At 35.2% G+C, this 63,582-nt stretch overlaps 7 protein-coding genes across 20 annotated transcripts in view; 6 read left to right on the top strand and 1 right to left on the bottom strand.

Moving 5' to 3' along the window:
- Positions 1 to 6,057: 6,057 nt before the first annotated feature.
- On the top strand, positions 6,058 to 10,868 carry LOC146959007 (lipid phosphate phosphatase 2-like). Of its 2 annotated transcripts, XM_085740530.1 has the most exons (9): positions 6,058 to 6,390; positions 6,538 to 6,632; positions 6,990 to 7,208; positions 8,074 to 8,161; positions 8,428 to 8,537; positions 8,712 to 8,802; positions 9,150 to 9,338; positions 9,417 to 9,476; positions 10,428 to 10,868. In XM_085740530.1, the coding sequence occupies exons 2-9, from the start codon at positions 6,582 to 6,584 to the stop codon at positions 10,610 to 10,612; spliced, it is 993 nt and encodes a 330-aa protein (XP_085596656.1). In that variant the 5' UTR covers positions 6,058 to 6,390; positions 6,538 to 6,581; the 3' UTR covers positions 10,613 to 10,868. The 2 variants fall into 2 exon arrangements, with proteins under 2 accessions (XP_085596656.1, XP_085596655.1); XM_085740529.1 differs by lacking the exon at positions 6,058 to 6,390 and having other exon boundaries at positions 6,414 to 6,632.
- Positions 10,869 to 16,510: 5,642 nt separating this feature from the next.
- On the top strand, positions 16,511 to 20,501 carry LOC146959006 (lipid phosphate phosphatase 2-like). 7 transcript variants are annotated; one of them, XM_085740513.1, is made up of 9 exons: positions 16,511 to 16,603; positions 17,458 to 17,687; positions 17,991 to 18,212; positions 18,323 to 18,410; positions 18,499 to 18,608; positions 18,729 to 18,822; positions 19,399 to 19,587; positions 19,684 to 19,743; positions 20,110 to 20,501. In XM_085740513.1, exons 2-9 carry the CDS (start codon positions 17,661 to 17,663, stop codon positions 20,322 to 20,324), a joined length of 1,005 nt encoding a protein of 334 aa, XP_085596639.1. In that variant the 5' UTR covers positions 16,511 to 16,603; positions 17,458 to 17,660; the 3' UTR covers positions 20,325 to 20,501. The 7 variants fall into 7 exon arrangements, with proteins under 7 accessions (XP_085596639.1, XP_085596643.1, XP_085596645.1 ...); XM_085740517.1 differs by having other exon boundaries at positions 17,981 to 18,212; XM_085740514.1 differs by lacking the exon at positions 16,511 to 16,603 and adding an exon at positions 16,642 to 16,784.
- A 422-nt stretch (positions 20,502 to 20,923) lies between these two features.
- Positions 20,924 to 23,138, top strand: LOC146959005 (amino-acid permease BAT1 homolog). The gene is made up of 2 exons (XM_085740528.1): positions 20,924 to 21,234; positions 21,321 to 23,138. Exons 1-2 carry the CDS (start codon positions 21,107 to 21,109, stop codon positions 21,700 to 21,702), a joined length of 510 nt encoding a protein of 169 aa, XP_085596654.1. The 5' UTR covers positions 20,924 to 21,106; the 3' UTR covers positions 21,703 to 23,138.
- A 223-nt stretch (positions 23,139 to 23,361) lies between these two features.
- Positions 23,362 to 27,634, top strand: LOC146959004 (lipid phosphate phosphatase 2-like). Of its 7 annotated transcripts, none has more exons than XM_085740525.1 (9): positions 23,362 to 23,474; positions 24,333 to 24,562; positions 24,856 to 25,087; positions 25,198 to 25,285; positions 25,374 to 25,483; positions 25,604 to 25,697; positions 26,276 to 26,464; positions 26,564 to 26,623; positions 27,216 to 27,634. In XM_085740525.1, exons 3-9 carry the CDS (start codon positions 24,872 to 24,874, stop codon positions 27,428 to 27,430), a joined length of 972 nt encoding a protein of 323 aa, XP_085596651.1. In that variant the 5' UTR covers positions 23,362 to 23,474; positions 24,333 to 24,562; positions 24,856 to 24,871; the 3' UTR covers positions 27,431 to 27,634. The 7 variants fall into 7 exon arrangements, with proteins under 7 accessions (XP_085596651.1, XP_085596650.1, XP_085596653.1 ...); XM_085740524.1 differs by having other exon boundaries at positions 23,362 to 23,478; XM_085740521.1 differs by lacking the exon at positions 23,362 to 23,474 and adding an exon at positions 23,517 to 23,659 and having other exon boundaries at positions 24,866 to 25,087.
- Positions 27,635 to 28,035: 401 nt separating this feature from the next.
- Positions 28,036 to 31,919, top strand: LOC146959003 (amino-acid permease BAT1 homolog). The gene is made up of 8 exons (XM_085740512.1): positions 28,036 to 28,342; positions 28,429 to 28,689; positions 29,265 to 29,283; positions 29,414 to 29,633; positions 29,902 to 30,083; positions 30,372 to 30,661; positions 30,748 to 30,877; positions 31,477 to 31,919. Exons 1-8 carry the CDS (start codon positions 28,215 to 28,217, stop codon positions 31,822 to 31,824), a joined length of 1,578 nt encoding a protein of 525 aa, XP_085596638.1. The 5' UTR covers positions 28,036 to 28,214; the 3' UTR covers positions 31,825 to 31,919.
- A 3,539-nt stretch (positions 31,920 to 35,458) lies between these two features.
- LOC146959002 (amino-acid permease BAT1 homolog) lies at positions 35,459 to 41,029 on the top strand. The gene is made up of 8 exons (XM_085740511.1): positions 35,459 to 35,794; positions 35,883 to 36,143; positions 38,797 to 38,815; positions 38,947 to 39,166; positions 39,249 to 39,430; positions 39,574 to 39,863; positions 39,940 to 40,069; positions 40,473 to 41,029. Exons 1-8 carry the CDS (start codon positions 35,682 to 35,684, stop codon positions 40,818 to 40,820), a joined length of 1,563 nt encoding a protein of 520 aa, XP_085596637.1. The 5' UTR covers positions 35,459 to 35,681; the 3' UTR covers positions 40,821 to 41,029.
- Positions 41,030 to 61,952: 20,923 nt separating this feature from the next.
- The window catches only part of LOC146959001 (uncharacterized), a 2,466-nt gene continuing 836 nt past the window's right edge, over positions 61,953 to 63,582 (bottom strand). Inside the window, exon 2 of the mRNA XM_085740507.1 lies at positions 61,953 to 62,688. Coding sequence (XP_085596633.1) covers positions 62,257 to 62,688 — 432 coding nt within the window. The 3' untranslated portion in view covers positions 61,953 to 62,256. The remainder of the gene's footprint in view (positions 62,689 to 63,582) is intronic.

Raw genomic sequence — 63,582 nt, 5'->3', positions numbered from 1 at the left:
TTTTTTCCATCATTCTTTCAAACTATTTTTTCTACATTTTTCCCCTATAAAAACCCTCACATTCTCACATTTCCTCACATTCTTTCCTCCTTACTCTCATTTCCTCTTTACTTCTTTACTCTTTCTTCTAAAAAATGTTTGTTTGTCATAGTCCAGTACTTAAAGAAACTCAACCAGAACTTGTTCATTGGTTATATATTCAAGTGAGGAACAACACGAATTGCAGCATGAACCTTCTTGTAAAGCTCCTCAAGGCCATCTGCCTCGATTCCTTTCTTAATGTACTCACGAAAGTGAGTCTGTTATTTCTCAGGCTCATCCTCAGTCAATAAATTGAGTCTAGTATTTCTCAGGCTCATCCTCAGTCAATAAATTGAGTCTGGTATTTCTCAGGTTCATCCTCACTCAATAAATGTACGACGAAGATGACTTCACCTATTAAGGAATAAATGTACGACGAAGATGTTATTTTTAATGTTATGGTGATAGTGATGATGGAGGGACTGTCTGGAATATGGGCACTGGCGTGAATATATCACAAACACAGCGGTAGTTAACAACCGCTGGCACTCAGCGGTAGTTAACGACCAGCGTGTTTTCCAGCGGTTGTTAACTACCGCAGGGGTATTAAGGTCATTTCCATGTGTCAATTGGAAGTATTCTTTGTCAAAAAAGCAATCTTCAAATGATAATATGAAAATATTTGGACTAAACTTCAATAAAGCCCAACTTTACAGCTAAACTAAACAGTGAACAAAGCTCCCTCATTGAATGTTTTGCACAAGCGTTTTTGCTAAAACACCGGGTCCACTAGAGTTGTATTTTTTGCACAAGTTTTATTGAATGAATGTAAACTGTAAAGTACTACAATGAAATATTATTACTACGATACATCACTCCAGATTTTTTAGAATGGATTGTATGAAAGGGAAAAATGATGGTTTCCCATTGAATGTGAGGGTAAAATTGTTTTATACCGATAATGTAATACTATTAGACTCAAAGTATCAAGGTAGTGGCAAACATGGACGTCTCAAAAACAGCACACTCAACTCTCAAGGTGTAAATAAATATTTGGAAGAAAAGAACAAGCAACAAAGGTAAGTGTGGGTGTTTAGATGGGGTAGTTACAAACTGGTTTTACTTTAGAATTGTCGTCATTTTTAAATCTTAAATTTTGGCTAGAGTAATTAATTGATTTTTTTTGTTTGGATAGACTAATTGAAATTCTTCATTCTGACACTATTTTGTTTGAAGAAATATATTAAATAAAATACAAGAACAAGAGCTTCCCTTAAAAAAAAAAACAAGAGCTTATTAACCCACGTAGATTTGATCCGATGATGTTGGCTTAAAACCTTGAAGTGGATTTCTCTCAAAGTCTCATGTTTGATTCTATCCAGTGTCAATTTAAGTGGACTAATTTGTCTTCTTTTTTTAGAATAAATATCTTATTTAAAGTTGGATTATTGTCGTAAATTTTAAAAGTTTTGAAGTAAAGGTACATTAATAAAAAGTGACTCATGATGACAAAATTTAAAAGTTTGGTCAAATTTGTACTTTTAGAAAAGTTGAGAGACCAATTTAATTTTTAAAAAGAATAAAGGGAGTAATTTGCAAAATTTGGAAGGAAAAGAACATTGGAACTAATCGATAAAATTTTGGAAAAAATAGAGAGAAATAAGTAAAATTTGAAAATAAACAAAGACGAACGTGTACAATCTGAAGCATACGAGGATCATTTTACAAAATTTTATAAAATATACAGATCAATTTGAAGGTTAATTTACATGACATTTGGTCAAAATACATGATGAAGTCGATTCCATTGGTGAGAATGTATTCTAAACACTTCAACTATTAAGTTAATTTACACTTGAGGTGGATACTAAATTTTGAATGATGCATATCTTAAGGTGGATACTATTTTGCAAAATTGTATATGTGTTTAAAAAATCATATATTTATTGTTTTCTTAAACATATATAACATTGATTATAGGAAAATAAATTAACAACAATTGGATAAAGAAATAATCAACACAGTTAAAAATTTAAACAAAGTCTTATAAAAAATTACAAAGAAATATTTTAAGAGAAACTTATATTTATAAAGAAAGAAAAAAGAGGTGGTAATTTTATAAACACAAACGAGATGATTTTTTAGAGGGAAAGCTAATTAATATTCTTAGAACACTTTTTAAAGATTTTAAATGATAATTTTGCCGAAAATTTGCATTATAATTTGATTATCTTAAAGAATAATTTTTTATTTTAGAATTTTTAAAGAGTGGTTCGAGACACTCGTTAAGAAGATGTTTTTTTTTATATTTTTTTATATACGAGTGTGACATGTAACAAACAAAACTAACGTCCAATCCCGATAATCTACCGGTTTATTTGAGAATGATGAAGGGAACACAATGTCTGCAGATACAAGGATGCTTAAATGCAGGTTCTAGTTGTCATGATTCATAGTAGAAAAAATGCCGTCAGACATGGACTGCTCCCAAAATCAATTTTGCCTTCAAAGCCAATAAAATACTCCCTACTATAGGCATGACCAATTGTTGCAGGAATTTCAAACTTCTTGACCAACTGTTATGAACCGCTTCCTTCCCCACCCTACAACGAGAAACACTTGTGTGGACCAGGACCAAAAATTTTGATTTTGGTCACACACACAAGTTTTTTCCTTCTCTCTCTTCTCTTCTCTCTTCTCCATTTTCTCTCTCTTCTCTTTTTTCTCTTTGTGTGACCAAATACAACTTGTGTGGACCAAGACCACACAAGATTTTCTCCCCTACAATTCTCAACCACCCAAATGTATTTTCTACTTGGAAGATATTAACCGGTGTCTCACTAATAGTAAGTAGTTAAAGAAAGCTATATAGTAAAAATATCTGAAATCTGTATGATCAAACTCTTAAAAATATAAAAAATATTTCTTTATATGTATATTTTTTTTAACTAGTGTAACAAAGACATCGGATAACATGACCTTTTAAATTTTAGAGTAAATAAAAAACATTCAAAATCTCCCATTTTTGAATTTTTGGATTCAAAGAGTAAGACACACGAGCATTTAGAGAGCCGAAAAGAAAATTGAAATTGTTATGAGTAGAAAATTTCGTTGAACATTTTGTGCGCACTTTGCTTTTCTATGGCCCATTAGTTGCCAATTTAGTTTTCCAGGGAAGCTAGTTACACGCATCATGACCACAATATAATTCATATTGGTCCATACTTATCCATGAATCTTACTCTTTTAAAGTGAATATCTCATCTGTAGATATGTTTTGGTCTAATACTATCCCTGAATTTATCGGGGGGAGTACATTAGGAATAGACTGGGAATACTATCTCTTTTTAAAAAGGTTTTGGTCTAATATCCTTTTTCTTTCCTGTACTTCTTTTTTGTTTATCTAATGAAGTGATGCTCTTTGCATATTTTCAAAAAAAAAAGTGAATATTTCACTTTAAAGTGTAAGGTAAAAAATAATACTCACAATTAATTAACAAATTAAAGGTGAATATTGTATGTATGTTATAACAAATCATAAATTTGTTAAAATAACAATTTTTTTTTATTTCATTTTACACTTTAGATGATCTAAATCCTATACGCACATAAGTAATGTGAATAAGTTGTGTTCATAACATTCTTATTTGGTGTAGGGATATTCGGCATGAGGTTTAGATCGAGTTTAATTTAAGATAAAAAGTTATACTATCTAATGATTAAAATCATGTGGTTCAATTTAAATGTTTGATTAATAAATCCAATATAATTCAATTAAATGTCATTTAGTTTACATCAAATTTCGTGAGATCCATAGACCATACTACAATTTATATATTTTTATCAATACAATTGTAAACTAAAAATCAACGTTATAGACAATAGCGATCAACTTGAATTTCATCGTATTTTGGTTCGAGTGGATTTCTATGGCTTAAAGTTTTTTTTCCTTCTTTTGTTTTTTCATGACTTTTAAATGATTTCTTAGTAAAACTCAACTAAATTTTCTTAAAAAAAAAAAGAAAAGTAAAACTCAACTAAACATAAATATCCTACTTATATGCTAAAATTACATTTATTGATGACCGAAGTCTCATCTCTCGCCTTACCTTCATCCATAAAAAACATAACTACATATTAAATATGGTTCATCAAGATACAATTGAACTATTCACATCTTAAATAAATGATTCCTTTGTAAAACTCAACTAAACATAAATATCCTACTTATATGCTAAAATGACATTTATTGATGACCGAAGTCTCATCTCTCTTGCTACCTTCATCCATAAAAAATTTAACTATTAAGTATGGTTCATCAAGATACAATTTAACTTTTCACATCTTAAATTGAATCATATACATCCCCACTAAATTCTTATAACATTGTCTCATTTGTTACCCTTCATCTTTTCTAGGATGTATATTCGAAAAGTATTTTTACGTATGTGCGGAGTATCCTATAAATATCCAATAAAATATTTTTTAAAATTAAAAAAATTAATTAACATATTTTATGGATACACATCCACAAATATCTACAAAGTATTGACATCCCGATAAGGATACATCGTCGTGTTTAAAGTATTTGGACTCATAAAATTTAACTGCTCCAATATCTTTTATTATCATCCTCAATATATTGCTCCTATTATCCTTGATGAAATGAAATGAGTTTATCTTGTCTAATAAAGTGATTATTTTTTCTCATTTTATTTATGGAGGATATCTTTTCTTTTTTTGAGAGAACGGGGGATATCTTTTCTTCTTATTATTGAGATCTGATGGATTGCTTAGTCGTATGTACCATAGGTGACATTAATGTTGCAAAGAAAAGGAGACATATTAATGTATTTGTATGCAACGTGCGGTCCCAAATGGGATTAGTTTGGACCCCGTCATGCTAATCGGCAATGCGGACATCTCACCTACCATACAATGAAGACTTTTCATAATCTCTCTTGGTCAATATAGGTAAAATCCTTTAAAAAAAAACTTAGGTAAATGTTATCCAAAAATGGAGGCTATATTTAATTATAAACGAGCAAATAATCACCAACAATACCATCATCCGAATATACAAAATATTATTTTGAGTAGACTCACTCTAACATTGAATATTTTTCGAAATTATTCTTTCCTTTAAAATTTGTAACGAAAATTAATTTGTATTATGTTTCTCTGCTAGGAAACAGAAATAAAAAACTCTTATGACAAATAATCTGATTTAATTTCGAAAGTTGCACGAATTTTTACAACAATTGTTGCAAATTTGCAAGCGTGTGAAAAGCGATACATAATTCAGCACAAGCCCTAGTTCCTTCAAGATGAGTTTTGGAATGTTATCTTTTTTGAGCTCGAAACTTTTACAAGTATTCAGAAATGATTTTTAAGTCTAGCTAATTGGTGAAGTTAAAGTATCAATTAAATAACATAAATGCATTTTTTTAATGTATAAAAATATAAAAGCTATTTTGTTTAAAAAAATTCGTTCAAAAAAAATTTTGTTTAAAAATTTATTCTTCCATTTTTTTATTATGAAAATATTCTTTTTCTTCTTTAAGAAACTAAATTTTATTATTTTTTCGATAAATTGTTTAGTTTTTTTTTTGTTGAATTACAAATCCTTTAGATAACTGAAAGGGATCAAGTTCCTCTTAATTTCTTAAAGAAATGAAGGATTTCATTCGTGATAGAGAAAATTGATGGTGAAAATTGATGTCAATTAAATTCTAACTTCTTTTTTTTTTTTTACCAAAATTAAATTCTTACTTAAATAGTAGCGATTGTCATTTATTTGAGTTTATTCAAAAAGAAGAAAAACAATTATTTGCGTTTCATTACAAAATTATTTGAGTTTCATTACAAAAAAATAAAATTATTTGAGTTATGTATATTAAATTAATTATTTAATTTACTTTTTAAAACACGTATCTTGTCCAATGATTGATTAATTCGGAGGATCAATTTTAGCCCTTTTAATTAAACTTGAAAACCTAACCCTAATACAATAATAAGTGGGTAGTTAATCCTCTCATGTTTGCTCTATAAGTTATGTTGTTTATTCAATGACATGTATCCAACGATTTAAGCATTTGTTTTCCTGTACGTCGTTATTAAAACATTTTAATTTGAAAGAAAGAAATTATAAGTTAGTTATCTGGGATCCATCGAGTGAACCACCCACCCCACCCCGCGCTAAACCAAACCATTTTCAAGGAAGAACAAAGTTCTTTGTTTTCTTCTTCTTCTTCTTCATAAACCGTTTTTTTGGATTATATTTTAAAATATTAAATTTCTTTTTATAAAATTTTCAAAAAATTTGTCTCATTCTAGAAGACTTGTAGTAGTTTGGAGTTTTTTCAAAAGGTAACAGAACACCAATAATTTCTCCATTAATTTGTTTACATTTTCTTCTCCCTTCCCTGTTCGGGATAAAATATCTCTATCTCTCACTCTTTATTGGCTTAAATTCATTCACATTCGCTTTATTTTCTATGCATAAATAATAACCAGATTTTGGTGACTTCGCTCGTTATTTCTCTTCGTAATTCATTCACATGGCGTTGAGGAATTTGTTGTCCTTTCCTAAATTTTGGTCACTCTTTCAGGTTTGTTCAAATTCTCTCTCACTCTCCTTTGAAATTCTCTTCCCTTTGATAGTTATGTGGTTAATTATTTATTAGAAACTTACCTACACTGATTCAAGTTATATGAATGAATTAGAATCCCTCAAATCAAATATGATATACTTTTGTAAGTTTGTTTTATCTGTAACAAACAAACAATATTTGTTTTCAATTTCATTTTTTTGACAGAATTTGTCTTCAATTTAATGCTTAGCACATTTTCCAAATCATTATATATATGTTCTCAAAGTCATGTAACTAGAATATGTATGTGCCAATTTTGTCTACCAAATTAAAATTTGTTTATATAGACATTTTCTTAGATGTTTGTTGAAACAGGGAGGGAGACAGATTGACCCGACTGCGCATACAATAAAGTCTCATGGAGCAACACTTGCTAGAAATCACATTCATGATTGGCTTATATTGGTGCTTCTCATACTAATTGAAGTTATTCTCAATGTAATTCATCCATTTCGCCGCTTTGTTGGAAGGGACATGATGGAAGACCTTAGATATCCAATGAAACAAAACACTGTCCCTGTATGGGCTGTTCCTGTAAGTTCCTTTACTCTAGGTTGCTTGCATATCAAGGGACCTTTCTGTCTGTTTTTGAGATTATTTTACCTGCACAGAATTCAATTTTTTAATTGTATTGTATTCAATATAAAATGCTGACAAATAATGTTGAATATACCATACAGAATTCACAGATTGAAGATAATTATTTTAGTTAATTCTGTTTTCTGTTAGTTAGCTTTAGTTAGATTTCTGTTTCTTAATTCAGTTTCTGGTCGATCTTACATAGATGATGTGTGTATATAAGTATATAACTGATAACTGATGTATCATTCATTGTTGAAACAAATAAGCTTTGCTTCAATGTTGATAATTAGCGAAGAGGATTGAGGAGTTCAATTGATTCAAACTAAAGGTTGAAAGACAGAAGTTCAAACTATAGCCAAGAAGATAGTACTAACATAATAACAACTACGCTAACGCTATACATCATCAAAGTTTGGTTTGTAAAATTTCACGACGCTCATTTGTTTTATTTGTAAAGAAAGAAATAGTAGATTTACTTTTGTATTTCATGGAAAACAGGATAGATCAAAGTTTGACTGCCCTATCAAAACAGTTCATGATGAATCCTCTCTTGACACTTATCATTTGGTTAATAACTAATACTACCAAGTACTAACCTTTATCTATTAAAAAAATATATTATATTTATCATAGCTAGCTTTCTATTTTGTTCTGTGCTCATGGTACTCTGAAAATAAAGTCTTTCCTCAAAGAGATGTGGAACAAATGAGAGGCGTTTACTTAGTTTGATTCCTGCACGTCTTATGAATCAATAGCACATTTTTATTTGATGCTAGTCATTGTGGTTAATATTTTTTTTTCTTTTGTCAATGATCAGCTTTATGCAGTTCTGTTGCCAATTTTTGTGTTCCTCTTCTTCTATATGCGTAGGAGAGATGTTTATGATTTGCACCACAGTGTTCTAGGTAACCTTTGCAGTTGCAGATTATATGAATTATTGTTACTTTGATATTCTGTTAAATATTGAAATTTGTTCCATTTAGTATTTTAACTATCTAATAAAAAAAATCAAATTCCCTTTCCTATTTAAATTTTGTGACAATATTTCTTGTTGAATTTAATAAATGTAAGTTACTGAATAATTCTCAAGATAAGATAAAATGACAGATGGTAGACTGGTAGTATTTTGACATGTGAGTGTAAACTAATATATTTCATTGCTGACTAACAGGCCTTCTGTTTGCTGTTCTGATAACTGGTGTGTTGACCGATTCAATTAAAGATGCCGTTGGCCGACCACGGCCAGACTTCTTTTGGCGTTGCTTTCCTGATGGAGTAGAGGTAAGAAAATGCAAGTATCATATTATTTGTTGACATTAATTTGATAGGTTTTTGTGGTTTTTATATTTCTTTCAGATGTTTCTACAAAACCAAAACTGTCATTTTATTATATACTGATGGTAATTAACTGCGTAGGAAAGTGGTCACTAACTCTTTGTTTGGTTAAACTTATAGGTGTATGATAAATTAGGAGGTGTGGTTTGCCATGGCAAGGCTAGTGATATAAAAGAAGGGCATAAGAGTTTCCCCAGCGGTCATACATCATGTGAGCAACCATAATTTTCCTATTGTTAGTTGATGCATGTTTGAATTGATAGCGAGTTTAACACATGCACATTGTGCCTCTGTGATTTTGATAAGAGCTAAACTTTAGAGCTTCAACAAATCACGACGCTAGTTAAATTCAAAATGATTCGAAACATACACTCGGTCATCTATTTAAATGCTTTAGCATATGTTTGGTATCACAGAAAAACCACGGTAGTTCACTGTAATTCTGAGAATTGGTATTAGCAATGCATTTTATCATGTAGACAGGTTGGATCTGAACACGATTGTATATTCTTATACTGTTATACATGTTCCTTTAATCTGATAAGTTTAGTTTGGCAGGGTCCTTTGCAGGCCTTGGTTTTCTCTCCTTGTATCTATGCGGGAAGATTAAAGTTTTTGATCGACAAGGGCACATAGCGAAATTATGCATTCTGTTTTTACCTCTCCTTGCCGCATGTCTGGTTGGAATCTCTCGAGTGGATGACTATTGGCACCATTGGCAAGATGTGTTTGCTGGAGGCCTTCTAGGTTTATTTTTAAATATCAGATATCCTTTTTAAAAACAAATTGAAAGTAAAACTCATGTTAGTGTCTATGTTTTTACAGGGCTTTTTGTTGCAACCTTTTGCTATTCACAGTTCTTCCCTCCTCCCTATAATGATGATGGTAAAATCTCTATCTCTCTGTTAACCAGCATCATGTTAAATGTCGTTTATATATATTGTTTTACCCAATTGTTTGACTTTACAAATATATTACCCCAATTAAAGCTCAGAATGATATCATCAGAAGCTTTATTATGTTGCAATTATAAGGAAGCTATCACAAATTAGTATAATACTATATTATTGTCTTGACTCTTTCTTTGGTTGTTGTTTTTGTCTAAGGCTGTAGCCTTTATAAATGTGACATTCTACATGAGAAAAAATTGCCTTGTCACATCCATTGTTGCACATATTAGATACCTATCCTCACTACCAAGTCATCATTCTCTAAGTGTTATTTTTTTTTTTTTTGTAAGTTTGAAGAACATTTCCGATTGTAACTCTGTTCAGCAAAAAAAAAAAAAAAACGCTGAAGGACCACTAAATTATTATTTTACGTAAGGACAGAGGGGAGATTAGGATGATAAGCAACCATTAGATCAAGTAGTTTGTATAATATTATCATGGTCTATCCACACTAGATCCCGCGACTTTTTTTTCTTCCTCTCTCCCACATCCCTCCCATTCTCCTATTCTGATAGAGCTACAAGATTCAATGGTCAGAATACATTTACTTGACCGTTCTAAGTTCACTAGAATTTTAGCAAAAGCCGCTCTTCGGGGTCGTATTGATTTTGGACAGTTTTTTCTGTTGGAAAATTAACTTTTTAGAGATAACTGTGCTATAAAAAAGGGGGTGGTAATAGTTGTTCCCTTTAAATTTTTGAGGGTTTGGCCTAAAAGCTGAAGGCTGGCTGAGCAGTCTTTATTAATCGGACTATGATGTTTCAAATCCATTACCCTTATTATTTACTCCTACACCTCCAGGTAGATGAAGGGTGTAAAAAAGTGTAATTATTTACTTTTATCACCCAGTTAAATTGAGCTAGTCTTGACTTTGCTTATTTTTCAGGATGGGGTCCATATGCATATTTCGTGGCTATGGAGGAAGCAAGAGGCAATGCAAGTTTGAATCGGGAGTCACCCGTTGTAGAAGCCATGGTTGACAATAGGTTTGCGAATCAAGTGCCAAGGAGAAATATTGATTCATTCAACCGAAGCCCAACATTGGAAGCCATGGAATTAGGACACAAGTGAAGTGATTATGATCTTATAACTCTTTAGTTTTTACACAATCCCTCTCCCTAGCTAGCTAATTCTTTATACACAAATCATTTTGTTTTTGTACCTGTTCGTTTCTTTTTATTTACGTAAGATCTACTTAGTCTTTGTTGACCAAGCAAACATTACGCCTTATTTTAGTCTGCATGATAATGAGCTGTATAGAAATTTATGTTTCTGTATTAATAGCGATCATATATATTCAAATTATCAAATAAGTACATCGTGATCATGATATTTGACATGGACATTAATATTACAGAGGCCATAGACACACTAAAGGATGCTTGGGTCTAGGGAAGGCATGATATAGCGTGGGCTTATGTGCCGACTCAACACGTATATTCGGCAACAACGTTCTACCATGTTGTGTGTGCGGCATGTCTGCAAACGGAAAAGAATGACTAGAATAAAAGTCATATTTGTACTGAATCAATTGACTTTTTATTTGCAATATATAGGGTTTTTGAGTGAAGAGGTGATGCAACCTTTCAAGAGAGACAACACCTAAAATTCAAAAAGCACATACTTTTTTTAATTTTTTTAATTTACATCTACCTTCATCAAATGACATTAACGAATGGAACCTCTTAGATTTAAGGTTTGCAATTTTATCGTTAGATCAAACCTTTTGATAATTAAACTCTAAAACGGTGTTGGGACAATACCTCGTGGTGTGGCACTATCTTTCTTTCTGAGTCGGTTTCTTGCCTTTCCTCTTTTTTTTTAAAGAAGCTAAAATGGAATTAAATAACTGATCCCTACTGGACTTCCTTGCACGAGGTGTGCTAGGAAAAAGCCTAGGAAAAAAATCTGTTACATCAGAAGTAATAATAAACCGAAAAAAAGCCAAAAGAGAAAGCTCATCACAAAACTACTTCCAAACACAGTAGTGGATTAAGCCACCACAGTTGAAAGTTGAAAGCAAAATTAATGTTGTTCTCTTTCAGCCACCAAAATGATTGAATCTTATTTTTTTCAAGAAGATGATGTTAAGTAACCCCCTTTTGATGAAAATCTCTAGTATTTATTTCACGCCAAATGACTCAGACACAAACTAGACAAATCAAGTGAAGAACTGAGCAAATATTTTAATAAAAAACCACCCAAAGATTCAAATTGGAGAAGATGCTATATAACCCTTGCTAGATGAACTGCAGTAATTTCAGTTATAAATATGAAACCAAATTTTCCCAAAAAAGTCACAAGTTATAAATAGATGAACCACATCTTATGTTTTGCCACAACCTCTCGCACAGAGTTGCGCCTTTGTTGAAGAACCCATATCCTGATTAAGTTATTTGTTGTTGGTATACGGTTGAGAAGAAGACGTCAAACAAAAATGTTGACTTTGAAAGGAACATCGATGTTGATCATGTGACTTTCTTCTTCTACTTGTAGATTCCTCCAAACACGCAAGGTATCAGAATAACATATCAATTTCATAAATAAATTACTTCTAATATGTCGTAAATTCGTACATAGACCAGAGTGAGTATGACAATTTACTAGCAGTTTAAAAAAAATAAAATTAAACGTCACTATATTAATTCTGCAACTGTTCCTATAAGGTATAAAATCATTATCTTATCAAAAGTAAAAGAGAATAAAATCATTATCAATTCCGGCTATTTTACATATTTAAATAATAATTTAAGAATGTATTGATTTGAAATTTTATAGCCTTGGAATTTTTATTTTTAAAACATTTTTTTTTGAAGGAAATTTTTAGAACATTTAAAATTTCACATATTAAACTTGATTTTCTTATATGTAAAATTTAGCAAAATTGTGTATTACTAATAGACAACGTTTGCCTTCCAAAAAAGACAACCTTCTAATTTTAATCTAACATTGCAACTTTTAACAACAAAAGATACACGGTGGAAAATGAGACTCCATATCATGAATTGAGACGTTGAAGATCAATCAATAAAGAGATTTATGGTTCAACCCTTGTTACCAGCAATTTCTCCCCTTATCACAGCTAATAACCACTAACATTTTTTTATAGAAGAAAATATTGTGGATAATGAATTTAAACTTTTCATAAACGTGGGACATATTTCCTCTCTTTTTATGAAACCAGATTGTATATTCTTCTCTTCATAAAAAGAAAATGTATATTCTTCCTTTTTCTTTATGAAAAAGCGTGTTGTTTTCTCCCCCTAGTGCATAACATTTTCTGGTATGGTGATTATTTTTTTGTGCGATTAACTAATCCAAATTATTTGGAGCATCATGACTAGTGAGCAGAATGGAATGGAAAATTGCAGCTGAATCCCACTCCTTTATTGTTTCCGCGCAGAAGTGGAAACAAAGTACTCTCTCCGTTTCAAAATGAGTGTCGCTTTATCCAATTGCACACAGATCAAGGAATATGGAATAAAGTAGTCAAATGTCATAGCAATTTTACCAAATTATCCTAATCAACTATTGGTTTGTTTTTCATTAAAGAAAAAATAATATTTTGGAAGTAGTGTAACATATTATTAATTGAATGGTACAATTGAAAAGAAAAAATTATTATTGCATTGAAAACCGAAAGTGACATTCATTTTGAAACAAATTTTTTTGACTAGAGTGACACTCATTTTGAAACGGAGGGAGTATAAAAAAGACAAAGAAATTGTACACATTGATAAAAATGTTCATTGAGTGTGCTGTTGGTTAATACTCTTATATAGGATTAATTAAAGTGGTTATTAATTAAAGTCATTTACTTTTGTTTTAAAGGATTAATGTCATTTACTAAAAATATCTACTTTTTTTTTCGTTTATTTATTCACATTTACTATATTTCCTTTCACTTTTCAATCCTACAAAAAAAAAAAAACTAAAAAAATAATATTTTCTTTTCCATTCATTTTTCAAACTTTGTTTTTGGTACATTTCAACTTTCTTTTCTATTTCCTAAAAAAAAAACTTTCTTTTCTATTTTTTTAGGGAAAGACTTCCTTTTCTATTGTTTCCATTTCTGATACAAACAAAGCATAAAGGTTAATATTTAATTTATTTTGGGGAAAAATATGAGAAAGTTAAATTTTAATAGAAATAGAAAAATTACTTTTTTTAAACAAAATATTTACTCTTAAAAGTTTTCATCCAATTGTTATAGTTTGTTATGATGGTGAACAAGAATAAAGCAACTTAATGTTAAAGAGTGCCCTGTAATACTAATTGAAGAAAATATTATATAAATATTATATTGAGAAATGGTGAAAAGTTGTATAATCAACTTTTTAAACATAAAAAATTTGTTGTTTTCAATAAAAAGTTTCTATTTTTTATTTTCTTAACTAGTGTCTTAGTAATTTTTTTTTAAAAAAAATAGTCTTTTAGGCTTTGTTTGGGAGTTTGGAGGGGAGGTGAAGGGAGGGTGGAAAATATGGGGGAAAATGGAGAAATTTTTCACATTTTTTAAAAGAATGATAAATTAATGCTTATGATTGCTAATATTTCAAATGTCATGCTAACATTTGGTCTTAGGGCACATATTATTAAGGCTTAATTGCACTTTTTCCCCCTATCTTTTGCTAATTGTGCGATTTTGTACCCCCTTCTTTTTTTGAACGATTTTGCACCCTATCTTTTGCCAATTGTGTTTTGTTCAAAATCATCATTAAAAGAGAGGAAATAGGGCAAAATATGGGGTGCAAAATCGCTCAAAGAAAAAGAAGAGGGGTGCAAAATTGCACAATTGTCAAAAAGATAGGGGCCAAAATTGCAATTAAACACAAGAATGTCTATCTAACCAGAAATTGGGCAAAAATATGGGGTGCAAAATCGCTCAAAAAAAAAGAGGGGGTGCAAAATCGTACAATTAGCAAAAGATAGGGGGAAAAGTGCAATTAAGCCTATTATCAAAGGTACACTGGCACATAATATTTCAACCGACAAAAATGTTGAGATTGTTAAACCGGACGTTATGATCGGGGTTCGAACACTGACACCCTCCACTTTGTGTCTGTGAGTTTATGATGACTTTGTCATTTGTCTATCTAAAAGAAATTGACACAATTTCTAAAACATAATTTCTATATTGAGTTCCTTAATATGCGCTCTTTCTTAGAGCCATGTTAGCATTTCCTTTTTTTAGAATCTTTGATAATTAATCCGTAAGAGATGGAACATCTATCTTAAAAAATTGCATTAAGTTTTCGATGGTCATACACACCATTTCAAACTCTGAAAATGCAATTCTCAAGTCGAGTACATCGTCTTCTTGTTTGCACAAAAAAGCACAAGAAATGCCATAACTAAATTTTATTATTGTATCAATCATAAGTCTTGATGAAGTGGCAGTTCCAATGTCTCCTTTTGAACACATAAAGGGTATGCACGAGACAATCTTCTGCTTGTTTTGAACATAAAGAAGCTTTGATTTGATTGCCCTTTTGGTTGTTTTATAAGCTTGGTATAACATGTACCTTTCACGATGGTATTTAGCTAGATACTAATAAAAAATTCAATAAAACATGTTTTTATCTTATTTTCGTAAGCTTAACTCAATTGACATAAATATTGTACAATATATATAGGGTTGAGACTTGAGATTTGAACTTTAAACATCCCTCTTCTTTACTTTAAAAAATGAATTTTTAACCAATAGAATAATTGAAAAAAAAATGTTTTTATCTAACTGGTGTGTGTTGATAGTTTTTCAATTCATTCATCTAGCCAAATAAATTATTGGCAACCGGTTTTTCAGAAATTGGCAACCACTCTTTTAAAAACTAGTGTAACTCTGATATAAGGTAGCTGAACTAATATACTAGCAGTAGTAACTATAAGTCTGCATGAGTAGTCAAAAGGACGAAACAAAAGGAAAAGCCAAAAGGAAAAGGGAGACAAGAAAAACGAAAGCAATTTGTTAAATATTATTGGAGTTATGTAACTCAATTTGTCGATTTGAGTTAGAGATCGATTAGATCATGAGTCTAAACTCAGATGAAATAGTAAATACTAACTTAGCAATTAATCAAAAAGATTCAAAGATTGTTTTTAGTTTCAAAATATATTATGTAAATATTTAACAAGAAACTAATCAATAAAGGTGTTCAGATTTTTAAAATTAAAACATTCGTTTTTTCTTTCTCAATTATTCAGGTTCAGGATCTTTCTCCAGTCCCACCCTGACTGTGGACCAGTGCATATGCATGTTGCTTTTCTCGTTTTTGTTTGTGTGTGCTCCCTTTTTCCATGCCATGCTAGAGCGCACATCACCAAACCAAATTAGCAAAGAAATCTGAAATTTATGCAAACAATTGCGGGATTTTGAGTTTGAATCTAAATGTCACGAATAATAAAATTGATATTTTTTAATTGCGTTAAATCTTACAAACAAAATAATAAAAACGTTTGTTTGACAAATAATTATAATTAAATGAAATATTTTAGTAATAGTGTAATAAACAATGCATTATATTTAATTAAAGGGTCATGTTAACATAGGAACATGTTAAATTTATTAAGAAATATTATGATAAATAAATTAATATAATTTTCAACACATAATTTTTATCTTTGGTATCTTAACATGTACCCTTAACATTTCCCTTAATTAAAAATTTACATTGAATCTTACTTTTAGAGTACAACATTTTTTTTTTCAGAAGAAAAAAATATCTTTTTTTTGTGTATCTAAACTTTTTTGACTGCAGGTATAAAAAAATGAAACTTTATTTACCAAAAACCTAGGTATTTAAATCCGCTGTCATCTTAATTAACCACTACTCTAATGAAGATTCCCTTGTCTAAACAAAAAAAAAAAAGACCGCGTTCCCTTGGTTTAACAGACAAAAGAAAAACTTACTCCAATAATCCCACGCGCCTTGTCTTTGATTATTATTTTGAATTTATCTTATTTTCGCCACCAATCATAAGTTCATAACATTCATTTCCACTTCTTCTTCTTCTTCCATCGCATCGAATCTCGTGCACGTGCTGTTGCAGGCAGGCAGGCAGGTACTTTGAATAATCTTTGTCTCTCATCTTATCGCATTGTGCTTTACTCTTTTCGCGCGTTTCACTGTAGGAATCTTTCTCTACTCCACTGCTCATGCTTTTTTTCCTTTCCTTTTCTCCCATCAATTTAAACCACAACACAACTATTGCGCAACTTGTTAGGAAATTTCATTGCTCAACTGTAGTAATTCTTATTATTATTTTGCTTTATTTTGTGAATTTCGTGTTTGATTCTGGATCGGTGGTGCTTTTTCAGTTTCTGCTTCATTCAATTTATACTAAATAAATAATATCACAAATGCTCCGTTTCGAATTTCTGCTTCTCATTTTTTAAAATAAACTAAAAGAACAAACCCTTGCTATGCATGCAAACTATATATGCTTGTTTGTTATTCACAGAGATCACAAAGTATATATATATATATATTTTTTTTTTTTTTATGGTTTAAGTGGTGAATTCTTATAATTGATACTCTTCTCAGTTTTTCCGATGATGGAGATAAAGCGGCCTTCAAGTTTAGATTAACTTATTAACAATCACTTTTGAAATGAGCAATATTAAAATCAATTTTATGGTAATTATGAGTTTTTTAGAGTATAGCTTTGCATATAAGTTGAAATTACTTCTCAATTACCACTTACAAGATTATAATGACCTTTTTCGTAATTTTTTGTTTTAATTGAGAAGCTCTTGTAAACAAGAAGCTAACATAGATTAGGTCTAAATTTGATTTTGGAGTTTTTTTTTTTTTTTTTCATGCCATTGACAAGGTTTAAGAAATGTTTGAATTTGTGACATTGTTTTGTGATGTGTCAAAATAGAGATAATTAATCTAGAGCCTTGAATAATCCAGGATTTAGTCCGATCTGTTAATATGGTATAAAGAGCTTCTATTTGGGCCAAAATTCGCGGTTATGGCTGAATCACTGAGAGCACATGATCCACAACTTGTTTCTGGCAACATTAGTTGCTCATGTACATCTAAGCACAATAAACACTATTGCTTGCATTCTTTGGATATAGGCCCCTGAATTGTTATTTTGTAGTCTCTGGTCAATGCAACCAGGGAGAATACAGTGTAAGGTAATTTTTAGGAGAACCCCACCTCTACAGTCCTCACTGAGTTCTCAACTAACTCCTATTTTATCTACAATTTATTTACAAGTTGCAGTTAGTTCCTTCCTTTTCTCTTTATTATTGTGAGTCTATCAGATGCCATGAAGATTAGCTGCAGAAGTACACTTTTGCAAATTGTCACTGTAACAGTGTTCTTATGTTTTGTTTTGTTTTCTGTTTTTGCTGTAGCTTTATATCCTTAAATTTGCGGACTATAGTGCTTTGGTTTATATCATAATTCCTGCTAACCTACCTTTTAGTCATTTGCAGCAAAAAATGCCAGAAATTCAGTTGGGTGTACACACTATCAGATCACATGGAGCTAGAGTCGCAAGGATACATATGCATGACTGGTTGATTCTTTTGCTTCTTGTGGTAATTGATGCTGTCTTGAATATAATAGAGCCATTTCACCGTTTTGTTGGAGAGGGGATGCTGACGGACCTTAGATACCCACTGAAGGATAACACTATTCCCTTTTGGGCTGTTCCGGTAGGTTTTGCCTCCATTTATCTTACTATATATTTGAGATTATGTTATTTTTGCCCTTGACTTGGTCAACACTCAAGATTATTAACTCTTGAACTATAATTTCTGATCAGATAATTGCAATATTGCTACCACTTGCCGTCTTTCTTGTTTATTATTTCATCCGAAATGATGTTTATGACTTCCACCATGCCTTATTGGGTGCATTTCTGAACCTTATAAAATTTTTCCCATCCTTATTTCATTGTTGTGATACATTATAATGCTCTAATTGCCAAATGCATATCAGGCCTTCTATTTTCTGTACTCATTACTGCGGTGATAACGGATGCTATCAAAGATGGTATTGGACGGCCACGCCCGGATTTCTTCTGGCGCTGTTTCCCTAACGGAACAGGGGTGGGTGTTCAATTTTATCAACTACAAAATAGTCCTATTAATATCATTACCATGTATTACATAATTCTTTTAAGTAGTTATGTGCTCAGTAAACATGGCATTACTTCATGAAATGTTCAGGTGTTTGATAAAGTAACAGGCGATGTTCTGTGTACTGGAGATAAGAGTGTTATTAAGGAAGGGCACAAAAGTTTCCCGAGTGGGCATACATCTTGTAAGTACTCTTTACAAACTTAGGGTCTGTGTGCAACTTGCCCGATTTCTTCATTTTATGTGTATTGAATAGTCTATGCTGCGGATGAAGTTGTTCTGGATCATAATAGAATTTTAAGTTCAGGGATTAATCTCAAAGGAAATGAACTATTGTAAGAATATCTGTGCCTCCTTATTTCGGTACTATTTTTTAGAAATATTTAGGTGGCATTTGGTTTTTCACCCTTCATTTTTAGTTCAGGGATTCATTTTATATGTATTGAGTTGTCCCTCTGTCTTTTTTTTTCTTCATATATTATTGTCACTGATATTCACAAAAATATCATCTTGTTTTTACATTGATTTTTGTTTAAAAAAAAACTGAAATAGTGAAAAATTTAACAATATTTCATATATGAATCTTTAAAAGATTGAACCAAGTTGAAAATAAGGTGACCTTTCTGTAGTTATTAGTAACTACAAGAAATGAAAATAGAAAATGTTATGATTCTCTATCGTTTGTTTCAATTTATAATATACCAGTAGCTGTATGGACTGCCAGAATGTAAGCTCAGAAAGTCATTTTTTGGTTATGCAGGGTCTTTTGCTGGTCTTGTTTATCTCTCTTGGTATCTATCCGGAAAAGTTAGGGTGTTTGATCGTAGAGGCCACATTGCAAAGCTCTGTCTTGTTCTCTTACCAGTACTCCTGGCAGCTTTGATTGCTGTCTCCCGTGTTGATGATTATTGGCATCATTGGCAAGATGTGTTTGCTGGAGGTCTTATAGGTTAGTTTATTGAAGCCAAATTGGCGAAGTATTTCAGTAAATATATATTTCTGTAAACCTTTTGGCAACATTTCTTACTTTAACTTTTTTTATCAGGGACGACAATTTCTTCCTTTTGTTACTTACAATTCTTTCCACCTCCATACGACATTGACGGTAAGTCCGTGAATCACTCTCTTCATCCTATCATTCCTTTATAGTGTGATGATATTTTTGTTATGAAAATTTGATTTTATTCCTGTCCAAGCCAATATCTGCCCTATGCTATATAAATCTGAACAAAGCTGCTATGCCTCCTTGTCATTTCTGAGCCACGCTAAATATCTTTTGGACTTGCAAATTTGAGTTTATCTTGTGTCTTAAGTGCTTAAACTAATGTTTAGATATATTGATAAAAGTAACTTCTAACATTCCAATAAACTGCTTCTTGTTTAGTTTGTCACAATAATACGTAATAAACACGTAATTAAACTATTTATTGAATTACACCCTATGCTTAATATGATATCATTGTACATGTAGGTTGGGGACCTCATGCATATTTCCAGATGTTAGCCGAATCTCGTAATGTTGCTCAGCCCCCTGCCAACAATGACATTAATCTTGCACAATCTGCAGAGCTTCAGACTGTATCTTTGTATATCCCATCTCAAAATGATGGAGATGCACGGGGCAATAGCTGGGATTCGAGCCCTATGTTAGGTGGTGGGTTATCACAAAATGCAAGGATGCATTGACTGCCAGAAAGACATAGGAAAGATCATCAGATGTCCATAGCCTGTAAAAATTATAGGGGTTTGGGAGGTTCGGTTGCAGATAATTGACACTTTAGCATCGTTCTGTTAATTGCCTTGGTTCTTAGATGGTTGTTGAATTAGAATATTTCCTTAGATGTTTATGTTTCGTCCAACTTATCTGCTTGCTGCCACCTTTACTTTTTTGTCCGATTGCTATATACTTACAATGAGAATGTTTAGTAGACGCGATCAAAGAATGCATGATTTTGCAACACGAGAAAAGAAAGAGAAAATATAAAAAGTGTGTGATTTTTCGTAAACTCCTTAGATTGTGTGTGGAAAAAGTGGCTGGGAATTTTTTTATATATTTTTCAGAACATACTTTCTTTTTTACATTGTCTTCATCTATATTAATAACTAATGCTCAAACGGTTGATAATATCGTAGTATAAATTAATAAAACATTTATCAATGGTGAGAGCCGGCTGAAAGTGGGTTTGACTATATAGGTGTGCACATTTAGGACTTCTGGACAAACTAAACGATCTAAATTAGGACTTTTGGACCAAACAAATGATCTAAAGAAAGCAACATAATACTAATATATTCATTTATGTGAGAATGTCGCTAAAGCGATTGAGCAAGTCAGAGTGAAAAACAAATAATTTGAACGATTGATGAATAAATCAACTATGATTTATATTATGTACCCAAATTTGACAATAAACAAAGACACTTCGACTCTTTGCTGCTCTATTTCTTGACTGTAAACAAGCAAGATCATGGTCTCTGCCACAGGAAACATGACACTCCCAGCTCATGTTGTTACCAATGGTGATGCTTCACTCGACTCTGGTCATAACCGTCTCCTTCAACTTGGTTACAAACAAGAACTCAAGCGCGACCTCTCGTAAAGATTCTCTCCTTTCTCGTTCCTTTAATTTTGACTTCCAATATTTTTGGTTTGGATTCATTGGAGCTGGTTGTCAACTGCAGGGTGGTTTCAAACTTTGCACTCTCTTTTTCTATTATATCAGTGCTCACTGGTATCACCACACTTTACAACACTGGGTTGAACTATGGTGGCCCAGTTTCCATGCAATATGGTTGGTTTTTGGCTTCTGCTTTTACCATGCTTGTTGCACTTTCAATGGCTGAAATTTGTTCAGCTTTTCCAACTTCCGGTGGTCTTTACTATTGGAGTGCCAAACTTGCTGGCTCCAAATGGGCACCTTTTGCCTCCTGGATTACTGGCTGGTATTCTACAAACAGCACCCTCTCTCTCTCTCTGCCCCTAATATTTTATAGTATACGCATGTCATGCAGCCCTTGCTGTATTGCCATAGAACAATTTTCTTCATCATTTTCGCATGATTGATTTTCGATTCATTTCAAGTTAGTGTTTGTTCCACAATGTGAGAAATGGTGGGTTTGGAAGGGTATTTATAGGGAGGGGTGGGTGAAAAATGGTTGGGAAACCATTAATGCAGTCAAAAAACGTGGTAAAACACGTTTTTTTGACTTGACCACCGACAAATGCGTGTGGTGCAGACCACCGGCCATGGCACTGAGGCGTTCCGGAATATACAATCCGGAATGCACCTTTGAATTCCGGAATATATTTTCCGGATTAGTGCGATTATGGTGCTCTTATGGTGAATGAGGGAAACCTTTGCACTTCTTTGTAGGGCTAAGGACATTCCGGAATGTATAATCCGGAATGCTTCAGCATTGACTTCTTTTGAAAGATTGCTTGACTTCTTTTGAAAGAGTGCCATCAATTAGTGGTTGGACGGTTACAACTACTAACACGTTTTCATTGACTGTATTAAAGACCTAGGACTTGTTTAAGGCTATAAATAGGCTTCCATCTTCAACAAATACATTCATTCTTCACTTCACCTCTTTCCTTCCATTTTCTTCAAATTTTTTAAGTATTGTAGGAGTGTCGGTGGTGTCATGGTCATTGTTGACCGTTCCTATGAACCCTGCAATAGCATTTCAGCTTGTGTGGGGTTCATATAACGGTCAACAGAGACCTTTGACATCAAAGAAAGACACAAAAAAACGTATAGCATCTGGTCCAGATTAAGTTTTCCGGAAAACACTTCACCACTTTTCTTCAATTTTCTTCGTATGTATTTAGTTTTTTACGAGAGTTTGTGGTGTCATGGTCATTGTTGACCGCTCATACGACCCCTGCAATTGCTTTGTAGCTTATGCGGGGGTCGTATAACGGCCAACAGAGACCCTTGACATCAAAGAAAGACACAAAATAATCTGGTTCGTATAATCCGGAAACACTAACAATCTGGTTCGGAAAATGTAATCCGGACCAGGGGTATTTTTGGAATTTTTACAGGGCGCGGAGGAGACCATAAGGTGGGAAAAGTAATACTCTTTTTTCATGCCATGCTAGAGCGCACATCACCAAACCAAATTAGCAAAGAAATCTGAAATTTATGCAAACAATTGCGGGATTTTGAGTTTGAATCTAAATGTCACGAATAATAAAATTGATATTTTTTAATTGCGTTAAATCTTACAAACAAAATAATAAAAACGTTTGTTTGACAAATAATTATAATTAAATGAAATATTTTAGTAATAGTGTAATAAACAATGCATTATATTTAATTAAAGGGTCACGTTAACATAGGAACATGTTAAATTTATTAAGAAATATTATGATAAATAAATTAATATAATTTTCAACACATAATTTTTATCTTTGGTATCTTAACATGTACCCTTAACATTTCCCTTAATTAAAAATGTATATAGTACAACATTTTTTTTTTCAGAAGAAAAAAATATCTTTTTTTTGTGTATCTAAACTTTTTTGACTGCAGGTATAAAAAAATATTTAAATCCGCTGTCATCTTAATTAACCACTACTCTAATGAAGATTCCCTTGTCTAAACAAAAAAAAAAAAAGACCGCGTTCCCTTGGTTTAACAGACAAAAGAAAAACTTACTCCAATAATCCCACGCGCCTTGTCTTTGATTATTATTTTGAATTTATCTTATTTTCGCCACCAATCATAAGTTCATAACATTCATTTCCACTTCTTCTTCTTCTTCTTCTTCTTCCACCTTCCTCCATCGCATCGAATCGAATCTCGTGCACGTGCTGTTGCAGGCAGGCAGGCAGGTACTTTGAATAATCTTTGTCTCTCATCTTATCGCATTGTGCTTTACTCTTTTCGCGCGTTTCACTGTAGGAATCTTTCTCTACTCCACTGCTCATGCTTTTTTTCCTTTCCTTTTCTCCCATCAATTTAAACCACAACACAACTATTGCGCAACTTGTTAGGAAATTTCATTGCTCAACTGTAGTAATTCTTATTATTATTTTGCTTTATTTTGTGAATTTCGTGTTTGATTCTGGATCGGTGGTGCTTTTTCAGTTTCTGCTTCATTCAATTTATACTAAATAAATAATATCACAAATGCTCCGTTTCGAATTTCTGCTTCTCATTTTTTAAAATAAACTAAAAGAACAAACCCTTGCTATGCATGCAAACTATATATGCTTGTTTGTTATTCACAGAGATCACAAAGTATATATATATATATATATTTTTTTTTTTTTTATGGTTTAAGTGGTGAATTCTTATAATTGATACTCTTCTCAGTTTTTCCGATGATGGAGATAAAGCGGCCTTCAAGTTTAGATTAACTTATTAACAATCACTTTTGAAATGAGCAATATTAAAATCAATTTTATGGTAATTATGAGTTTTTTAGAGTATAGCTTTGCATATAAGTTGAAATTACTTCTCAATTACCACTTACAAGATTATAATGACCTTTTTCGTAATTTTTTGTTTTAATTGAGAAGCTCTTGTAAACAAGAAGCTAACATAGATTAGGTCTAAATTTGATTTTGGAGTTTTTTTTTTTTTTTCATGCCATTGACAAGGTTTAAGAAATGTTTGAATTTGTGACATTGTTTTGTGATGTGTCAAAATAGAGATAATTAATCTAGAGCCTTGAATAATCCAGGATTTAGTCCGATCTGTTAATATGGTATAAAGAGCTTCTATTTGGGCCAAAATTCGCGGTTATGGCTGAATCACTGAGAGCACATGATCCACAACTTGTTTCTGGCAACATTAGTTGCTCATGTACATCTAAGCACAATAAACACTATTGCTTGCATTCTTTGGACATAGGCCCCTGAATTGTTATTTTGTAGTCTCTGGTCAATGCAACCAGGGAGAATACAGTGTAAGGTAATTTTTAGGAGAACCCCACCTCTACAGTCCTCACTGAGTTCTCAACTAACTCCTATTTTATCTACAGTTTATTTACAAGTTGCAGTTAGTTCCTTCCTTTTCTCTTTATTATTGTGAGTCTATCAGATGCCATGAAGATTAGCTGCAAAAGTACACTTTTGCAAATTGTCACTGTAACAGTGTTCTTATGTTTTGTTTTGTTTTCTGTTTTTGCTGTAGCTTTATATCCTTAAATTTGCGGACTATAGTGCTTTGGTTTATATCATAATTCCTGCGAACCTACCTTTTAGTCATTTGCAGCAAAAAATGCCAGAAATTCAGTTGGGTGTACACACTATCAGATCACATGGAGCTAGAGTCGCAAGGATACATATGCATGACTGGTTGATTCTTTTGCTTCTTGTGGTAATTGATGCTGTCTTGAATATAATAGAGCCATTTCACCGTTTTGTTGGAGAGGGGATGCTGACGGACCTTAGATACCCACTGAAGGATAACACTATTCCCTTTTGGGCTGTTCCGGTAGGTTTTGCCTCCATTTATCTTACTATATATTTGAGATTATGTTATTTTTGCCCTTGACTTGGTCAACACTCAAGATTATTAACTCTTGAACTATAATTTCTGATCAGATAATTGCAATATTGCTACCACTTGCCGTCTTTCTTGTTTATTATTTCATCCGAAATGATGTTTATGACTTCCACCATGCCTTATTGGGTGCATTTCTGAACCTTATAAAAATTTTCCCATCCTTATTTCATTGCTGTGATACATTATAATGCTCTAATTGCCAAATGCATATCAGGCCTTCTATTTTCTGTACTCATTACTGCGGTGATAACGGATGCTATCAAAGATGGTATTGGACGGCCACGCCCGGATTTCTTCTGGCGCTGTTTCCCTAACGGAACAGGGGTGGGTGTTCAATTTTATCAACTACAAAATAGTCCTATTAATATCATTACCATGTATTACATAATTCTTTTAAGTAGTTATGTGCTCAGTAAACATGGCATTACTTCATGAAATGTTCAGGTGTTTGATAAAGTAACAGGCGATGTTCTGTGTACTGGAGATAAGAGTGTTATTAAGGAAGGGCACAAAAGTTTCCCGAGTGGGCATACATCTGGTAAGTACTCTTTACAAACTTAGGGTCTGTGTGCAACTTGCCCGATTTCTTCATTTTATGTGTATTGAATAGTCTATGCTGCGGATGAAGTTGTTCTGGATCATAATAGAATTTTAAGTTCAGGGATTAATCTCAAAGGAAATGAACTATTGTAAGAATATCTGTACCTCCTTATTTCGGTACTATTTTTTAGAAATATTTAGGTGGCGTTTGGTTTTTCACCCTTCATTTTTAGTTCAGGGATTCATTTTATATGTATTGAGTTGTCTCTCTGTCTTTTTTTTTTTCTTCATATATTATTGTCACTGATATTCACAAAAATATCATCTTGTTTTTACATTGATTTTTGTTTAAAAAAAAACTGAAATAGTGAAAAAATTAACAATATTTCATATATGAATCTTTAAAAGATTGAACCAAGTTGAAAATAAGGTGACCTTTCTGTAGTTATTAGTAACTACAAGAAATGAAAATAGAAAATGTTATGATTCTCTATCGTTTGTTTCAATTTATAATATACCAGTAGCGGTATGGACTGCCAGAATGTAAGCTCAGAAAGTCATTTTTTGGTTATGCAGGGTCTTTTGCTGGTCTTGTTTATCTCTCTTGGTATCTATCCGGAAAAGTTAGGGTGTTTGATCGTAGAGGCCACATTGCAAAGCTCTGTCTTGTTCTCTTACCAGTACTCCTGGCAGCTTTGATTGCTGTCTCCCGTGTTGATGATTATTGGCATCATTGGCAAGATGTGTTTGCTGGAGGTCTTATAGGTTAGTTTATTGAAGCCAAATTGGCCAAGTATTTCAGTAAATATATATTTCTGTAAACCTTTTGGCAACATTTCTTACTTTAACTTTTTTTTTTATCAGGGACGACAGTTTCTTCCTTTTGTTACTTACAATTCTTTCCACCTCCATACGACATTGACGGTAAGTCCGTGAATCACTCCCTTCATCCTATCATTCCTTTATAGTGTGATGATATTTTTGTTATGAAAATTTGATTTTATTCCTGTCCAAGCCAATATCTGCCCTATGCTATATAAATCTGAACAAAGCTGCTATGCCTCCTTGTCATTTCTGAGCCACGCTAAATATCTTTTGGACTTGCAAATTAAAAGTTATGAGTCATTTAGAAGAGCTTATTTAGAATTTATTTGAGTTTATCTTGTGTCTTCAGTGCTTAAACTAATGTTTAGATATATTGATAAAAATAACTTCTAACATTCCAATAAACTGCTTCTTGTTTAGTTTGTCACAATAATACGTAATAAACACGTAATTAAACTATGAGAAATGTTAACTTGTGCCCTTGGGGCATAAGTTAAGAAACTAAATTTAGAATCTTTTTCTTGAAAATTGTACATTCAATGTCTTAAGAGTTTAAAAAGTTATCTTTTCAATATAAAATTTATTATAGAATTCTATTTTACCTTGTGCCCTTAGGGCACAAGTTAACATGACCCTTAAACTATTTATTGAATTACACCCTATGCTTAATATGATATCATTGTATATGTAGGTTGGGGACCTCATGCATATTTCCAGATGTTAGCCGAATCTCGCAATGTTGCTCAGCCCCCTGCCAACAATGACATTAATCTTGCACAATCTGCAGAGCTTCAGACTGTATCTTTGTATATCCCATCTCAAAATGATGGAGATGCACGGGGCAATAGCTGGGATTCGAGCCCTATGTTAGGTGGTGGGTTATCACAAAATGCAAGGATGCATTGACTGCCAGAAAGACATAGGAAAGATCATCAGATGTCCATAGCCTGTAAAAATTATAGGGGTTTGGGAGGTTCGGTTGCAGATAATTGACACTTTAGCATCACTTTGTTAACAATTTAATGTTATTTGCCTTAGTTCTTAGATGGGGTGGCATTTAGCCTGTTGAATTGGAATATTTCCTTAGATGTTTATGTTTCGTCCAACTTATCTGCTTGCTGCCACCTTACTTTCTTTTTGTCCAATTGCTATATACTTACAATGAGAATGCTTAGTGGACGCGATCAAAGAATGCATTATTTTGCAACACGAGAAAAGAAAGAGAAAATATAAAAAGTGTGATTTTTCGTAAACTCCTTAGATTGTGTGTGGAAAAAGTGGCTGGGAATTTTTTTATATTTTTTTGAAAACATATTTTCTTTTAAACATTGTCTTCATCTATATTATTAACTAATGCTCAAATGGGTGATAATATCATAGTAAAAATTAATAAAATATCTATCAATGGTGAGAGCCGGCTGAGACATTTGGGACTTTTGGACAAAATAAATGATCTAAATTAGGACTTTTTGACAAAAGAAATGATCTAAAGAAAGCAACATAATACTAATATATTCATTTATGTTGACAATGTCTCTAAAGCGATTGAGCAAGTCAGAGTGAAAAACAAATAATTTGAACGATTGATAAATAAATCAACTATGATTTATATTATGTACCCAAATTTGACAATAACAAAGACAGTTTGACTCTTTGCTGCTCTATTTCTTGACTGTAAACAAGCAAGATCATGGTCTCTGCCACAGGAAACATGACACTCCCAGCTCATGTTGTTACCAATGGTGATGCTTCACTCGACTCTGGTCATAACCGTCTCCTTCAACTTGGTTACAAGCAAGAACTCAAGCGCGACCTCTCGTAAAGATTCTCTCCTTTCTCGTTCCTTTAATTTTGACTTCCAATATTTTTGGTTTGGATTCATTGGAGCTGGTTGTCAACTGCAGGGTGGTTTCAAACTTTGCACTCTCTTTTTCTATTATATCAGTGCTCACTGGTATCACCACACTTTACAACACTGGGTTGAACTATGGTGGCCCAGTTTCCATGCAATATGGTTGGTTTTTGGCTTCTGCTTTTACCATGCTTGTTGCACTTTCAATGGCTGAAATTTGTTCAGCTTTTCCAACTTCCGGTGGTCTTTACTATTGGAGTGCCAAACTTGCTGGCTCCAAATGGGCACCTTTTGCCTCCTGGATTACTGGCTGGTATTCTACAAACAGCACTCTCTCTCTCTCTGCCCCTAATATTTTATAGTATATGCATGCCATGCAGCCCTTGTTGTATTGCCATGGAACAATTTTCTTCATCATTTTCGTATGATTGATTTTGGACTCATTTCTAGTTAGTGTTTGTCCCACAATGGATGAATTTACCTTAAACTCGGTATCAGAATCAAATATATTAGTTGGTAGTATTCTAATATGGATCCTCTGGAGTCAGCTTTACAGTGCAGCTTGCTCTAGACCGTTGAGTGAGTGCATGTTTGGTTTCACCGTGAGTTTACCAGAATCACAGCGAGTCACTATAATTTTACAGAAACTACACTCAGTAGCCTCTATAAAATCATGGTGGCTTGCCGTGATTTTGACAAACTACTGTCAAAGCAAGCAAACATGCACTAAGGGAGAAAAATGGTTGAGTGTGCACTATAAAACCAATTGTAGAGGATCCACATGGGGATGGCATTCACCTGACATGATGCTATTCAATGCAAACTATTATGCAATCTCCTCCATTCATTTATCTGACGCACTGTCTCATTTTTTCGCTTTTCCTGCAGGTTCAATATTATTGGCCTGGTATTGTTGAGAAGTCACATGTTCTAGAATTCAATATCTTCCATTTTCACTGCATGGTCAAACTTGTGTGGGATGTAGATTTCCAATAATCATTTTGAAAATATAACATTCTATCGCTTTTCATTTTCAGTGGGCAGGGACAACAAGTGTAGATTTTTCACTTGCACAACTCATTCAGGTCATCATTCTCCTTAGTACTGGTGGAAAAAATGGTGGTGGATATGTAGCATCTAAATATGTAATTATTGCCATCCATGGTGCAATTTTGCTCCTTCATGGTATAATAAACAGCCTTCCTATATCTGTGTTATCGTTCTTAGGACAACTCGGTGCTATTTGGAATGTTTTTGGTAAGAAATTCCCTATTTTATTCTTCGGACAAAACAATGTTTTAAAAATTGAACCAAACATCGAACTGGCGGGATCTCTTAGTTGTGGTTCAACTGTATTGAACCGCACAAACTGGAAAGAACTGCAATTGACTGCCAAAATAATCGAACCGTTGTAAAGGTTGGTTCAATGTTCATCTAGTCAGACCAACCTGTTTGGTTTGATTTTTAAAACATTGGGACAAAGACCTTTTTTTTCAATTACTAACAGGAACGGGGAAATTTTTAGGTGTTTTTGTGCTTATGATTCTCATTCCATCTGTTGCAACGGAAAGGGCTAGTACCAAGTTTGTTTTCACTCATTTCAATGCTGAAAATGGGGATGGAATCAATAGCAGACCCTACATGTTTCTCTTGGGACTTCTAATGAGTCAGTATACACTTACTGGCTATGATGCATCAGCTCATATGGTAAATCTTTTTTACACTTTTCTTACATTTCATGTTGTCAATTGCAAACCGTAGAAAATAGTGATTTGTTCAAATTCTACCATGCAACAGTGCTATAGTGTCTCCATAGCCACTATTTTACACTATTTTGTACTAAACAGCCTAATCGCAGAACAATAGCAATTTGTTCAAATTCCGCCATGCAATTGCGCTATAGCAATGTTATAGCAACTATTTAACAATACTGCTTCATTTGCATAATTTTTGCCTAGAAAATACTTCCTATTTACTGCAAACTTTCCTTTTCAGACAGAGGAAACTAAAGGTGCTGATAGGAATGGACCAAAAGGAATTATAAGCGCTGTTGGGATATCTATTATTGTAGGATGGGGTTACATAATCGGTATTACCTATGCAGTTACTGATATCCCTTACCTTTTAAGTGAAAATAATGATGCTGGTGGATATGCCATTGCTGAGATATTTTATCAAGTATTCAAGACAAGATATGGAAATGGAATTGGAGGTATTATTTGCTTGGGAATAGTTGCTGTTGCCATTTTTTTCTGTGGTATGGGTTCAGTTACCAGCGTATCAAGGTAACTATACCAGCTCTCAGTGTGCTTCTAATACAAGAGGGATTAAATTTGTGCACAGTTACTTATGATGGTTAAAATTTGTACAGGATGGCTTATGCTTTCTCGAGAGATGGGGCCATGCCATTTTCATCTTTGTGGCATAAGGTTAACAAGCAGGATGTCCCCATATATGCAGTTTGGCTTTCTGTTTTTATATCATTTTGCATGGCCTTAACGGTATGTATTTTATCGTATAAGATCTCTTTTTTAATAAGCTGCAAACCAAGCGTCCATTTCCTTTGTGAAAACACTTCTTAAATACATTTTTGCAGGAACAAGGCTGACCACTTATCATACTTGTACTCATTTTCTTTCTCCTATGTGTACATGTTGCCCATTACAGAATTATGTTAAACAATTTAGACAAAATAATGTGTGAAAGAGATAAGGAATTGAGGGAATTGCCCTATGAAATTTTTATACAATGGCCAATTCTTATTCTCTCATACAATATTTGCTCCAAATTGTTTAACCGAATTTGGAAATGTGCCAAAATATACGAAGGTGATGAGAAAGGGATACACATAGCATAATTGGTCAGTCATGTTCCCGCAACTTCAGTAAATAACAGACACATGCGTATTTTTGTAACACAATGTGTGAAAAAGAATAATGTTGTACACATAATTTATACTAATCTGAGACTTCAATGACCTATGTGGAGAAATAAAATTTAAAGTCCTAAATATGATACAATTAAACAACTTAAAACTCAGGATTGTCTTGATTTTATTTATGTCACATGTCTAACACTATTTGAACTATATATGCTGCAGTCTCTTGGAAGTATAGTGGCATTTGAAGCCATGGTGTCCATAGCAGTGATTGACTTATACATTGCTTATGCTCTTCCTATCTTCTTTAGGGTGACCTTGGCACGAAAGTATTTTGTTCCAGGGCCTTTCAACTTGGGTCGTTATGGAATCATTGTTGGGTGGGTTGCAGTTATTTGGGTGGTGATCATATCCATCCTATTCTCATTGCCTGTTTCCTACCCAATAACCATTGAGACACTTAACTACACACCTGTTGCACTTGGATGCTTGATCATTCTTATACTTTCTTACTGGATACTTAGTGGTAGGCATTGGTTTAAAGGACCTATAACCAACTTAGAAAGTTGAAGTTGTGTACACTATTTTAGTAAATTGAGCACATTTTAAATATAAAATATTATTAAAACATTATATATTCAATTTATTTTATCTATCATATTGGATATCATGTGACCATATCTCAAATTACTTGCTAATTAAGAAAGTTGTTGCATTGGTTTAATGAGCTTTAGTTAAAGACGAAACATTTGAAAAAATCGGAGTCTGAATCCTAACAGAAATAATTCCTACGAAGACTTCAATTCATAGTTGAACTCCAAATTACTGTAATTTTTTCCTTTTGTATGAAAACCTGCTATTACACCAAAAATAAAAATTACTTAAGAATCTACTATTTATCATCCTCTACTTTTTTTCCCATAGCATAGAGAGAAATAATTATCTTTTGGTGATAGGAATGAAGAATCGTGGCCTTCATAAGAATCTTTCATTTATAATTTCTTTAGTCGAAAGTCAAGATCCAAGATTCTGAGAATCAAAACTAATATTATTATCAAGTTGCCAGCTGCATTGCATGCCGCTTTATTTGACTGATTGGGGACGTTGTTGTGTTGGTTTTCCTCTGACTTCTAAGCATTGCTTCAACGTTGAGTTAAAAAAAATAAGCATTGTTTCAATGAAAATTAAGTTGAATTCCAAAAACGTGAAACACCACATCCAAATTCGAATCGTAAGAATAGTATTTATACACTTTTTTTCTCAAGATAAAATTTAACAAATAAATTTTGTCTTTTTAAAAAGAAAACTCGCTATCCGACCTAATGACTAACTTACTCGAAGGATTCCAATTTCATCGTCCATTTGTGGAGCTCCATTTAAAGTAAGAACAAAATTTGACAAACATCAGCTCATCAAAATTGACACCAAAGAAAACAAACTTGAGACATTGAGAGAAATACACTACAAGTTCTAAGCCAACATTACCGGACGAACTCAAAAAATAAAATAAATGCATTCAAATTTTAATTAGTTTAAGATTTGTTTGACAAAATATATTTTAGCGGTAATTTCTTTTTTAGTGGATTTAGTATTCTTTTTTATTAATTTCCTTTTAAATTAATAGTATCTTTTCCTTTTGTTTTGTAGAGGAAAAGATATGTGTTCTAAAGTGAAATTTTGTCTGCCAAGTCTAACGTCATCTCTTTTGTTAAAAAAAAAAAAAAGAAGCAAAGTCTAACATCATCTCCTTCATAACAGAAACATAAACAGTATTCTTCCTACCTCACAACATATAAAACTTGTATTTTGTTAACAAATTTTTTAAGGACACTATTTAAGGATTTTAATTTTTTTAAAAGTTTAATATTATAAATTTTGATGAATTTAAAAAACGAAATTTTATAAAAATTTACTATTAAAGAATCTTAAAAAATGTTTCGGAGGCACTTGTTAAATATTTAAAGGGTAAGAGGATATTAAATTATGTAGCAAAAAATCTCTGATTTTGATTTTATTTTTTGAATAAAAAATTCACAAAACTAAAAAATATTATAAACCATAATATCAATAATAAATATATAATTTGTAAAAGAGTAAATACATTTATAATAAATTAAAGGTATATTTTTCTCCAAATAAATATGTAATTTTAATAATAAATAGTATATTTTTGTCGTCCAAATGATTTTTGTGTAATGAATTTCACAAACGAACGAATTTCAGAAGAACTTAAGTTCGATTGGATAAAATTCCTCAAGGTCATGTCTACAACAAAAACCTAAACTATAAATTCACTTTTTTAAGGTGAAAAAGTGGAGTGTGGTTCAAATCCTAACTCTTGCATATAATATACGATGTTACTGTCAACTGAGTTAAGATTTCGTGACAACTGATATAAAATATAAAAAAAATTGTCTTTTTGTCGTGATCGGTATTCAAACTTCGATTTCTCAACTTGCGTGTGAGCTTACAATAACTATTGTCATTTCATCTATCTACAAGCAGAAAAATGAAATCGTAGGACTAAACTAATATGTGACAAATATAAATAGGGTCATGTTAACTTGTGCCCTAAGGGCACATGCTAATGAACCCAAAATGAGCAACTTTGCATTGGAAAACATGATAATTTAACTTTCAAGAAGTTGATTGCACGATTTTTAATACGTATATTTCTATAATGAGTTCCTTAACATGTGTCCTTGAAGGTACAAGTTAGCTTTTACGATATAAATTTTAAACAATAAATTGAATTTTTTTAGATTCATAAAAAGTTTTGATAATTCAAAATTCGACCAGAATATAAGTAAAGAAGTCTAGTAAAAAATTGTTTGGCAACCCATACCTTTTAGAATTTATTTGTTTGGCAACCCATATCTTTCAGAATTTATTAATTAATCCAACGAGAATTATAGATTGATTATTAAGGATTCTCTCTCCTACAAAGTAGAAGCAGCATGGTTTATTTAAGGCTTAATTACCTTTTTGGTCTTTTAACTATTTAATTGGTATCGGATTGGTTCTCAAGGTCATGTCTACAACAAAAACCTAAACTATAAATTCACTTTTTTAAGGTGAAAAAGTGGAGTGTGGTTCAAATCCTAACTCTTGCATATAATATACAATGTTACTGTCAACTGAGTTAAGATTTCGTGACAACTGATATAAAATATAAAAAAATTGTCTTTTTGTCGTGATCGGTATTCAAACTTCGATTTCTCAACTTGCGTGTGGGCTTACAATAACTATTGTCATTTCATCTATCTACAAGCAGAAAAATGAAATCGTAGGACTAAACTAATATGTGACATAGGGTCATGTTAACTTGTGCCCTAAGGGCACATGCTAATGAACCCAAAATGAGCAACTTTGCATTGGAAAACATGATAATTTAACTTTCAAGAAGTTGATTGCACGATTTTTAATACGTATATTTCTATAATGAGTTCCTTAACATGTGTCCTTGAAGGTACAAGTTAGCTTTTACGATATAAATTTTAAACAATAAATTGAATTTTTTTAGATTCATAAAAAGTTTTGATAATTCAAAATTCGACCAAAATATAAGTAAAGAAGTCTAGTAAAAAATTGTTTGGCAACCCATACCTTTTAGAATTTATTTGTTTGGCAACCCATATCTTTCAGAATTTATTAATTAATCCAACGAGAATTATAGATTGATTATTAAGGATTCTCTCTTCTACAAAGTAGAAGCAGCATGGTTTATTTAAGGCTTAATTACCTTTTTGGTCTTCTAACTATTTAATTGGTATCGGATTGGTTCTCTAACTAAAAATTGATTTATTTCGGTCCTCTAAGTTTTTCACCGTTACTACATTTAGTCCTTTCTGTTGGTTTTATTCAAATAAACATTAGGGTTTGTGTTATGTGGGTCCTCTAACTTTATTTATTAGTATCATTTTGGTCCTATGCCTTGTTAAGGAATTATGATTAAATAGTGACTGATATTATTAGTAATTGTTATGGTTCATATGTATGTGTGAAACAGGAGGTCGGGTACCCACAATTTGAATAAAACTAAAACTAACAGAAAGGACTAAATGTAGTAACGGTGAGAAACTTAGAGGGCCGAAATAAATTAATTTTTAGTTAGAGGACCAATCCGATACCAATTAAATAGTTAGAGGACCAAAAAGGTAATTTAGACTTTATTTAAACTAAAAAGAGAGAATCAGAATAGAGTCTGAGCCGGGAAGAGGGAAATACATTACACATGTGATGTGAATGTGTTACGCGACAAAATTCTGTTTTTTATGTTAATTACCAAAACAACGTCTTCTTCTTCATTTCAATATCGCATCGCATTCTTTTTATTCTTCCTTTAATCCATCCATCCATCCAAAAAAACAGAGTCCCTTTCAATTTCATCGATACTCTCTCTGTTTTTTTTTGTTGAAACCTCTCCAATGGGTTCTGCATATGACACAAAACTTGTCATCAATGGCCATCTTCCGCAAGATTCTGGTCAATCTCGTCTTAACGAACTTGGTTACAAACAAGAACTCAAACGCGACCTCTCGTAATAATATTAATAATAACTCATCCGTTTCATTTCATTCTCCTTTGTTTTATACTAACAATAATAATCATTTATTTATTGATTTCAGGGTGCTTTCAAATTTTGCGTTTTCATTTTCAATAATATCAGTGTTAACAGGAGTAACAACACTTTACAACACTGGTTTAAACTATGGTGGACCTGTTTCACTTGTATATGGATGGCTTATAGCTTCAGCTTTCACCATGCTTGTTGCTTTGTCCATGGCTGAAATATGTTCTTCATATCCAACTTCCGGTGGTCTTTACTATTGGAGTGCCAAACTTGCTGGTCCCAATTGGGCACCTTTTGCTTCCTGGATTACTGGCTGGTAGGTACTATCTTGTCCCTATGCTACCTCCTTTCAATAATTATTGCAATTAGGCCTATTTCAATTTTATAATAGTGTAGCGTTAATATCAGGTAATTGTTAGCGTGAAGAGTTGTCCCATGTGTTTTTATTGTTTTACCTCTGTATCACGGAGACTTATGATAAAAGATGTGTTTGGTGTACGACACCGACACAACACATGTGATTACGTTCAATTAATTAAGTAACTAGTAAATTAATGCTTGAAAATTGCTCAAAATTTCGACAACGCCTCTAATCTAAGTAGAAGTTGAGGGTCCTCCAGGTTTATCATATCTAAGGACTCATTGGATTGATTTTAACAAGATAAGTGTATAGTATAAGTTGGTTTTTTTAATACTCAGTTGTGAGGATGAGTAATACTATCAACTTCTACTCACGAAAATTGATAACAAATGATGTTAGAGTTTTGAAGTATTTTTAAGGGTGGGTCCGTTGACCTGACCATATGAGACACTTCTCCAACTTAGAAGTAACCTTAATTCAAGGGGAAAAATAACTACTGGATCTGCATTAGATCTCCCAAATTTCCATGCAATTTGTATACTCCGTATTAGGAGAATTAGATTTTGTTGATTGACGCTCTTAGTTAGTTGTAAGTATTTGTTAGTTAGGTAGTTGTATTTGGTTGTTACTTGTTAGTGTTTACATGTATGTATAACTCTCACATTTGTATCTTTTGATCACAGATTTTCACTCTCTCAAACTTTCTCTCCCTGTTTTTTTCCCCCAATCCTGATTCCTTTCATATACAAGAGTCACCAGAAAGACCCCTAAAACAGAACAATACAAAATAAATAACCAGACAAATTAATAATAAAATACCATTCCTAGTAGTGGCAATGATCCACCTTCACCCTTGACACTAACTATTTTCAGGATATAAAACCTTAATAACAGTGTTGAATATCCAACACCATCTTTGAAAAAAATACCTGTCTTTTATATTGTCAACCGTAATTGGATTGGATGGATAGTGGACAAATAGATTATCTTGTGTCTGGGAATCCAAATTGCATTTCCCCTTGGAATGCCCTGCATATTCAAATTGTTGACTTGTCATATAAATCTGGTGCATTTTATTTTTCTTGTTGATATTCATTTCGATGGTTTTGGGTTAATTACTAATTACTGTGCCATAAGGAATGGAGACACCTCAGAAATGATGTTTGATAGTATCAACCTACCACCATTCTATTTAGAGTTGTGCTGCTATATATTTCTCCTACTAATTATACTAAATGTTCAATTTTATCCTTGGATGATTAGTTGTTTTAGTTCTTGAAGTTTCCCTTTATATAAATATGGCAATTAATCATCCAAGGTCACTGGAGTTGTAAATGTAAATTAATGAACAAGTTGACTGTACTGAAGTTGTTAATATGCCAACAAACTCATCCCTTGGTGGACCAACTTGTACAGATGAAAGTAATACTTGTACATCTTATATCTTTCATGATCTTATCACTCTCGAAGTACTCAATATATGTATTAAATGAAAGAGTCAATGCGTGTCTTGGGAATTTGCAAAACATGGGTGTTTGGACTTTGGATTATTACTACTATTTGAATAGTTTTGCAAAAAAGATTTTGTGTGCTGTCAATATCTGCTTCAGGAACAATCTTCATGTAGTATAAATTAGGAAAATTAAGTCCCATTTTCTGTTGCCATTTCCTTTTATAGTTCCTAAAATAAATAACGACCTTAAAAATTTGTTTGTCTGGCTCTCTCATTGGGAACTTTAGAGAACAAAATTAGTATTTTTGAAAATTTTTAACGGTAATTTTCATCATTTCTAAAAACGTCACTGTCACTCACCACATGCATATGGTGGTCAAAATGAAAATTGAGCATATGATTAGTTGGTAAACCGTAAGTGGAAAGTTGTTCTTTGTTGCACATAAAATTAAAAATGAAAATTGAACAAATTTTGAGGAATTAAACAGTCCCTTTTTATCTCAATGTCACATTTTCACATTATGTATTAACTTTTAGTCCAGAGAAGAAGAGATATTTGAAGATTGCAATATGCAATTGCCTCATTATTGTGTACAGTGGATGAACCATTTTGCTAACTATGAATTGATATTAACCATACCAATAATGGCAAAGAGTCTCCCCTGTTCTCAAGATTTCCAATAGCGGTTTTCAAGTTAAATTTATACTTCTGTATGCTGGCTGAGTACAAAAGTCACACCAATTTGAACTATATTTCTGAGGTTTAAATGATTTAGCCTAAATCATTTACGAGTGTAATCACAAGATCAACGACAAGATGGAACTTTTATTAAGTTCACTTGCAAAATTGACAGTTAATAATGACACATAACAGTAAAGAATTTCTTCCCATTCTACTGTTCTTCCCAGTTTTATATTGTAAAATGTTCAAACAGATGTGTTAAAACTTTAATGCTCTTAACCAATAAGCAATATTTCATTCATAATGTGCAATTGAGCTATAGATATTTAATTTCGTAGCTCTCCTTAATGCCTATCTCTTGAAAATGAAAAGACTGATTAGGGTATCAAGAGCAATAACAAGTTACACTGCTATATTTACTTTCCTACAGTCGTTTCTCTCATTTCTGTTGTATGGTTTATCTCTTTTTGCAGGTTCAATATTGTTGGTCAGGTATTCTTATGAAGAGAGATATTCTTGAATTTCAACATCCTTCACTTTCACTGCAAGGTCAATCTTGTGTGGGATGTAGGTTTCTAATAACCCAATGTACACTCTAACTTCTGATTTCTTTTTATTTGCAGTGGGCGGTGACAACAAGTGTAGATTTTTCACTTGCACAGCTCATTCAGGTTATCATTCTTCTTAGTACTGGTGGAAAAAATGGCGGTGGTTATGAAGGATCTAAATATGTAACTATTGCTTTTCATGGTGGAATTTTGGTCTTGCATGGTATAATAAACAGCCTTCCAATCTCATGGTTATCGTTCTTAGGGCAATTGGCTGCTTTCTGGAATGTTTTAGGTATACTAAGAAACTTCCTTTTTAAGCTTTCTTTCTTAAATTCAATACTCGGGATATCTAATTGGAATGAACAAATTGTTAGGTGTTTTTGTGCTTATGATTATCATTCCATGTGTTGCCCCGGAAAGAGCTAGTGCCAAGTTTGTTTTCACTCATTTCAATAGCGACAACGGGGAAGGAATCAATAGTAAACCTTATATATTTCTGGTGGGACTTCTAATGAGTCAGTACACCCTAACAGGATATGATGCATCGGCTCATATGGTATAATACCCTTTCTATTTTTTTTCTTTCATTTCTAATAATTTGTTGTCTTGAAAGACTTTTACAAATTTCCTTTTTGTATCATCCATTTCCTTGATGGATTGAAGTTACTAAATGATTTAGACTAACCATTTCTGTTTTAGACAGAGGAAACCAGGGATGCTGATATAAATGGACCAAAAGGAATTATCAGTGCTGTTGGGATATCTGTTCTTGCTGGATGGGGTTACATACTAGGAATTACCTTTGCTGTTACTGACATCCCTCACCTTTTGAATGAAAATAATGAGGCTGGTGGCTACGCCATTGCCGAAATATTTTATCTTGCATTTAAGAAAAGATATGGCCATGGAATTGGTGGCATTATTTGCTTGGGAATTGTTGCTGTTGCTATATTTTTCTGTGGTATGGGTTCAGTTACATCCAATTCAAGGTAACTGTACCAGCATCTCATACGAGAAGAGGAAATCAATTTGTATATTTACTTATAATGGTTAAAAAATTTGCAGGATGGTTTATGCTTTCTCAAGAGATGGGGCTATGCCATTGTCATCATTGTGGCATAAAGTTAACAAGCAGGAGGTCCCCGTAAATGCAGTTTGGCTTTCCGTTTTAATATCTTTTTGCATGGCTCTACCGGTGCGTATTTATCATCAGAATTCTTTTTTAGTAATCTGCAAATTTAAGCATTCTCATACTAGTATGTTGCAAAATGGAAAATTGCTATTCATATGTTATATGTTAAGACAAAACGAACTAATTAAGATTTGTTCAATAAATTTTAGTCCTGTATTGTCATAGATAAATAAATTTTACCTCTGTCCATGTCTTATTAAGTAGAGGGCAATGATCACATTCTTGATTACATATCAGTCTAGTTGAGCTAAAAGTTTATATCATTGACATGAACCTTGCTGATTTAAAGTAGATACACAATCAGGCCATAGTCTTGTTGTCATTTGTGATGTTCTTGTCATAGCTCGTACCGTTTTTCTATTGGTGCCATTCTCTAACTCAACTCAAACTCTATTATTGAATGCAGTCTCTTGGAAGCATAGTGGCATTTGAAGCCATGGTATCCATAGCAGTGATTGGCCTCTACATTGCTTATGCACTGCCTATCTTCTTCAGAGTTACCTTGGCACGAAAGCGATTTATTGCAGGGCCTTTCAACTTGGGTCGTTACGGATTCGTTGTTGGTTGGATTGCAGTTATTTGGGTGGCAACAATCTCTATACTATTCTCATTGCCTGTTTCCTACCCAATAACCATTGAGACACTTAACTACACACCTGTTGCTGTTGGATGTTTGCTCATTATTGTACTTTCTTATTGGGTACTTAGCGGTAGGCGTTGGTTTAAAGGCCCTATTACCAACATACAAATTTGAACTTCTGTGTACATATTTAGTCAATTGATTTGAAAACTTGACCAAAATAAATAAATAATAATTTATAATAATTTAGTCAATTGAATTTTAACCATTGTTGGGAGTTTATGTGTTCTATCAATGAGTAATGTCCGTGTTATAATAATATGTGTAAATTTGTGCTGTGGATAATGCAAGGATGCCAAGGCTCTCCATTTTGTTTGCACTCACTAGCCATTTTTATTCCTGACAATTGGGAGTTCAGGTCAAAATCGTTCCTAACTGAAAATGAAGGTGGCTATTAATATGTTACAGAAATCTTCACATTCATAATTGTATTCGTTAAGCCTGTTTTTGGTAATTCATTCCACGTTAGATACACAATGTGTGCGATGTAGATGTACATAAATTCAGATCATTAATCTGTATTTGATTTTTTGAGTGACTTAAAAAATAAAGATAAATTGAGATTCAATTGAGTTAAAAATGTTGTATGTCGTTTTTTTTTTCCCCGTTACGACTAAGCACGAGAGTGTGGAACTTCCATGGCATCCACAATAAGTAATAACCGAAACCCAATTGAAGGAATGTTGAGAATCACCAAGTTACTAGGAGTTCTAGTGCCAAGTTTAGCGATAATGTCTGCACTCAAATTACCTTCTCGAAAAGTATGTGAAAGATAGCAGATTAAAAAATTAAAATTTCTCTTGATAGAGTATTTAAAAATCTCAACAAACTAAACCTGGTGGCTATTTTACAGTTCAATTTATTAAAAAGAGCATTATGATTTGGTACCAATAGTTTTATCACAAATTGATACAAATTCAAAGGATTCAAATGTTTTATGTATATACACAATTACATGAAGCACATGGGATAATGCATGTACTAGAAAAACAAAAGGAAGCCAATGATTTGAGTTTTGCCATGACTAAGGTCAATCATTCATTGCAAATGTGTAGCAAATGTCTACAGAATTCTTGTATGTATAACACAGGATTTCATTTGCTCCCTGTAACAAGCTTTCATTTGAAGATTCGACCAGAAGCACATATAATAAAAAAAAAAAAATCGTATGGTGAGAAAATACGTGCTTAATTCGATTTCCTAGGTCTAATTAATACTATTATTTTGAAGATGATAATAAATTAAGGGACAAACCTTACAACCCACTGTCAAACTCTGAAGGATTGGACTAGTGATCATCTTCTAAAGTATTATTTAACATTTCACTGAATTCATCAAGATCATCAAGATTGACTCCATTTCTAACAAATCATAATCAACGTTGAATATTTTTCGGACACCATCAAATTGATCAATTGTAGTTTGGCAAGTGAAGCAGAAAAGTAAACAAATTATAAGAAACATGTAGCAAGAGCATGCAACTTCATTTCGTTAAAGAGACAACATATAACAACTACACCGACATAATGAAATTTTCCTTCCTCCAATTTATGCATTTACATAGACAATAACCTCTTTAAACTGCTAAATGGATATCGTATTAGGCGATCTCCGTTTGATTTATAACAACCACTTGATTAAGCTCAAATGCTTATCTTAATAGGTCAATGTGCAATTAATATTTTATTGAAAAATTAATGTGATGATTTTGAATTAGGTTTGGTATGGAGATTAGAAGAGATCGTTCAAACCGAAAATTGTTCCATTTCTCATCACCTTTATTTCTATAGTGACCATGCCCCATGATAATCTCTTATACATCTTGTAAAAGAACATAACACTACAAAATTGTCTTGTTATAATGATTTGATATGATTCAATTCAAATGTCTTCTTAACTCAGTAGATAATTCTTCAATTTAATGAAAAACTTAACTAAAACAAACTCAAATAAAACTCAACTAAAACGGTTAAACGGTCTCAAATTAATGTAAAAAGACTTTGATGAAACTTTGTTCAATTTTATGATTACCGTGAGTTCGAAAAGCTAAAGTTTTGGAGTTAGAATCTTTTTGTGCTTTATTTGGAGTTATGATCTTCTCTATTTATAATATTCTTCATTTCTTCTATTTGGAGTGATAAAAACATAATTATGGTGAGACATACTATCTATTTTTTTTGCGTCTATCTCTCATCGAATTGCATACTCCGTTTGTTTTGACAAATAGAGATGATCTTTCCTCCTTTGTTTGGTATTTTTTTAAGAATTATTAAAAGTGCCCTGTCTCAAACTCGTTCAATTTTGGTGTACTTGCAAAAGTACGGTAAGGATTCTAGGGTTAAGAATCGTCTACTAGGGTTTTAGGCTGATTCTGGATCCCTTGGGAATGCTCCCAAGAGTGGTATTTATAGCCTTCCATGGGCTTGGGCTTTGGTTACTTGGTTTCCAAGCAATAGGGGTATTTACGTATTTATGTGAATCTTAGGCGGTTTCTAGAAGACCAATAGGTCGGCGCCCCTGCCCCTGGGGGTCCTTTTGGAGGGCGCCCCTGCCCTTCTAGAGGTCTTACGGCCCTTAAGGAGGTCTTGGAGCCCTTCTGGAGGCCTTCTAAGACCCTAGGAATATCATGACGGTCCACAGCCCCCCAAGCACAAGTTTTGGGACAAGGCGAAGTGATGATGACAAGGGGATGGACCTTCTGGAGGCCATTAAGTCTTTCTTGGGAATATCATGACGGTCCACAGCCCCCCAAGCACAAGTCTTGGGACAAGGCGAAGTGGTTAGTACGCCTGATGTCAGTTGATGCACGCCGTTTGGGCGTTCTCTGATTTACGCGTAAGGTTCTACTTGGAGTTTTGGCGACGTTCCTCGTGTGGCGTTTTTTAGACAACGTCGGCTCGCCTTCTGGACGCTTCGTATTCTCCTCGTCCCCGATGATCGCCACGTGTCAAGATCTAAATGACGTTGTTCCACTCAATCGTTTCAGACACGCTTCCCAAGGCGGCCTCGTCTTTTTAAAGGACGCGTTTGGCTTTTCATTTACTCTCATTTCTTTGCTTCCGTTTGCTGTGCCAAGCTTCTTCTTTTTTTTCTAACTCCCTTTCGGCTTAAGCGGCTTCAGCATACACTTCTATTTTCCATCACAGGTATTTCTTAATTCCTCATCCTCTCTCACTTTTTACTTTATTTTTACGCTTCGTGAGAGTCCGAAATTAGGTATGGTTTTGATTAGAGAATGCGATGAGAGGGGGAATCTGATTCATCCCACTGATCCATCTGAGAGGGATCGGTTGCGCAAAGAGTGTCTGAGACATGCAACCGGTCCGAATGGGGTTATTAACTGGGATACTTTTTATCAAGGGTTACATGGGGAGGAATTGTTTAGTGATTTATCTAGTGAATCCAGCGTTAACTCAAGTAGAGATAGTGACTGTGTGTTTCTTTCTGCCACTTCAGGAACGAATCGTCAGGAGGACGAGTGTCTGGAGATCTGTTCACTCCGGAATCCGTTGTCTGATTTGGCAGAAGGGGAAACTGGTGATAGCTTAGTAGGGATGGACTCTTTTGCAGAAGAAGTTTTAGCGGAGGAATCGTTGTACGTGGATGTGTCCGCCATGGACCTATTTAGAAGCAAATTTGATATCTCCGCTACTGGCCGCGAGGAGGGCGTGGTTCTTTTGTCTTGCGATCCTGACGAACGCGTCTGTGACCAAGAGATGGGGGAGGGCGATGAGTCGTACTTCGTATATACCTCCGTATTGGAAGAGTTCGGCGTAAAAGTTCCTTTCTCACGTTTCGAAATGGACGTGCTGAAGTATCTTAATGTGGCGCCCACCCAAATCCGCCCCAACAGATGGGCCTTTATTCGGGGTTTTGAGGTTTTATGCAAGTCCCTGGACCTTGAGCCCTCCGTTGGTGTTTTCCTCTGTTTCTACGGTACCAAAGATGTCAACAAAGGTACTTGGATTACGATTTCCGCCCATTCGGGAAAGAGACTATTTCCCCCATATGCTTGCAACTTCAAAAAGGAGTGGCGTGACACCTTTGTAAGGGTACAAGGGGCGCCAGAGTGTTCTACAGCCTCGGTGATGGAAGCTGGAAAGCTTAAGTTTCCCCTTCGTTGGACAAAGAATCCTCTGGCTGTGGGAGGGTACCACTTAGGCGAGATGTCTCCTTATGAGCGGAGGCTAGTGCAGTTTTTGGAGAATGTCCCTCTTACCAATGTTATACCCTAATTTTGGACCTAAAAATACTAACTCATTCTTCTTTTCTTGCATTTCAAGTCATTTGAACTGTCTCTGATCAATTACACCTTTCTCTGCATTTTATTTCAATATTATTTGCAAAATTCATGAAAAAGGGCATTTTAGTCATTTCCTATGTTAAAATTTCTTTCAATCTTTGAAAAATTGTTTGAGTCTCGTCAATTGGTTTGAGTAAGTCTCTGTTTCGTCCTATGTCAAAATTCATTTCAAAAATTGCATTTGAAGCCATTTTGAGTCAGTTTTGCCCCTAGGGGCGTTTTGGTCTTTTCATGCGTCAAAACCCTGTCTAATTCTAAAAATTGTCTCTGAGTCTTTTAATTCGCTTGCATGAACTCTTGCTTTAATCCCTTGTTAAAAAATCATTTTAAAATTGCATTTGAGTCGTTTCGAGTCATTTTAGTCCCTAGGGGCGTTTTGGTCATTTCGCATAATATTTCTGATTCATTTTAATCCGCTTTGTTGTTTTTAATCGTCTCGCTTTACGTTAATTTTCAATTTACTTTTTCAATTCAATTTTAGTTTTAATTTTCATATTTGTCCTTGTACTTTTGTTATTTGCATTTTAATCCCTTTTAGGTGTGTTAAATCCAATTGCCACGTGTCCAAATGCTATTAGTCCACAGAAGTTTGTTAGAGTCCAGTGCCACATGTCCCACTCCAATTGGCCCAAGGCCTACCACATCACCTATAAAGGTCAAACCCATGGTCAAAGTCTCACACATTCAATCATTTACACACAAAAAAATCATAAAAAATCAATTTCTCTTCTCCCTTTTTTCTTCTCTCACGTGACTATTTCTTTCACCACCCTAACAACCTTCTCCTCCTCCACCATAACCACTTCTCTCCACCACTCTAACCACCCTAACCACTTCCCACCACCACTTGCTCTACCATAACAACCTACAATTCACCACCAAAAACACCATATTTTCATCGGAATCCATCCCAAATAACTCTACAACAACGATGATTTTGGTTCACACTATCCAAGCTACAACGAATTCGAACCTGTTACGAATTGAACATGTCTGAAGCTGGAATCGATTGGAACGAATTCTTTACAAATCCGGAACAGAAACGAATCTGTTGCAAATCCGTTTGAAACGTGAATTGAACTCAGCAACAAAGAATCCAGAATCGAAGCGGAAACAGGTCGTGAAAGAAGGAGAACGAAGCTGATTCAGTCCAATTCAAAGGATCAGAGCGAAAATCTCAGCAGCAAGATCCACAACCGGTCAAGTTTCGAGCAAAAACGTGAGGTAATTCTTTCCTCTTTCTACATGTTGTTCTACGTTTGGTGCTTCATCTGTAATCATGCCATAATTCCGATGTGTTGCTGATTCATGTGCAATTTCGTTTGATTCTCCATTCCTTGCGTCGGATTTAAGCTTTAGTGTGATTATTGTTGCGTTCTTTCTTGTTTGTGCGTGTGTTTGTTCTTGTTTGTGCTGCGTGTTTGAGAATGAGAAGCGATTGATAGAAGAAAGGAGAGTGAACGTTCAAGAAGGGGAAGGATGATTCGTGAGATGATTAGGCTTATGCAGTTCGGTTTGGGTGTTATTGCCATGAGAGGAAGCTTATTTGGTTTTGAGGGAAAAAGGTAGTGTAAGCCGTAAAAGAAGAAGAGTTGGGGAAGATGGTGTTGTTGTTTGCAGAACCAAATCTTATACCATATCCATGCCTTTGACCCGCCCCATACCTGATCCAACCCGTTTTTTCATCCTTGATTGGGCCTGGGCTTCATTTGTTTGCAGTTTTGCTTTAATAGAATTGTCTTAATATTTCTGCACTGCTTAATGCTTCTTACACCTCCTGCATGCCCTTGTTTTATGTTAAAATCTCAAGAAAATTACTATTAGTTTGTGATGTTTTTTATGTTTCTTGATAATTTTTGCTTATTAAAAACTGATTAGAGGCGTAGAAAAATATCTCGTGTCCTTGTCAATTCAATGTCTTGATTCATGTTAAAATGTCGTTATAAAAACTTTCAAGTTTTATGAATTCTTTTGAGGTGATTTTGGCATTTGAAACCTATCTTTTGGGATGTGGTTTCATGCCAAAATTCACTCCAAGAGTATGTGTGTTTTTGTCTCGCTCTTAGTCCACTTTTTTGAAGAATTTCGTGAAGTTTTAATGTGATGTTGACCTTGAAATTTTGGTATAAAGTTGTGACATTTAGACATATAATTTTGTGGAATAAATTTGCCTCTTAATGTGGTGTTTGCTTGCTGTTTTGGTTTAGTTCTTGAGGACCTTGTGTTTGGTAAATAATGTGAAAATCTTTTGTGAAATAAGAGTGCATAAAGAGCTTGAAAATCTTATAATTTTTGGTATGATAATTTCCCTTGGTTCTCATATTTGTTCCCTTGGAATGAATCACTTGAAATGTCTTAATGTTGTGAGAATCTAGGTCTTGAGTTTGCTTTAGGATTATATTGAATTTCAAGCCCTTTTGTCACTTTTTTGCTAAGATTGTTAGTTTACTTCCCTTGCAAGTTACAATAGCTTATTATGCATTTTGATACTAGCTTCTATTTCATGTGTGCTACTAACCTTTCTTGTTTCATGTCTCATTTCCATAGCATCCCACATCATATTCATCTCTATTTTTCTTGCAATTTAATTCTTACCAAAATTTAGAATGTAAAAACTTAGGAGCTTTTGTAATATTTTCCTATGCCTTTAAATTTCTTGCAAGACCATAGAATGTATCTAGGCCAATGATGTAATGAGGACAATGGACTCTAATAATGTACACCGACACAAGCACCGACACATGCACACACCTCACTTTAGATATATGGCTAGAATATGCATGTTTAGATGTATGTTTAGGATTGTATGTTTAGATGAATGCCTAGGATTTATGCTTAGAAAAATCAATTTTCCAAAAAATATGAACAAACTTCACTCAAACCATTTTCACAATAAACCTTGGGATCAAAATCCCATTGTAATTTTCCCTTTCATTTTCTTAATCAAATTTTAATGAATCTTAATCATACTTAGACCATATTTTGTAAATGATTAATCCCAACCTCACAATTTCATAATCTCATGCCCTTGAGGCCTCTTTCCATTCTTCAAAATCCCATTTTCAAACTTAAAATCAACCAACAAAAACAAAAACATTTTTGGAAGCGAACTACGACGGATTTGATCCCTTAAACGGGTACGTAGGCAAGGAACAAAATTCCTTCAATTCATATAAAACAAAAATTCAAATACTTTCTTCTCCCTCCAATTCTTCACTTAGTAAACTTTTAGGTTTAATAAACACTTTTCAAAATAGCATTTAAAAATAAAACGCGCGCGTAGAAATTAAAGACGGTTCCTATAGGTTACTATAGTCGTTATGGGTGCCTAACACCTTCCCGTAGCGAAAACAACTCCCGGACCTCGATTCTCAAGGGTTTTGCTTACTTTTTCCCTTCCCAAGAAAAAATAAGATATCACCGGTTAAAAAGGTTCAAACGTAATCAATGTTTGACACCCAAAAACCAAGATAAAACAGCTGGCGACTTCACTGGGGAGATTCGAGAGTTACGCCTAGTCTTTATTTCCACGCTTGCGCTTCTCTTTTTACTTGTTTCTTTTACTTGCTTTCTTATGTGAATAAATGTTTAATTTCTTGCTAACGTGTGGGGTGAGAATATCAAAAGTCCTACACCCGGGCTGAGTGAACTTAGGATTTAGGAGGGATATAATCGACAATTCATTCCGGGGGTTGCCTCGTGTTTTGGATTATGCGATCAATCCCACATAGCTGAGGCATTTTGGGGGTGATGTTGTCAGCGCGTGTTGTCGCGTTTAGGCACTTTACTTCTAATTGTTCTATGACGCTATGAACCGTAGATAACCAAACCCATCCATGGCCATTTTCTAGGACGTAGTGCGGAGGCTAGACCGAGTGTTGTCTCGAGTTTTAGTTGTCACGCGATACTACACTCAAGCTAGACCTTCTTACGGATAATCATGGAGCGAGTGTTGTCTCGTGATACCGTGATATACGTCGGAGAGGTTGCAACTTGGGAACCTTTTTAGAACCCGGTTACTATTTCCTAAAACCCTAGATTCACCGGACACCGTGTCCACCCATGACTCCTCGACTTTTGAACTTCAACCCACCATGTTTTCTCCGAACTTGAACATAATCATGCATTCATGCATACATGCATAAACTTTTTCCATGCATTGTTATCAAAGAGCTTAGACAAGTTGAATTTGTAAACATTGTAGGAATGAAGAAGACTAAGTCCTACAAGTTCAAGGAAGTGGATTTGGCTAGTTTGAGAGATTTGGCACTCAAGGTTGAGGATCCGACTGGTTTCCGACATCGTTACGGGGCTTTACTTACCATTCTCCAGACTAATGTGGATGAGAAGCTTGTGCACACTCTAGTGCAATTCTATGATCAGGAGTATCGGTGCTTTACTTTTCCAGACTTTCAGTTGGTGCCTACTCTAGAGGCTTATTCTTCCTTGATGGGCCTATCTATTGCTAAGGGGGTGCCCTTCACGGGACCTGAAAATCCTCCTACTCCATTGGTTATTGCTAAAGATCTCTATCTCAAGACCACCGATGTCTCCAAAAATCTTGTCACTAAGGCACGCATCCGAGGGTTCACTTCAGAGTATCTTCTTGGGAAAGCCAACCTCAATACCACTTGTCAGGACACTCTTGAGGCTATTCTTGCACTTCTCATCTATGGGCTTATTCTCTTTCCAAATCTTGATGACTTCGTGGACATGAATGCTATTATGATCTTCCACTCCAAGAATCCGGTTCCTACTTTGCTAGCTGACACATACCATGCTATTCATGATCGTTCCGGCAAGGGTCGTGGATACATTCTTTGTTGTGTGCCTCTCCTCTATAGGTGGTTTATTTCGCACCTTCCGCAGTCTTTCCACGACAATCCGGAGAATTGGTCTATTTCACAGAGGATTATGGCTCTCACTCCTAATGAAGTGGTTTGGCTCACTCCCGCTTCTAGGGTTAAGGAAATCATCTTTGGTGGTGGGAAGTTTCTTAATGTACCTCTTCTTGGTACCCGGGGTGGAATCAACTATAACCTGGAGCTCGCCTTGCGACAGTTTGGTTTCCCGATGAAAGAAAAGCCCATCAATCTTGCTACAGCTCCTTACTTCTTTCACTACTCCAATGCTCCCACGGGAATAAGAGAGGATTTCATGGAAGCTTGGTCCAAGCTTCGGAAGAAAGAGATGAAGCACATGGGTGTAAGGTCCGGTGTTGCTCATGAGGCCTATACACAGTGGGTGATAAACCAAGCTGTGGAGATTGGTATGCCTTACCCCCCTATGAGATATGTGTCTGCATCTATTCCCACCATGCCTTTGCCTCTACTACCACCTACTCAGGAGATGTATCAGGAGCATCTAGCTATGGAGAGTCGAGAGAAGCATCAGTGGAGGACTGGATACTATGAGGCTGAGAACTTGATTATGACTTTGGATGGAAAAGATGAGCATAAGACTCATGGGGTGATGACACTGAAGAAGGAGTTAGCTAAGGCTAAGAGAGAGATTGAAGAGAGAGATAGGTTGCTTATGAGAGACTCTAAGAGGGCTAGGGGTGCCCGTGACTTCTATGCACGATACTGCAGCTATGAGTCTGAGTCTGAGGATGACGCTTCCACTTCCTATGCTTGAGGATTTCTTTTTCCTGCTGTTATTTCCAGTTGTTTATGTTGTTTTACATTTTAAAGTCTATCCCTTGGCTTAGCATTTCAAAGGGAATCGTCTTGTAAAACTATATGTTGGATGTTTGTTTCCTGTTTATGTTAATTGTTGTTTAGTAATGTTTACAAGTTTCTAGTTTGTCTAAAACCCTTCGATAACACATAAAAAGAATCTTTTTGCATATGCATTTACACATTTCATGCATCATATGCATTCATTGGTCACAAAAAAAAAAACTTCTCTCGTGCTCATTGCCTCCTGGTTTTGTCCGTCGCAGTCTGAAAAGTGGCTCGTGGTCGCAAGGTTTACCAACCAGATAGAGTTCATCAAACAAGATTTCACAAGAGAAGGATCATGGCTAACTTTGAAGAAGAAAATGCTCAGCTCCGTGCCGAATTGGCTGCTATGAAAGAAGACTTGGCTAAGGCTCATGACGTTATGTCCACTATGATGGCTGCACAAGAACAACCAGCCACATCTGTCCCAGCTTCCACTGAAGCAATTCCGTCTATCCCACTGTCTACTGTGGTGTCTGATGCTCGGTTTGTTATGCCCAATGGACGTCCTTTTGGTCTCTCAGCTTACTATTCTCCCAATACTGCTGCTGGTGTCTCTGGTTTTGCTGGTCAAGGACAGATTCCCGTATCTACTGCTATGCCTCAAGTGACTACTGTTACCGATCCTATTGTCCACACTGTGCAACAGGTGATTGATGTCGATACTCCGCGTGGACAAGATCCCGCAATGGAAGCTATGAAAAGACAGTTAAGAGAGTTGGCTGGAGAACTCCGTGAGGTCAAGGCTAGCCGTGGAAACAATGTCTCTGCTAAGGCTCGTGATCTATGCTTGGTATCCCGATTTGAGATTCCTAAGAAGTTTAAGGTGCCAGATTTTGACAAATACAATGGGTCTTCCTGTCCACATAGCCATGTCATTCGGTACGTCCGAAAGATGGCCAATTATGCAGATAATGATGCACTGATGATACACTGCTTCCAAGACAGCCTAGCAGAAGATACGGCAGATTGGTACACTGGTTTGAGCAAAGACAATATCCATACATTTGAGGATCTGGCTACTGCTTTTGAAAGTCATTATGAGTTCAATACCCGCTTGAAGCCAAATAGGGACTCTCTTAAGTCCTTGTCTCAGAAGTCAGATGAAACTTTCCGTGAATACGCTCAGAGGTGGAGAGGGGCAGCTGCCCGTGTGTCTCCTCGGCTTGATGAGGAAGAATTAACGCAGACGTTCCTGAAGACTTTGAAGAAGGAATATGTTGAAAGAATGATAGTCTCTGCTCCAAATAATTTCTCCGACATGGTTACTATGGGAACTCGTCTAGAGGAGGCTGTCAGAGAAGGTATTATTGTTCTTGAGAAGGGTGAATCCTCAACTAGCGCACCTAAGAAGTATGGTAATGGCCACCATAAGAAGAAGGAATCCGAAGTAGGGATGGTGTCCGGTAACCAATCTTCAGCTACTGTCGCTCCTATTAATGCTGCTCAGTTGCCTCTGCCCTACCAATACATGCAGTACTCTCAACATCCCTTCTTCGCACCATTCTACCAGCAATATCCTTTGCCACCGAGTCAACCACCAGTGCCTGTCAATGCTATTGCTCAACAAGTACAACAACACCTCCTGCTCAACAACAACAACAGCAACAGGGTCCTCGGCCCAGGACTTATTTTCCACCAATACCAATGCGGTATGCTGATCTGCTCCCAACTCTACTTGCTAAGGGACACTGCGTCACCAGACCAGGCAGGCCTCCGCTTAATCCCTTACCTCCTAGGTTTCGACAAGATCTTACATGTGAATTCCATCAGGGCGCTCAAGGCCATGATGTTGAAGGTTGTTATGCTTTGAAATATGTTGTGAAGGATCTGATAGACAGAGGAAGGCTGACCTTTGAGAATAGTGTTCCTCATGTTCTCGACAATCCACTTCCAAACCATGCTGCTGTTAACATGATTGAGGCTTTTGAAAGAGTTCCTGTTCTCCAAGAGGATCCCATGTTGGATGTCCGCAATGTTGTTACCCCTTTGGTACCGCTACATGTCAAACTTTGTCAGGCTTCTTTGTTCAATCACGATCATGCTTCTTGTTTAGAATGTCTTCAAAAGCCTATGGGTTGTGGTGTAGTGCAGAATGATATCCAGAGTCTGATGGATGACAAGCACTTGATTGCCAATGATGTTTGTGTGATTGTGCCAGTGTTTCATGATTCTCCTGTTGAAAGTGCATCCCAGATGAGGAATGTTGAGCCCTTAGTGATCAGGTTACCTGGTCCAGTATCTTATGCCTCTACCAAGGCAATCCCTTACAAGTACAACGCAACCATGATTGAGAATGGAGTGGAAGTGCCTCTGGTATCCCCAGCTACGGTTGATAATGTTGCGGGAGAAATTACAGCCCTGAGAAACGGAAAAGTCCGTCCACCCTTGTTCCAAAAGAAGGTGGTTACACCTATTGCCACAGTGACTCCACCAGTTGCTCCTCCTATTGACAAGAACACTGGCCCATCAGGCCAATCTATTGACGAGTCTAATCTGGATGAAATTCTGAGACTTATTAAGAAGAGTGACTACAAGATTGTTGACCAGCTGCTGCAAACCCCGTCAAAGATATCCATCTTGTCTCTGCTATTGAGCTCAGAAGCTCACATGAAAGTATTAATGAAAGTACTGGGACAGGCTTATGTTGATCATGAAGTCTCTGTGGATCAGTTTAATGGAATAATGGGTAACATCACTGCTTGCAATAACTTGGGGTTTGGTGACGATGAACTCCCCGAAGCAGGAAAATACCACAACTTGGCTCTGCATATCTCGGTACACTGCAAGTCTGACATGATATCCAATGTGTTGGTGGACACGGGATCATCCTTGAATGTAATGCCTGAATCCACACTAAGACAGTTGAGTCATCATGGAATCTCTCTGAGGGGAAGTAGCTATCTGGTTAAGGCTTTTGACGGATCTCGCAAAGATGTTCTTGGAGAAGTAGACTTGCCAATTACCATTGGTCCTGAGACATTTCAAATTACTTTCCAGGTCATGGACATCAATGCTTCTTACAGTTGTCTCCTCGGAAGACCGTGGATTCACGATGCTGGAGCAGTAACTTCTACTTTGCATCAGAAACTCAAGTTTGTGAAGAACGGTAAGATTGTCACTGTGCATGGTGAAGAAGCATATCTGGTTAGCCAAGTGTCATCTTCCTCTTGTGTTGAAGCAGGGTCCACTGAAGGGACGTCATTTCAAGGCTTGACTGTTGAAGGCACGGAGCCTCGAAGAGCTGGTACTGCTATGGCTTCATTGAAAGACGCCCAGAAAGCTGTTCAAGAAGGGCAAGCTGCTGGCTGGGGCAAAGTGATTCAGATTTTGGAAAACAAGCGTAAAGAGGGCCTTGGATTCTCCCCAACCTCTGGTGTTTCAACAGGAACTTTCTATAGTGCTGGGTTTATCAATGTTATTGCTGAAGATGCTGCTGAGAGTAGTTATGTGCCTACATTTGTTGTACCAGGAGGCACCGTGAGAAATTGGGAGGCTATTGATGTTCCTTTAGTCATGCATGCTTCCATGTAATGTGTCTTGTTGCTCATGTTTTCTTTGTTTTCAAAATAACAATCCTTTCGCTCTGCCCAAGGCGAAAGTGATATCATTGTAAGGGTGTGTTTGTTTCGGCATTGCCGTTATTAATAAAAGTTGTCGTCTTTTTCCGCGACTCTTTGCTTTTTTAATTTTTAGTGCCTTTTTCTTGGAAATAATGGTAATGCTAGAAAAAACCAAAGCATCTGTATTTTCTTATTAATTTCAAAAATCTGCATGAAAAAACATTTTTTCTAAAAATCATCCCAATCATATTATGCAGATTGAACCATAATAAACCCGTTGAACACAGTGACCCTATGGTTCCTCCAAATTTTGAATTCCCTGTATATGAAGCTGAAGATGAGGATGATGATGAAGAGATACCGTATGAGATCACTCGACTGCTTGAACAAGAAAGAAGATCCATTCAGCCTCATCAGGAAGAGATTGAGCTTATCAACCTGAGTACTGAAGAGAACAAGCGAGAGATCAAGATTGGCGCTGCACTAGAGCCAGAAGTGAAAAGGAAGATTATTCAGCTTCTCCATGATTATCCAGATGTCTTTGCATGGTCCTATGAAGATATGCCGGGTCTAGATCCCAAGATTGTGGAACATCGGATACCGACAAGACCTGAATGTCCTCCTGTCAAACAGAAATTGAGAAGGTCTCGCCCAGACATGGCTCTTAAGATCAAGGCTGAAGTGCAAAAGCAAATTGATGCGGGTTTCCTCATGACAGCTGAATATCCTGAGTGGATTGCCAACATTGTGCCAGTACCAAAGAAAGATGGGAAATTTCGAATGTGTGTTGACTACAGAGATTTGAATAAAGCCAGTCCAAAAGATAACTTCCCATTGCCTCATATTGATGTGCTTGTTGATAGTACTGCTCAATCCAAAGTGTTCTCCTTCATGGATGGTTTCTCTGGTTACAACCAGATACGGATGTCTCCTGAAGATAGAGAAAAAACGTCCTTCATCACTCCATGGGGAACATTCTGTTATAAAGTGATGCCGTTTGGCTTGATAAATGCTGGTGCTACCTATCAAAGAGGTATGACAACTCTGTTTCATGATATGATTCACAAAGAGATTGAAGTATATGTTGATGATATGATTGTGAAGTCAAGCGATGAAGAATAACATGTTGTATACTTGAAAAAGATGTTTGAAAGATTAAGAAAGTACAAGCTACGGTTGAATCCTAACAAATGCACATTTGGTGTAAGATCAGGAAAGTTGCTAGGCTTCATTGTCAGTCAAAGAGGCATTGAGGTTGATCCAGACAAAGTCCGAGCCATCAGAGAGATGCCGGCCCCTCAAACTGAAAAGCAAGTCAGAGGTTTCCTCGGATGCCTGAATTATATTTCAAGATTTATATCTCACATGACTACTACATGTGGACCAATTTTCAAATTGCTCAGAAAGAATCAGCCTGTTGTATGGAATGATGAATGTCAGGAAGCTTTTGATAGCATTAAAGAATACCTGTTAGAGCCACCTATCCTTGTCCCGCCAGTGGAAGGAAGGCCTTTGATTATGTATCTATCAGTGTTAGATGATTCAGTAGGTTGTGTTCTCGGTCAACAAGACGAGACTGGTAAGAAAGAGCATGCTATCTACTATCTGAGCAAGAAGTTCACCGACTGTGAGACTCGGTATACAATGCTTGAAAAGACTTGTTGTGCTTTAGCTTGGGCTGCCGAACGCCTGCGTCATTACATGGTGAATCATACAACTTGGTTGATATCCCGAATGGATCCAATCAAGTACATCTTTGAGAAGCCTGCTGTTACTGGAAAGATTGCACGTTGGCAAATGTTGTTGTCTGAATACGATATTGTGTACAAAGCTCAGAAAGCAATCAAAGGAAGCGTCCTTGCTGAGCATCTTGCTTGTCAGCCTCTTGACGATTACCAGCCGATTAAGTTTGATTTCCCTGATGAAGAGATTATGTATCTGAAAGCAAAAGACTGTGAAGAGCCACTGATCAATGAAGGGCCGGATCCCAACAGCAAGTGGGGATTGGTGTTTGATGGTGCTGTTAATGCTTATGGTAAAGGAATTGGGGCCATCATTGTAACTCCGCAGGGGCACCACATTCCTTTCACCGCTCGAATAACTTTTGAATGCACAAACAACATAGCTGAATATGAAGCATGCATCTTGGGCATTGAAGAAGCCCTCGATCTGAGAATTAAACACCTTGACATCTATGGAGATTCTGCACTTGTTATAAATCAGATAAAGGGTGAATGGGAAACTCATCATGAGAAGCTGATCCCTTACCGTGACTATGCAAGACGTCTGTTGACATACTTTACAAAGGTTGAGCTGCACCATATCCCTCGGGATGAAAACCAGATGGCTGATGCTCTTGCTACTTTGTCTTCTATGTTTCGTGTCAATCATTGGAATGACGTGCCCGTAATCAAAGTGCAACGTCTTGACAGACCCGCTCATGTGTTTACTATTGAAAATATGCCAGATCAAGCTGATAGAGATGTGAATAATGGAAAGCCTTGGTATTACAACATCAAACAATTCTTACAGAATCATGAATATCCACCTGGTGCCTCCAACAGGGATAAGAAGACTTTGAGACGATGGGCTAGCAAATTCTTTCTGGACGGAGAAATCCTATACAAGAGGAACTATGACATGGTCTTGTTGAGATGTGTTGACGAATAAGAAGCTGAGAAATTGATGCATGATGTACATGATGGTACTTTTGGGACCCATGCTTCGGGTCATACTATGTCAAGAAAACTGTTAAGAGCCGGCTATTACTGGATAACCATGGAGCGTGACTGCCACAAACATGCTAAGAGATGCCATAAGTGTCAAATTTATGCTGACAAGATTCATGTGCCTCCACATGCTCTCAATGTTATATCTTCCCCATGGCCTTTCTCTATGTGGGGCATTGACATGATCGGAAGAATTGAACCAAAAGCTTCCAATGGACATCGTTTCATTCTAGTGGCAATTGACTATTTCACCAAGTGGGTTGAAGCTGCTTCTTATGCCAATGTGACCAAGCAAGTGGTTGTCAAGTTTATCAAGAATAACATCATCTGTCGATACGGTGTTCCCAACAAGATCATCACTGACAATGGTTCCAATCTGAACAATAGCATGATGCAAGCTTTATGTGAAGAATTCAAAATCGAACATCACAACTCTTCTCCTTATAGACCTCAGATGAATGGCGCAGTTGAGGCCGCTAACAAGAACATCAAGAAGATTGTTCAGAAGATGGTCACTACTTACAAAGACTGGCATGAGATGCTACCGTTTGCCTTGCATGGTTACCGTACTACAGTGCGCAGTTCAACCGGGGTAACCCCTTTCTCTTTGGTATATGGTATGGAAGCAGTTCTCCCTCTGGAAGTGGAGATTCCATCTCTTCGAGTGATCATGGAAGCCAAGTTAACTGAGGCTGAATGGTATCAAAGTCGGTATGATCAGTTAAATTTGATTGAAGAGAAACGTATGGATGCTATGGCTCATGGACAGTTGTATCAAGTGCGAATGAAGAATGCTTTTGACAAGAAAGTCTGACCTCGAGAATTCAAGGAAGGCGAACTTGTATTGAAAAGAAGGATAAGTCAGCAACCCGACCCAAGGGGCAAGTGGACACCTAACTATGAAGGTCCTTATGTCGTCAAGAAGGCTTTCTCTGGCGGTGCTTTGATTCTCACACACATGGATGGTGTTGAACTCCCAAATCCTGTTAATGCCGATATAGTCAAGAAATACTTTGTCTAAAAAGAAAAGAACAGCGTGGTAGGTCGAAAACCCGAAAGGGCGGCCTAGGCAAAAATGCGCTTCCCGGTGGATCGAAAACCCGAAAGGGCGATCCAGGCAAAAGTTAGGGACAAAAAAACAAATATATGAAAAAGCTCGCTGAGATTGTACGCAACTCAGGCAAGAATGAGCGCCTCGATGAGCCGAAAACCCGAAAGGGCGGTTCATGCAAAAATGAGGTTGACAATAAAGACAAGTAACTATATCTGGCAAGTTACTGTAACCCCTTGGGGCATCTGCAACTGTCAATGATCGTCTTCATCAGAAGCTTCTGTACTTGTGAATTCAAAATTTCTAGGAAGTGTAGCGATCATCGTGTTCAATGTATCACCAACCAATAAAATTACCATTTTCCAAGCTTTGTAAATCTGTGGAGTTATGCCTTTGGCTAATTTTCACTCTTCTACATCAATTTGAGCCTGTGCTATTGTTTGAAATTCTATCCCTCTTGTTACTTTCAATGCTATATACAAAATGTTTTCTTTCTATTTGATAACGTCAATGTCTGAAACAAACATTTTTGAAAATTGAAAAAAATCTTTTATTTTGAAAGCAAACCTGAGCAATAAGGTACATTTCGATGAAACATGCATGAATAAATAAATGTCAATGTCTATTTCAATACATGTTACAAGCAGGTTACTCCCCAAGATGATCTGTGGTCAATGGCAAGAATGAAAAACAGAATGAAAATGAAAAAATTGATAAAATGAAAATGGAAATAAAAGCTCGCTAAGTTGAAAACCCGAAAGGGCGGCTTAGGCAAAAATGAGCACCCCGCTGATTGACAACCTATGAAGGCAATTCAGGCAAAAATGGGGCAATGAAAAGAATTTTATTCCCCGGTGAATCGAAAACCCGAAAGGGCGGTTCAGGCAAAAATGGGTTTGAAAAATAAAAGAATGAAAGAATGAAAATGATATGAAAAGCATTGACCACAGGTGCGAACATCCAATGTTTACCCAGCACTGACACGCCTAGCAACGGCGACCTGTATCCAAGAATCTTCCAAGGATCCCTCCTTTACAGTTTATATTGCCCTCAGCCATGGTTTCGATACGTCTCTCAACGACGGTCTCTCCAAAGAGGTTTTTCCCCTGTGAATATATTGCAGCACGAGCCACTACGTGCCCAACCTTCCAATGTTTCGTCTGCCTCTGTGAAACTTCTCTGTCAAACTACGAACCAATCATGCATTTCAAGCATTCATACATGCATAATCATGCATTTTATGTGCTCATACATTCAATCTTGTTATACCATACATACATGTTGCATTTCCAATCTTCACTGTCAAATTCAACTCAAATTCCAATTTCAATTCAATCCAATCCTAATTCGAGGCAATCTCAATTTCAAATCATTTCAAATCTCAAATTCGATGCAATCTCAACTCTCAAACCTCAATTTCAATTCAATCCAATCTCAATGTCAATTTAACTCAATTCAATTTCAATCTCCAATTCAATTCAATTTCAACTCTCCAATCCAATGTCTATGTCTATGTCTCTGATTAATCTCAATTTTCAATCTCTCTTTCAATGTCAACTTTCAATTCAATTCAAATCAATGTCAATTCACTCTCAATTTGCTTTTGGGCCAACAAAAATGGTCATGTCTATTTTCAAATCAAATCAATGTCAACTTACTCTCAATTTGAATCTTTCTAAATCCAACTTCCAATTTGTATCTTGTTATCGGTCAAGTGGCAAGTTCGATCCAAAGAACAGCTTGTACCTGTTTATATGTCTATATTTCCGGTCAAACGGCAAGTTCGATCCAAAGAACAGTTTGTACCCTTGCTTATGTTTTGTTACCGGTCAAACGGCAAGTTCGATCCAAAGAACAGTTTGCACCTACTTACATGTTGTGGTATTGATCAAGTGGCAGGTTCGATCCAAAGAACAGCTTGTATCTACCCTTTGTCTATATCTCCGATCAAGTGGCAAGTTCGATCCAAAGAACAGCTTGTATCTGCCTATATGGCTATGTTTTCAATCAAGTGGCAAGTTCGATCCAAAGAACAGCTTGTATCCATCTCTTGTTTGTATTTCTTGGTCAAGTGGCAGGTTCGATCCAAAGAACAGCTTGTACCTATCTTTTGTTTGTATTTCCTTGGTCAAGTGGCAGGTTCGATCCAAAGAACAGCTTGTACCCATCTCTTGTTTGTATCTCTCGGTCAAGTGGCAGGTTCGATCCAAAGAACAGCTTGTACCTATCTTTTGTCCCCTGGTTTGTCTACCCTGTCAATGTCTACCTAAATCCCCAGTGATATGACATGCTCTGTTAGACTCCAGTTGCTTGTCTTGCATTCATAATCAAAATGTTGCATGACATTCATGTTTTGAAAATCTAAGAGCGTATTTTTATGTCCAAAAACAGTGCAAATGTTAATATTTAAGTATCTTCGTCCCGTCAAGTCAAGGACCTCGTCTCTTGACTCTCCGGACAAAGAAACTTAAATAGGGGCAGCTGTTATACCCTAATTTTGGACCTAAAAATACTAACTCATTCTTCTTTTCTTGCATTTCAAGTCATTTGAACTGTCTCTGATCAATTACACCTTTCTCTGCATTTTATTTCAATATTATTTGCAAAATTCATGAAAAAGGGCATTTTAGTCATTTCCTATGTTAAAATTTCTTTCAATCTTTGAAAAATTGTTTGAGTCTCGTCAATTGGTTTGAGTAAGTCTCTGTTTCGTCCTATGTCAAAATCCATTTCAAAAATTGCATTTGAAGCCATTTTGAGTCAGTTTTGCCCCTAGGGGCGTTTTGGTCTTTTCATGCGTCAAAACCCTGTCTAATTCTAAAAATTGTCTCTGAGTCTTTTAATTCGCTTGCATGAACTCTTGCTTTAATCCCTTGTTAAAAAATCATTTTAAAATTGCATTTGAGTCGTTTCGAGTCATTTTAGTCCCTAGGGGCGTTTTGGTCATTTCGCATAATATTTCTGATTCATTTTAATCCGCTTTGTTGTTTTTAATCGTCTCGCTTTACGTTAATTTTCAATTTACTTTTTCAATTCAATTTTAGTTTTAATTTTCATATTTGTCCTTGTACTTTTGTTATTTGCATTTTAATCCCTTTTAGGTGTGTTAAATCCAATTGCCACGTGTCCAAATGCTATTAGTCCACAGAAGTTTGTTAGAGTCCAGTGCCACATGTCCCACTCCAATTGGCCCAAGGCCTACCACATCACCTATAAAGGTCAAACCCATGGTCAAAGTCTCACACATTCAATCATTTACACACAAAAAAATCATAAAAAATCAATTTCTCTTCTCCCTTTTTTCTTCTCTCACGTGACTATTTCTTTCACCACCCTAACAACCTTCTCCTCCTCCACCATAACCACTTCTCTCCACCACTCTAACCACCCTAACCACTTCCCACCACCACTTCCTCCACCATAACAACCTTCAATTCACCACCAAAAACACCATATTTTCATCGGAATCCATCCCAAATAACTCTACAACAACGATGATTTTGGTTCACACTATCCAAGCTACAACGAATTCGAACCTGTTACGAATTGAACATGTCTGAAGCTGGAATCGATTGGAACGATGTAACACCCCTATTTTTTTCTCACATTATAGGGTGCGTCACATATAATAAAAATCGCAAAATGTAATTAAATATAATCCGATCGCGTCAAAATAATAATATTCATATTTTTTTTTCTCGTCTTAACTATTATGTTTTTTTTTCTTTCTTTCTCACCATTTTCTTTCTCCGTATGTTTTCTTTTCAGGACAAAACCAACATACTAGCATGTTTTAGTATGTTTCTTTAATAACATTCTTTCTTTTTCTTTTTTTCTACTGAATGTATTCTTCTGTAGGTTTACACAACAAAATAAATTATAAATAACAAATATTTTCATCATAATATATATACATATCATTCGGTCTAGGCCTGCGGCTCATAATGCTAAAGTCATCATAGTGAATATTTTACAATGATCCATGAGTCTTCATGAGATTTAATATAAACAAAGCATAACTACCATCTAGCTAGAGCCATAATGCATCAGTTAAACTACATCAGTCCTACTATGTTACCAAGGCTGACTACTATCCAAAATAAAAGAGTTTTAAGAGACATTAAGTACATAACAAACTAATTAGCACTCTTAAACTCTTTCCCACACACTAGAAGTCACATCTAAACATGGCCATTAGGGTCTCCCCCAATGAACTCTCCCTCCTCAAGGTACTCCTCTGGGTCCTCCTCTGGTTCCTCCTCTGGATCCTCCTCCTCGGGTGCATGGACTCCTCCTCCTCCCTGCTTAGCAACATCAACAGGATCAACAACCGGAGGAACTATAGGCTCCTGTGGGTCTGGTCCTACAGGTGGGACAACACCCATGTCATGGAGAGCTAGGTACAACCTCTGCAATGGTAGAATCATCTCTGTGGTCTCATGAGTAACAATAGTAGTAGTAGGCTGGCCACCGAATCCTGTGGTAGTGCGAACAAGTCCGGTAAAGATCAATGTTTGGGTGGCCAAATTTATTTCCCAAACATCATCCCTCGGATCCTCAAGGAACTCGATCCTGCGTGTTCCTGAGTGAGCTAAATATCTCCCTGGCATCATCTACAAAAACGTCCGAACATACCCAAAAAAAACAACAAGATACAAAAGCAAACAAAGAAGGGTGAATTACTCGTACACAAGTTTTCCACGTGATTTATTACATAAGGAAAAAGAAAAATAATCTATATACAAGATAATATGATAATTACATAGATATAATATTTTTCTTTTCCTTCACTGTCCAACAATTGCAAAGCATATTAAATATATAAAAGAACTATCTTTTAAAAGGTCAAATTATAATTTATAGTTTGACATTCAACTTGACACATGCATGAACTCTTTTGACTTTTCTCTCGACTCTAGTTTATTTTTCTTTTCACAATTTACTACTCCATGGAGGTTCCATTCTAATGAGCATAAGGCCGTTTCGGCGACTATAACATGATTATTAGTATTCTGAGCAAGATATACTTAAACTCTAATCATTCTAGTCCGATCGCACTACCTTATTATAGATAGTCTAGTTTTGTCAGGCTCACCGTGTCGGGTAGTACGAGTACCTTCAGCCAGGAAGCAATCCCCAACTATTGATAGGTTTTCGAAACACAAGTGCCCTCGATAGGTCCTCAAAGTAACCAAACCATAACTATCCTCATTCCCATCTACACCTGAGTGTATAGGGACCTGTTATAGCTCCTTAATTGTCCCTACTTTCTAGACAAGACAATTACTCAAACTCAACTCAACAATGTCAAACAAGTATATATCATAATTATCATTTGTTCATTAAACTGGATCAGCCCTTAATTCAAATAATATAGTGCTTAAGAATTAGATACCTTTAAAATAAGAGTATACAGTCATGTTTCTGGTTCATTCAAGTTTACATATATCATATGGTAATAAGTACTCATTCATAAAATTCATATTCATCAGTACATAACTTCCATT

The sequence above is a fragment of the Medicago sativa genome, chromosome 1, assembly GCF_051527215.1.
Source record: "Medicago sativa cultivar Bolivia chromosome 1, Bolivia_mono, whole genome shotgun sequence".
NCBI lineage: Eukaryota > Viridiplantae > Streptophyta > Magnoliopsida > Fabales > Fabaceae > Medicago > Medicago sativa.
This window is presented reverse-complemented; position numbering and strand designations above follow the sequence as displayed.

Bases quoted from the DNA above. Each gene is read 5' to 3' on its own strand.
- LOC146959007 (XM_085740530.1), top strand. From the start codon at position 6,582: ATGGCGTTGAGGAATTTGTTGTCCTTTCCTAAATTTTGGTCACTCTTT. The intron at 8,162-8,427 runs GTAACCTTTGCA...GCTGACTAACAG, and splicing joins TTTGCACCACAGTGTTCTAG to GCCTTCTGTTTGCTGTTCTG. The intron at 8,803-9,149 runs GTGAGCAACCAT...TTAGTTTGGCAG, and splicing joins CCCCAGCGGTCATACATCAT to GGTCCTTTGCAGGCCTTGGT.
- LOC146959006 (XM_085740513.1), top strand. From the start codon at position 17,661: ATGCAACCAGGGAGAATACAGTGTAAG. The intron at 17,688-17,990 runs GTAATTTTTAGG...AGTCATTTGCAG, and splicing joins CAGGGAGAATACAGTGTAAG to CAAAAAATGCCAGAAATTCA. The intron at 19,744-20,109 runs GTAAGTCCGTGA...TTGTACATGTAG, and splicing joins ACCTCCATACGACATTGACG to GTTGGGGACCTCATGCATAT.
- LOC146959005 (XM_085740528.1), top strand. From the start codon at position 21,107: ATGGTCTCTGCCACAGGAAACATGACACTCCCAGCTCATGTTGTTACC. The intron at 21,235-21,320 runs GTAAAGATTCTC...TGTCAACTGCAG, and splicing joins GAACTCAAGCGCGACCTCTC to GGTGGTTTCAAACTTTGCAC.
- LOC146959004 (XM_085740521.1), top strand. From the start codon at position 24,536: ATGCAACCAGGGAGAATACAGTGTAAG. The intron at 25,088-25,197 runs GTAGGTTTTGCC...ATTTCTGATCAG, and splicing joins TTCCCTTTTGGGCTGTTCCG to ATAATTGCAATATTGCTACC. The intron at 25,484-25,603 runs GTGGGTGTTCAA...TGAAATGTTCAG, and splicing joins GTTTCCCTAACGGAACAGGG to GTGTTTGATAAAGTAACAGG.
- LOC146959003 (XM_085740512.1), top strand. From the start codon at position 28,215: ATGGTCTCTGCCACAGGAAACATGACACTCCCAGCTCATGTTGTTACC. The intron at 28,343-28,428 runs GTAAAGATTCTC...TGTCAACTGCAG, and splicing joins GAACTCAAGCGCGACCTCTC to GGTGGTTTCAAACTTTGCAC. The intron at 30,878-31,476 runs GTATGTATTTTA...TATATGCTGCAG, and splicing joins CATTTTGCATGGCCTTAACG to TCTCTTGGAAGTATAGTGGC.
- LOC146959002 (XM_085740511.1), top strand. From the start codon at position 35,682: ATGGGTTCTGCATATGACACAAAACTTGTCATCAATGGCCATCTTCCG. The intron at 35,795-35,882 runs GTAATAATATTA...TATTGATTTCAG, and splicing joins GAACTCAAACGCGACCTCTC to GGTGCTTTCAAATTTTGCGT. The intron at 40,070-40,472 runs GTGCGTATTTAT...TATTGAATGCAG, and splicing joins CTTTTTGCATGGCTCTACCG to TCTCTTGGAAGCATAGTGGC.